We start from the raw sequence: 66,305 nt of genomic DNA on the forward strand, positions 1-66,305 counted from the left end.
AGCACCAACCCCCATCCCCACAGCCACTGGTGTGAGACAAATAAGCACCCATCTTGCTATCACAGGCAGAGTCCATTACACTTCCTGCTTCAACCAGGTGTTACGACCATTTCCGGCTGAACTCTTTAAATGCAAATGATTCTGTTAAATTTCATCCCTGGCATAGCTTAAAATTTGTGCTGTGATATTTATGCTCACTGACATTTCTTTGGGACATTTTTTTTTTAGATAATGCAGTGCAACTTTTTCCCAAATCTGTAATTTGGAAGTTTATTGACATAAATATAATAAGATGTCTAAAAAAATTTTCTGACCAGTTCCTTCACATTTTTAAATATAGCTTAATTTTGTAACATCACTATTAGAAAAAGTCTTAACTGTGTTTGCTTGAACTAAAGCCCATTCTAGTCTTGGGTCTAAATGGCCGTTTTGGTCTAATTTTGAATTTACCCTTATATTTTCACCTTAAAAACTATTTACCTTACCTTGTTTGGTATCATTATTTTCAGAACATCCTAAACTTTGTGATTTTACAGTGTTTGTTTCCTTTTGACAAAATTTATTATCACATTGGAGCAAAAAACACACACAGAAACAAAATCCGAGAAAAAATATTGATATTTTTACTATAAAACTCACAAAAAATATTGAACAAACCATTTTTACAGTCTAACATGAAAATTTTTTAGGTAAATTTTAAGAATTTTTGTACAAACTTAGTAAAAAACAAATTAGTAGTCATATTTTTACCATATTGTGGGTAATTTCCCAGGCGTTTTTTTTACAACTATTTACAAAATATGTCAATATTTCCATGACAAATTTTCTCCAACATCACAATGTCTCAACCCTCCCCCCCACTTCCCCCCCCCACTTTCAACTATTTACAATATTTACAAAATGGGTGCCACAAGATAAACAAATTACTATATTACTTGTGCCATTGTGCAAAGCAGTTTCTGTCCATCAGAAGGCACAGTGGCACATCACAGCACTCACATTTCCAGGGAGTGTCCTTCCTGACATTGTTCACCTGGAGGCAGTGTCTGCACTGCAGTCTGCCATTTCTGGCATTTTGCTGAGCACTAATGGGCACAGGAATGTGTTCAGCTGCCTTTCTCTTTGGAACACCTGCCATGTCCACACTACAAAGCTGACTGGCCATCTCCACATTGAAGTCTTTGTGCGTCATGGGCTTCACTCCTTTGGCTTTGCACAACTCTTGGTGTAGAATGTAAGCATTTACTGTGGCAATGTCAACCAAATGCATAAGCACAGTCTTGTACCAGCGATACGTTTTCCGTTGTGCAGAGTAGTATTGGATGAGTTGATCCGACAGGTCAACCCCTCCCATGTATTTGTTGTATGCCATGACTGGTGTAGGACATGGAATGTCTTTTACAATCCAGCGTTTCTCTTTGTTCTTCACCCTCCTTTGCACCGTCTCACCTGAAAACGCAGGATGGATAGTGGAGCAGACAGACACCTCCCGTGTGTCCATCCACTTCACAAAGACCAGTGGGCCCTCTCTGATCCATCTCACTGATCCTCTTCCACTTTTTTTAGTGAGAGCATTTGGCCTTCCTTTAGGACATCCCTTTCCGGATTCCCTGTAAGTGCCACAAGCTCCAAACTTTTTGCTGGCAAGGTCCATGAACAGTGTGGGACTGGTGTAAAAATTGTCCATGTAAATGTGGTAGCCGGTGCCCAGGTAAGATGGCTGAATAAGGTTCATTACCACATCATACGACAGCCCATGCTCACTTGCAGTGTGAGTCTTGCCAGTGTATAAGCTGAAACTCACAGTGTAGCCACTGCTTGACTCAGCCAATACAAACAACTTTAGTCCCCATTTAATTGGCTTGTCTTTCATGTACTGGGTCATGCCAGTTTTTGCCTTTGTTGGCACCATCCTTTCATCGACTGCCAGCTCCCTCTTTGGGTGATAGTAAGCCTGGCAGGCATTGAGGATGTCATCAAAAACAGGCCTGAGTCTAAATAGTTTGTCGTAGGCTGGTGTTCCCTTCTTCTTATCATTTTTGACATCCTCCTCAGGATTGCTTGGATGCAAGTTCCACATAATGGTCCTGAACCGGTCCCTTGTCATGACCTTCGCTGGAGTTGGAACAGACAAAAAATGATTTTGTCTCCAGTAGTCCTGGACACTTGGTAGTTGCACCAAGGACATGTAGATCAATAGACCAAAGAACTTATACAGCTCCTCTGTGTCTATTTCAGCCCATTTATATTTTTTCCCATTTGCTTGATTTTTTGCAGCATATTTGTTAGTGTTGTCACAGATGGTCTTGACTGTATCAGCTGCAAAAAACAACAAAAACAGCTCACTTGGACTGTGGTTGGTCATAAGATCCATCTGTGGTCCTGGTGTTCTCCTTGGTTGAAACCGGCTGACAACAGGGGCTGCATCTGTGTCGTCTTCAGTGCTCCACTGTCCAGCCCGTGTTTCTGGTGCTGCCTCAGCCAGAGGAGATCTGGATCTTGCCCGAGTTCGCTGGGCTCTCCGTGGCGCTCTCCGTTGTGTGGGCCTCAACTGGACAGAGCAGGCGGGAGTTTCCTCATCCTCCTCCTCCTCCTCTTCTTCACCGAACAAAATGGAGGGGTCACCAACCTAGAGATGGAAATTAGCATGTAATCTGGTTCCGTGTGCATTTACTCCGATTATAATAATTTACTGTACATATCCCATGCCAAACAAAGAAATAAAACAACAAGAACAAAACAAAACAAACCTCATCGTCAAGCTCAAACTCCGAGTCCGAGCCATCTGGCAGCGCGTCTTCGTCCTCTTCACATTCGTACATGTACTTCAGGGCTTGCTCCGCAGTCATGTAGCGACTCATTTTGACACACTAAACACACTAAAAAACGTCTACAAACACTGCACACACACACTAGCACACTAACTAACACACGTACGGTCGAAAAATCTACTACAAAACACTACTTCCAAAAAAATCTAATCCAAAACACCACTAGCTAAATCCAAAATGTCAACTACGCGCCGTTCTCTACCGCCACAAAACTCTCTCCCGCTCTACTGTTCCGATCGCAAATCAAAATGCTTTCTGATTGGTTGCTTCAGAAATGTGGTGAGTTTGCAGGAACTCGGAAAAATGGTTTTCATGACGCATTCGTTCACTTTTTGGTCATAAAACATCCACTGATTGCACTCAACGTGCGTAAAATGCGCTTTACGCTATGGCGAAAATGATTGATCATATTCCTGGTTTTATTTGGAAGTAAATATAAAACAAAATCAATATAAAAACACTACTTTTATAAAGTTTGAAGTCTCTACTGTCCAACAGAACTGAAATGCACACTTCTCATGCCGTCTTTTTTTTATACGGAAGCCTTTTAAATGCATGACGTCATGCCCGCCACCTGGCGGGCGTCGACTAGAACAGGTTTCAAATTGAGCATAACAGCTAATCAATGCAGCTTGAAATAGAATAAAAATATTCTTCACTATCCCATCAAGGAATAATTCAGATGTAACAGCAGCATCAAGACATGCTGGTGCACACAGATAAAAAAGTAACAAAAATTTATTAATACAAACAAAAAACTAAAAACAGGATACAATAAAGATTAGAATAGAACATAAAAATATTGCAAAGTTGTCAGAAATAGCATAGTCTGATCAAAGGGATGTGTAACTGAGTAGGAACTTTTGTTTTTATTATTTACATAATGCGCGCTGTGCAAACAACATAATATGAATATGTACATTTTTGCTGGATATAATATTTTTGCATATCAGATGATGGATTTCAGATACACCAGATATTCAGTTTTACCTCAAGCTGAAAATAGAAGCTTTATTTTAATGTTTCCATTGTGTACTTCTGGATTAAAGGTGGTATGCATACAGTATTTGCCCACTTTGGGTTTTTTTTCCTATTTCTTTGTGATTAAAAAGAACAAAGACAATTATCACCTAAGCAAATGCAAACAGCAGTTTGAAACGGTGACTTAATTGATTAGGCTGTAGAATCAAGAGATTGGAACCTGTCTGACAGCATGAAGTAGGTCAAAATATTGAAAAAGCAACACATCAGTTTCAACAACTCAGTGTCTGTACCAGCTTATCCTGTGGGCTGTGGAGGGGTGAGGGTCTGAAAGACGGGGGGATGGGGAGGCGCATGGACAACTCATCCAGGAGGAAGAAGACTAGGCAAACAAAAAAACTTTCATTCACTGATAAAAACAAATTAAAAAAATGAATGAATGGATGGAGCAGGTCATGATCCACAATAACTTTATATGTATGTAAACCCAGGAAGCCATCCAGAACCTGCATCTCAAACACTAAACATCAGAGTTTTTTTTTGTTTTCCTCAAAACAAACAGATTCAAATAAAGTAAAAATGTAAAATCACAAAAATGCTTCAAAGCTACACCCGAACAGGCAAGATCCACTGTACACTTTTAAAACCTCTTGATGATTCTTTTCCTCTCTGTAAGTAATTTGACTTTATCCACAGTATTGAATTCAAGGGGTTAAAAAACTTTCTTCCCATTATGTAAAATTTACACTAATTCTGTACAAATCTAACAATATGCATGAAATTGTTTTTGTTACAGTTCTTCGCGCAACGTTTAATGCCATATATTACTTAAAGTCTGTCTGAACTGTTGCTGTATGGTTCAAGGTGCATATATCTAATGAACAATATTGACACAGCAGAAGAACATCTACTACCTTTCACCTTTGACGCCACCAAACAAAAGAACAATATGAATGTTGCTGAAAAGGAGTATACTGGGAAGGGTGTGTTCTGATCAATAATAAAAACAGTTTGACACTGTCGTAATTGCAGTCAGGTGGCGTACTTGTATTTTCTAGGTAATGTCATGTTTAGAAGATTGAAACCAAAGGGGTGGTGTAGAAAATGACTGTATAATCTTGAGGGTGCAGTCGTAGAAACAAGCACATTGATTGCAAACGATCAAAACCTCTGGTGAAATGACAAATATGAATAAAAAAAAAACACACAGTCAGTTCCAGAAACAAGAAAGGTCAGCTCAGATGTTTTCATTTGTGTTTGTCTATCTTCAGCGCTGCTTACCCTTTGTACACGAACAAAGACCAACCATGAAAAAAGCCTTTTCCTTTGTACTCTGTGTAAATTTGATGATGTTATTCATGGGTACAATGTGAAATGTCCTGAAGGACTTTTGAAGAATGTGATTGGGGCATAAAATAATAAAACAAGAAGCACATCAAATAGAAATAGAGCATTTCTGGTGTCATTATTGTGAAACTTACTTTGCATTAAGCCCATATTTCTGTATTGAAAAGATTTTTTCATTGGTCTAAAATTAAATATCATGTTGTCATCAACTGCAATAGAAAATCCATTATAATTAAAAGAAGTAAAGGCTTTAAACATCAGTTTGTGTGTAAAGGATTCATATAATGAGTTTCAGTTTGTGAATTGAATTACTGAAATAAATGAAGTGTTCAATAATATTCTAATTTATTAACTATAGTTGTCTTCTGTCTTTAACAAACTCTCACTCTGGTTCAGCTGGCAATGTTTTTATGTGGAGCAGTTTACTAAATTGATAAGTCAAACCTTTTTTGGAGGGTATGGCAGATGATTCATTCCTTTTTTGGTACCTGATATTTTACAATACAATTCCAATATTTTTCTATGAAGACAGAACCCATAATAATGTTTTCTGGTTTCATAAACATAGTGCTTTACCTTTGATTGTCATATATTTTAATAGCTGATGTTGGTAGATCTATAGAATAATTTGCACAGCCTATAATTCAGTTTTGCAAGCTATAAAAACAAAAATAGGTGTGATTTTTGTTTTTCAAAATCTGCAGGAGCATCTCACAGTGAGGCTGTGGCTGTAAACGTGACAGACAGTTGAAGTGCAATAGAAAACCAGAGTTTAGTATAGAAAGATGGTGGTTATTTAAAATGTAGTGATGTATACATCTTGACATTTTTGACACAACTGAACCAACTTCTAAGGTACACAGAGAGGGACAAATAATTCATAAGATGAGGAATTCAGGAAAACCCGTATTGAGAAATCAACTGTTGTGGGAAAAAAAATATTTCCAAGCACTGTCAGGTGAAATCACTCAGTCAGGTTTATCAATAATAATTTACTGTCACACCAACACTTTTTGACTTTTTCCTAATTAGCATTTCTTATCTCTCCAACATGCATAAAGAATAAAGGTGAATTGCAATTTTTGTCACTAAAGAGCCTATACGTTTTGTCTTAATTAATAAATGACTTAGAGGGATAAATGTTTCAGCTCTTTACATTTTATAACATGAGAACCTCATCATGTGGATCACATGTTTGATTTTACAGTTTTACATGTTTGATGCACCTTTATTACATATCAGGTTAGACTTTGCAGCTTCCTCTGTAGTAACACATATGTTTCTTACTCAACTGATTCAAACCTCCATACTGCCTTATTACCTCCAAAGTGGCTTATTGCTTATTACTCATGAATGTTTAAATCTTAGCTTAAAGTACTCATTTGTTAAGATCTATTTAAAGATTTAGAAGAGTCTGTGACGTCAAAGAAACAATAAGGATGACTAAAACCAAAACTATTCCCAGAAATCCTTCTTGTTTTGGCATCTGCACTGATTTTCACACTGATGTTAAACTGCTCATCCTTCCTTATGCCTTTCATCTTTTATTGAGTCCTAAAGAGACACATGTTCAATTCCCCAATTCCTCAGCAAGTGCCGGGGTCCTATTGTTCGTCCGCTGAGAGGTCTTGCTCGTAAAGTCAGACACACATGACACAAGAGAGAAGGTCCAAATGTCACAGCAAACAAGGAATCAAAAGGATGGGAGTTATTGTTACTGGGTGGCTTTCAAGTAAAACTTTAATTGTTAAAAGAATGACAGCGTCAACAACAAAAAAAAAATATATATATATATATAAATGTATGTTCTTGACAGGTTAAAAACATCCAAAAAGTGGGTCTGGAAGTGAACCACTTCAAAGTTGATCTCAGCGACAAAGTAAAAAGTTGTAACTTAATTTTTTTTTATAGTCATTATATTGAGTTTATTATTATTATTTTATCTGTAATTACCCAATTTCCAAAAGAGGTAGCTGCTGTCACAGCTGACATGCCGTCTGGTTCCCACAACTGCAGCTTTACGACTGTGCACAGTTTGACTTGTTTGGGCTGAACACAGAAGAAACGCTTTATTCAAGTGTAGCTTCTTATTGGGGCAATAAACTGTCTAGACAGCACTCCCCTCTTTTTCACCTTCAGCCAGACCCTCAAAGAACATTTGTTTATCTGAATATATTGGCGTGTCTTTGTCTCCTGCTTATCAGCTGTGGTTTCATGTAACACATGCTTAGGCATTTCAAGTTTTGAAAAAGGGCCAATCTCACATATGTGTGAGGTTACCTCAACTGTACTCACAGAAGTTCATTTCAGGTCATACTCTTGGCCTCGATGTTTTACGTTCCTCTGAACGGCGCATTTCTTTCCAACTTGGTCAATCCAGCTTCATAATTGTCTTGTGTTTAAATGCAAAATCCAAATAATCAAATCAAACCTCACATACTAAATCCAGAGGCAGTGTCTAATATTCTCCAGTTAGTCACAACAACTTAAAGATTTTTAACAGGGATGGACTGACTGATCAGCACGGATTTCCTTAATTTTGGGAGATCGGGAGATCTTATTGCCCAATCTTATCGAAAAATTAACCCCTTTTTGCTCTGCTGTGAACGAGGTTTGACTGACAGACTGGCCCACCAGATCATGTCTACACTTTTGAAGCTAACAATAGTTGCCCCACTGTTGCCAACCCGGCAACTTTCTTGCTATATTTAATGACATTTCAGACAAAAGAAATTGGTAACCAGGCTTTTTAAAGACTGGTGATTGGCAATCAGACAGAAAATTGTAATCATTGCACCCCTAATTTTTTATTTTGAAAGGTGTAAAACAACAGGATCCTAACAGTTGCAACAGTAACAGTGCGAATTATGATCCATATAAGATCCCATAAATAAACTATTGTCTTTGCAGAATTCTTTCTGATGTGCATTCAAAAATTGTTTAAAGCCTTCCGCTTGAATGATGTTTGGGAAAATGCTGCTCCATAGTAGCACTCCCCTTTTCTCCTGTTAACCTTTTGCATTTCATTTCGCTTCAGTGAGCCTTCCTGTCTCCACAGTTTTCAAAGCTTGGTGAGAAAATCACAATCCAAAAAAGAAATAAATCCTGTCTGAAAACTATCATTGAGAAACCAGAAAGATATGACCACCTTTTACTCTGTTTGCACTGAACTCATCAGGATTTTTAGCTTATAGTTCTTGAAATGTGACTGCTGGTAGGTTGTCTTGCTTACTGTCCTATGCATGAGGTGCTACATTAATAATGGCACCCCTCTCTTTGTTGTTTCTCCCTAGTGTTTTGCAGTGAACTTCCTGGAATGCTTTAGGCGCACAAACTGAGCCAACAATGTGGATGTAAAGCAGGGCCAACAGAATTTATCCAACCTCCATTTCTGAAGAACAAAGCATGCATGAAGCCAGCTTAAACTGAATTAACTGGAACAAATATCTCACCAAACACAATCAGAGCTTTAGCGCACTTCCTTGTTTGTATTTACATGTGAATTTCTCTATACTCAAAGGTAGAAGCACAATAAAATGACAAAGTATAAATAAATTGCTTATGAGTTCTAATGATTTTAACATACGTACATCTTATAGATGAACATGTTGTTTATGCAAATGTAGTTTTGGCACATTTTTTCATAAACCTTCTTTGACTACATGATTGGAACTAATGCCTAGAGAAACTAGGCATCTTTCATATGCATTTGAAGGAAAATGATGAATGCAAATTCTGCCCATTCTTCTCTCCCAAATTGCTCAACATCAGTTAGATTAGATGGATGTCATCTGCCATTTGTTTTCAAATCTTGTCACATTCTCATATTGATTAAAGACTGGACTTTAACTGAAGATTCTTAGAAATCAATATACACTTTGATCTAAACTATTTCATTTTAGCTCTGGGTGAGCTCTGGGTCATTTTCCTGCCACCCCTATCTCAAGTCTTTTGTACTCATGTTTTATTTCAGTATTACCGTGGCACGTTGGTCATATATCATTTAAATTGTGTATTCTTTGTATTTTTACTTCATAGAACTGCTGAATTTCTAATAGGTGGACTTTGGATACTAATTTAGTGACTTCTTAGAGCCCTGGATTTCAATTCTGAGTAAATTTCCTCAATACTAATTAGCAGCACAGTTTTTAGATTTTGGCAACTATAACTTTGTGTTAGTCTATCAAATAAAATCCCAGTAAATTAAACTTTGATGTGTTAATGCAATATATAAAAAAGATGTATATCTCTGTATATCTTTGCATTGATAGGAGATGCTTTTTGTCGCACTGTAATTATAATTTAAATGTTTGCATTTGAGCAATCTTTTCGTATTTTATTTAATATATATACCATATTATATGTTGTGCATACCCATCATTAGCTGAGTTTAGCATGAGTACTTCATGATGCAACTGTTGTGTCACGTTTCAGTGAGAAACTGCTCCTCGTGTTAAAACCTTTAACACGAGGAGCAGCGGTCAGACGAGCGAGCCCCCACAAATTGGGTGGTAATTTTAGTTGCGTTAGGGGAAGGAGTAATGTCCACTTTTTAAACGCTGTAAGCTGAAGGCCATTTAAAATGAAGAGACTCGACTGGCCTGTGTTACAGTACCCTACATATTTCATGAAGGAGGAAAAACAAGACCGAGAAGTTGGATATTATTAACCCTGCCTCCAACCCTCCGCCCGGCCACTAGCGTGCCTCCCCACGCCCCCTTCGGCCACACCGCTCGGCTCATCAATAGGGAGCGGATTTGAATAATGTGTGAGCGCTTGGACTGGAGCCAATCAGCTGTCGGGGGCCTGCGATAAATCGCAATGCATTATTGATAATAATAATCACGTTGACATGCGCATTTCTACTGGAGGGGGGTTAATTTTTCCAAGGCGAAGAATTTGTAGAAGAAGAGGAGGAAAATTGCCTGCGACTCTTTGCCCCTGATGGTTGCACCATGTCGAGGCGCAAGCAAGCAAAGCCGCAGCACATCAACTCTGACGAGCCCGGCTCAGTGGGAACTGGTGAGTTTTACACGCGAGATAAGCGGAGGAAACTGGGGCACCAAACTCGCTCCTTTTATGAACGAGTTCCACTGTCTTTTTTTTTTCCAAGCTCGAAGAGTTGGATTTGTTTTAAAGAAAGACAGAAAGGGAAAAAAAAAAACCAAACGTTGTCCTCTCGCACTGTGACCTGTTGCTGGCCCTTTGACTTGGTTGAGGTTGGCCTAAACTTAGCCGTGGTCGTGGGAAGAGTCTCGTTGGAAAATAATTTTGAACACATACAGGCACGCTCACAGGTGTCTCGCGACTTCAAAATGCAGCATTGTAAGTTTTTGCTCTTTGAAGCGGCCGACTTAAGTCGCTTGCTTGTAACTTTTTGTGTAGCTCAGAGCAACTGCCTCTCATTGGAGTTAAAATTGTAACATTAATTTGAGTCAGATTAGTGTGCTTGTGAAATATTAATCCTCTTATTTTTCGTTCGTTATATGTTTTTTATCCATCCAATTAGGTTGCAAATTCGGACTTTTTTAAAAGAATATTTGCAGTTTTAGTAATCTAAAAATCTGTCATTGATTTCTTTTTTTTTAAGGGGGTTACTGCGCAGTTTCGTCCTTCCTCGTTGCTTTTTAACAGTTGCCAACGGTTGTGGTTTTGTAAGCTTATTATTCAGTTGTAGTCATGCATTTTACACAATTATTGAATTTTACTTGTTTCCAAATATGTTTCATGCCCATATTTCAGACAACGGTATCCAAAAACTGTATGAAATGTGACTCTGGTGTAAGCTGACCTATAGGCAATAAATCCCCCAGTTTAATGCATGACTGTTTCCTTTAGTACATATGCGGAGAGGTGGGGGATGGAGCAGCAGTCGCCTTTTTTGTGGAGACTGGGTGGGGGTGCGTTTTTTTTTTTTCCTTCGGTGTTGCCATATGCAAGCTCCGTTGCAATCGCACTTATTACCTTTTTTTTAGATTTGTGAAACTGAAGTTAAGATGGATAAGATGAGCTTTTCTGCAACAGAATGTTGATTTGAATGAAGATTTGTGCGTTTGCTCCCATTCATTTTGAGTCTGACCTCGTGTCAGATCCCAGCAAAGGTGATCAGAAACAGGTCATGCGCCGTCAACTGCTGAACTGCTGCTTCTTTCTCGTAAATGTGGCTTATAGTGGATAAATATTCGTTTCATTCAAAGATTGCCACGCACGCTTGTACATGATGTCAATTCGCAGGTGTTTTCGCCGCTTAAGTTAAGAGCGGTCTAACTGTATAATGTGGGAAACCACACTCACTACTCCCTCTTGGACCAGTTTGAGTTTTTTCTTTTCTTTTTTTTTTTTTCTTTTTCATGACACCGCTTCAGTGCCTCCTGGTGAGCAATTAACAAGGCCAAAAGTTTCAGTGAGCAAATTCAAACAGGTGGTTTGCCTTCTTTCTTTGGGAGCATTTGCATTTAACAATGCACCCAGTTGTGAAATGGCCCCTCGGTCAACAGATAAATTAAAATGCACACTTTAAAAAACAGTCAGTCTGTCCTTGTGTGTAAAGAAGTAGTTAATGGGGTTGTAAATGCATACTTGCATTGTTGGATACTTATTTTGTAGAACATAAAATAAGTAGTTGTATTTTTTTGGCATTAGAAGTGAGCCCAAAAAAATTTTTTTCTTTATTTAAGCAATTTTAATTAAAAAATTGAAGAGAACTAAGTGAGAACAATCTCCTGCTTCTTTGTCTTTTAGGCTTTGTTTTATCAAAGGTGGATGATTGCCCTCTACTGGTCCTGTGGACACTTGGCAAATATGCTTTTAACTGCTGTGATGCTATGACATTTTAAGATATTTTGTTGTTGTTTTCTGTAATTATTGCCCATTTTTAAAAATGAAAATTTGTTTAGTTATCAAACAAGGCTATATAAAGTGCATTCATGTAAATCTCATGTTCTCTACTTGAAGGTATTCCTCGAGATGATCAAGCTGAAGATGCAGAAAATGATGTAAAAAGGCTAAGGATGGATGAAACCAAAGTCTGCAAAAAGTGTTGTGCAGAATACTTTGACGAAGCAGAGTTTCTCGAGCATGAAAAAAATTGCACTAAAAGTCAGCACATTGTCATCATGAAAGAGGGAGATTACAATGAGGTACCTGAGGAATATTCACAAGGGTCTCCTGAAGGCCTGAACAGTGACCATGACGATGGTCAGTCAAGCAATCATTCCAATGCAGACCAACTTGAAGGGGTGGAGGAAGAGTTGAGCATGAATGCAGAGGATTCTGCACATCAGGATCAAGAAGAGATGTCCAATAGTCCTGAGAGAGCGTTCCAGCCTTCACCTAAAATCCAAGATTCAAATGTCACTCTTCAAACCTTGCCTGATACTAAAGTGGCTGTCTCCCAGCATTCTTCAAATGCACCCCAGGCCTTGCCACAGGATGTCTTTCAAGCTATCCCCATCATCTTGGAGCAGCTAGTGTGCCTTCAGCAACAGCAGTTACAGCAAATCCAGCTCACTGAACAGATTAGAATCCAGGTTGCCATGATGACCCCACAGGGTCTGCAGCCATCAGTGGGTACAGCAATGGATCCCCTCAAAGCTCTGGGTGCACACTTGTCTCAACAGCTGTCTGCAGCAGCAGCTCTGATAGGCAAAAGGACTGGCAGTCAGAGCCTTACCATGGAGTCAGTAAAGCAAGGTAAACTACCTCTTCCCACTGGAATTCCTAACTCTCTTAGTGCAGGTTTGAGACCGCCGGCCTCTAAAACGGACATTTTGAAGGGTGTTCCGGATCTGGGGAGTCGTTTACAACCACTGCTTCCCCAGTCTCCAGGTGTCATGAGTTTCCCTAGCAACTTTAATGGTATCCAATCAGGGATTGACCCTTCTAAAAAGCTAAAAGCAAAGATACTAACCCTCCCATCAGAATCAAAGAATGGGGAATTATTGTTCAAGCACAAGTGTAAATACTGTGGAAAAAGCTTTGGCAATGACAGTGCCCTCCAGATTCACCTCCGTTCTCACACTGGAGAAAGGCCTTTCAAGTGTAACATCTGTGGAAACCGCTTTACAACCAAAGGAAACCTCAAAGTGCATTTCCAGAGACATAAAGATAAATATCCTAACATCAGTATGAATCCCCATCCTGTACCAGAGCATCTCGACAGTATTCCCACCAGCAGTGGCATTCCTTTTGGTATGTCTGTGCCCATCGACGAGTCAAATCTGACAGAAACTAAACCTGTCATAAGTCATCCAGCTGCTGCTGGGTTCAATCCACAGCCAATACCAGGATTCAAACCCATGTTTGATGGCTTTGGGAGTGAGCCGTTCTCTCAAAAGCCATGCCCATCGACGAGTGATAGTTCCCCACGCATTTCCACAGTGTTTGGTCGAGACCCGGGACTTGATCCAAATCACAAGGAGGCTAAAGAAATGCTTGGTGCATTCCATCACATGAATGGTGGTCCCCTTCCAGGCGAACCAAGCTCTGGAACAGCAAAACTTCAGCAAATGGTGGATGGGCTGGAAAAGAGGACCAACGATCCCAATGAGTGTGTGATCTGCCACAGGGTGCTCAGCTGTCAGAGCTCTCTCAAAATGCATTACCGCACACACACTGGTGAAAGGCCATACAAGTGCAAGATCTGTGGCCGTGCATTCTCAACAAAGGGTAACCTCAAGGCTCACTATGGAGTGCATAGAGCCAACACTCCACTTAAAATGCAACACTCGTGTCCCATCTGCCAGAAGAAGTTCACAAATGCTGTAGTTCTGCAGCAGCACATTCGTATGCACATGGGTGGGCAGATCCCCAACACTCCAATGCCAGAAATCCAGTATGAAGCAACAGAAGCAATGGAGCCATCCATACCAGAGCAGAAGTCTGTGGATAACAGTGGTGTTGAAGGAACCATGGAAGGTCATGAACCAGAGCTTCACTCCCAGAAGCTGACTGACTCCTTAAACTCTCTCCCATCTGCCACTGAAGAGCATCCGCAAAATCTTGCAGCCCCTTTACCGTTCTCCAGCCTAGATGTTCTGAAGAATATCACCTCTGCCCTCGTCCTGAAACGACAGAGCAGCACCGCTTCAGAAAGTGAGGGAACACCCAAAGGCTCGCCGCCAGTTCAGAAAGAACAGGAGTATCAGAACGGCCGAAGCCCAGCCATTTCTGACTCAGCCGTGTCGTTTCACTCCTCTTCCCCAATGAACATCAGCAGCAAGTCCCCTGAGGCAGCAGGTGATGAATTTACTCGCAGTCTGACAAAACAAGAACCTGATGGACCACAAGATGGAGGCGAGTCAAGTGGAGCCCTTGACCTCACAGCTTCTAGCAGCTTTAATACCAAAGTGATTAAAGAAGAACCCGGCATCCCGTTTACAAATGGGGACTATGGTGAGTTTTAACCATGTTTAAATGTTGGAAGCTGTCATATAACAGTGTATTGATCTAATTTTTCTTGTCTTTTGCATTCACAGTTCCCAGCAACATGCCTTTTATGAAGATTCCTCCAGGTTTGGGCAGCCTAGAAATGAAGATTCCACCTGAAAATCCTCTGGGCCCTCATGGATTATTCAGCTCCCAAATGCCCCAGGGCACAGCTGTACCCTCCTCCATCTCCACGGCACCTCGGCGATCCACCAAACAGCACATATGTAATGCCTGTGGCAAGAACTTTTCATCGGCCAGTGCTTTGCAGATCCACGAGCGCACGCATACAGGGGAGAAGCCATTTGCTTGCAACATCTGCGGCAGGGCTTTCACCACAAAGGGAAACCTGAAAGTAAGTCTTCAGAGGGTTTTTGGGAATTGCTGAAGTCAATTTTGGGTATCGACTTTTAACTAGGTCATTTATTCTCTTTTTAAAGGTACATATTGGCACCCACATGTGGAACAATTCATCTCGCCGTGGCCAGCGCCTTTCCCTGGACAATCCCATGGCAATAATGGCAATGGGCTCTGAAGCCAAGATTCTCCCAGAAATGTTACAGGCACCCAAAGAGCTGGGTGCGCCACAGATGAGCTTTGACCCGTCTATCTGGAACCAGTACGCTGCTGCTGCCTTCACTGGTGGCTTGACCATGAAGACCAATGAAATTTCAGTCATTCAAGGAGGCGGCATCCCGCTGCCTGGGAGCCCTGCCGGGGGACCACTGATTGGCTCTACCGGAGGCCTCTTGAAGATGGATGGATCTCACTCAGGCTTGCCCGGCGCAATGGCTGAAATAGAAAAAAACAGTTCAGAAAGTGTGCCAAAGTCACAGTTTCCACATTTCATGGAGGAGGGCAAAATTGCAGTTAACTAGTTTTTTTTTTTTTTTTTTTTTTTTTTTAAATCAGCAGGTAATCCCTTCCCATCCCTCTGCAATTTGCAAATGTGTCCCTTTATATTTGAATGAGGTACAATCAATGTTCAGAAAAAAAACTTTCAGAATTCCATCTGGATTAGCTGAGAGATTATTTTGTTTTACATTTAATCTAGACTTTCTTTCCCCTCCTGATCTCAATGATTCTTGAGTGTTAAGCTTAACTTGATTTATTACTACTGTAGGATTTTTTTATTTTATATGAACACATATGCGGGTATTTTCTCATGTGACTTTTATTTGTTTTGCTGTCTATCCAGAAGTTTGAATGTATGACTTACTTGAAACTTGCTTTAACTCAGACTGTCTCCTTGAGAACCTCTTGAAGGATTATGACTTTTGTAGGAAAAGTTAAAGGACGTGAATTTTAAGGACCCCAGTCTGACCGGGCAGGGCATGGTCTCAGTGTTTAGAATTAATACTATGGCTAACTATATGTATCATTTAGGACTACTTTCCCTTCTGTTGTGTGCCATAGGTTTTATGACATTGTACATTTTTCTAGTGATAATTGTCATTAACTTTTTCTCATTGTGAAGGGCCTTTGATCAGATTGGTCTTCATATAAAAATAAATCAAAGTTCTACAGTTTTAGATTGTAGATTATAAATGCATTTTTATTGTATTGGTGCCAAGTTACCGATGTTGATTCATATATCTAAGTGCCTGATCTGAACTAAACCTGCATTTTAAGGCACTGTTGGATTGTTACAAATACTCTTAGACTGAAAGAATTGGTGTTTCCCGGTGTAGTGTGGCATACATTTCATAATATTTTCATAGTTTACTCAAGTTGGTTTTCACCCACATACTCTGCTCTGAAAGTTACATTGGCACATTTAGTAGGCTGAGCTCAGAAAGCCGTCTTACGCTTAGTGTTGTCATACCTGCACTTTATTTCAGGTTCTGCTTTTACATTTCACTTCGCTTGTAATTGAATGAAGAGGTGACAAATTGTCATTTTTGTTGACCTTTCTTTCCGCAATGATCCAAACTAACGGTCAAGATTTCCTTTTTTCTTCCTTTTTCTTATCAGTTTGTAGCAGAATTTATTTATTTATGATACCAAATGCTTGAGTTTAGGGGTAAGTTTCTACCTCATTTCGATATTAGTTGTCCCTCAGAGCCCCTCACACTCAATGCAACGTTCTGTATATTTTCTTCCTGTGTATGCTATGGAAATCTTCACTCTCAACCTGCTGAGTTGAACAGTAATGAATGTATCACTGGACACTTTACACAACTCAGCCTGGTCCGAGTACTTTGTAGGCTCCTGCTGTTCATTCCTTTATCGATATGCATTTGCCAAGTTGTGCCTTTCTTTAAGTAAACCATGTCAAACCTGTTCTCAAGTTGCTTCCACAGTTCAAGCAACGTGGAGCCAATTTGGTCCTGTTTACAGTGTAAATGTGTGTTTTTCTTTCGGTTTCTTTGAGCTAAATGTTTTCTGATTTTTGAAGAATAAAATCAGGGTGACTTTTTTTGACACTTTTCCTGTCATCTTTTTTTCCAAAACTAACCAACCTGGTTGGCTACCTCGGTGGTAGCGTTACTTCCTATTTTGTGCCATGCAAGCACAAGAACTCGGCTGAGCTTTAGGTTAATTTTTGACTCCAACAATGCCCAACATTCACATAAATCCCTAATTTACATCAATTCACCTTCAGCAGACTCTATAGTGAAATCCTTTCTCCTAATTCTCATTTCCCACCATCATTAATCCAGTGGCATTTTGCATTCTCAACGAAAACCCATTTGCATCCACAACCGAAGCATGCAGTCCATTTTGTGTCAACTGTACATTGGCCACTTCCTCTGCAGTTTTAAATGAGGCAATCATTTGCATAATTGACCTTAAAGGAACCAAGCAATTCTTGTGGACAAGTGGGAGGGAGACTTTAGAAATGATGTAGTTTGTATAAACACCAAATCAATGCAGATGTCGAGAGCTATAGAGATTTTCTGTTTACTGTATGTCTTGTTTTTCAGAGATGGATTGCTGTTTTTGACATGGGCAATATAGATTACAAAGCCTTGTTTAAAAGAAAATCAAAATCAACCATGATGTGCAAAGAAAAGTACACATAAGATGAAGAATGACCAGGTGTCATGCATAGTTGAAACACTATACAGGATGGAATCATGAAAGCCAAAGCTGATTTCCATAGTGGTGGCTTCCTAAATCATGATAACAAAGACTAGTTCGCCTCTGCAAATGTCGCAACGCTCAGGTCAAAGTGGTGGCATGCAAATTTAATTATTGTAGGCATTACTCATTATACAAATGGTGCATTTTGCAACAAAAGTGTACAGTCACCCAGTGTTTGATTTACATTAATAAATGTTTGCACCTGTTGCTTTGTGGATTTATAATTAATGCTCAGGGTGTTCAACACACCCAGCCACCTTCAGGCCACAGATCCAGGTGAGCTTTGGGAAGTCTTGTAGTCACGGAATATTGAAACTTTGCCTTAGTAATTTTTCACTTACTATTAATCCACCCACGTTTTAGTAATTTTCAATTACATAATATTCATCCTCTAACTTTGTTCACATTTTGTCATGTTACACCCACAAATGTAATTTTATGTGTTGGACTAACACAAAGCAGTGAACAATTATGAAGTGGAATGAAAATTATCCATAGTTGAAGGTCTCTGAGTCAACAGAATTTAACTTTTACAGTTGCATGTTTCTATTAAGTTTACACACATACAGGGAATGTTGCCCATTCTTCTCTGCATGACATCTTAAGCTCAGTCCAGTAGTGCAGAAAGAATTTGTGAACAGAAATTCCAAAGCATTATTTGAATGCAGCATACACTTTGAACTAAATCTTTTCATGATACTTCTGACTCCATGTTTAGGGTTTTCATATCACTGGCAGGTGAACACTGACCACAGTCTCATGTCTTCTTTTTGTTTTTTTGTTTTTTTAGCTTGTAACAGCTTTTCTTCCAAGGGGCACCATTTCACATTTTTAATAAGCTTATTAATTCTGACCAGCTTTTTTCTGTCTCAAGAAAACCATCCTTGTAGCACGATATTGCCACAACTATTCACCTTTGGGAGACAACGGTGTTTAAAAAAAGTTTATGTTTGGCAAAAAGTTTGATTCTGAGACCTATTTTTATACTGCAAATTGTCAGCTAGACTTTTTATGACTTTCTTTCAATTATGTTTTTTCTTGCAACCTTAGGCATTTATTTATTTTATTGTGGTCTGCAGCCATCCTGGTCCAGGTAGGAATTTAATAACTTCCTTCTAAACCATTTAACTGTAGCTCTGCCTTTACAGTCTTTTTCAATAAATTAGTATATGTATTCCAATGAGGCTTGTTTGTCAGATTAAAAGTACCTTTTGAAAAAGGCAACTTTTAAGCAGATAAACTTACATTAAGGCCATATTTCTGTGGTAAACATGTTTTTATGCTTTTTTTTATAGGTAGAATATAATATTCAACTCTTAAATGTCATGCTTTAATTACAGAAAATAATAATTAACAGAAATAAAGGCTTGAAAACATCTGTCGCTGGCCACCATTGATGCTGCCAATACCTTAAAGATGTATCCAAAGTGATCTAGTCTTTTTTTTTAATTATCAAAAATGAAAAACAACACGAAAAATATTAACCAGTATAAGTTACTAGTTTGTGTTTGTTCATTTAAAAAAAAAAAAGCTAATCATGTTTAAATAGCATTATAAATATAGTCACGTCCTCTTTCCGACCGGTTGTTTGTCCCCAAACATCCGGGCCGTCTCTGTCCCCAGCACCGCCACCCTACGCACCGTCCTGAGTGACAGCTAGCAGCCTCCGCCCAGGCTGGAACCGCTACAACCAGGTTGACTTCTTCCAGCGCCTACCCGTTCCGGGGAGCCGCAGGAATGACCGACAGTATTCCCCTTCAACCGGTGCGGCGACAGAAGAGACACGACAGTAAAAACAGGAATGGGTAAGGGCGTTGGACAGCGCCGTAATCTTAATGTTATGTTTTTTGTTGTTTTTTTGTACTTGTCGGGTTCTCCTGTTGTACCGTAAATTGTTTACACCTCCGCATCGACATTGTGTCCGAGACCTATCTGAACCTAAGCCAATTTCTCTTGTTTTTAGTGGTTTAAAATGGCTAAAAGAGTCATTCATGCTTACATTTAACATGTCGCTATTCATTGTTGCACTTTAATGGCTAGCGTTAGCTAAGCTCCACGAGAGACATCCTTGTTCCGGGGTGCAGCGCTTGTAGCAAGTGCATTTGACGCCCATGTCAATATTTGCTCGGCTAACATCACTTTTGTCTTGCTAAAGAACAAAAAGCAGGTCTAATTCGTTAAAAATAGTCTCCAGTTCACAATTCATCAAAGCTATTCTTTATCAGATTATTCATTGTTGTAGCGCATCTAAAAAGGGCAGGCCCCATTACTGATGATGGAGAAGCAGGAGGCAGTGCTGACATGCTGCCCACAGACTGATGAGGCTGTCATGGTGATGTATATCTGTGAATTAATCTGAAAATACAAAGACTTTGAAAGATGGAGCCATGGAAAATGTTGCATTAAATCAGTGAATGGCTGATCAGTAAATGAAAAGGCTTGTTCAGCCTGGTGCATCAGGCTAGCTACCCACACAAACAACGACAGGGAGGTTTAGAATGGTGTGTCAAAATGTTTCCACAATTTTTCACATTCAGCTTTTATTTGTAGAGCAAAGCTGAAACGAGGTGCTTTGAACATAAAAAAAAGTATTTGATAATTTTCCAGTTGTGAACATGTATGGAGAATTTTTTATTCTTCAGCGTTCTTGCCATTTTCTATTTCTTGAAGGACACAAATCTAATAATACTCAATAAATTCTGCCGTTTTTGAACTAATTTCAACCTTAAATGATAGAACATATTTATGGAATATCTGCTTTTGGCTTTCCTGATTTCTTGATGTTGACATTCACCATAGAAACAACCTTAAACTCAGATTTTTGCCTTGACCACCTCTAAGTGCATAACTCATAAATGCACGAGATGTACTATGAAATACTTTAAAAGTACAAATAGTAAAACAACAAACTTCAACAGAATATAGACATAAATCTGAAGACTGTGGATTAGTAGAAGTCATTACATGATGTGTCTGTCATCTAAAACATAAAGATTATTTAATTCAGTTAAAATATACAAAATTAAATTAAATTTTGTAACTCATATTATTGAAGTTTCTTCAAACAGTTGTAGATGATGATAGTGGTGGACAGAAAGGACTTCCTGTAACGGTCAGTCTTACAGCCATTCTGAGTGAACCTCTGATCAAAGTCTTTGTTCTTGCCTAACAGTTTGATGGCTGCCAAAAATCAACATTTCAACTCTCTCTTACAGTTTATTTTTCACCATCAGTGCCGTTTGTCCAGTAACGTGTGATTTGTCCTCATTCATGCGCTGGCTGCAGTACTGACCATATTCTAAGCAATGCAGTCAGAGCTGCTCTGCTCGACAAACGTGTTGACTCCATTTTGAAACTGCCTTGGCAGTTGAAACTGTCTCTATCTGCAGTAACTTCTTTAAAAGCTGCACATTACACCTGGTAAAGGCGTTGTTTTAGCCCCTTAACTGTCATAGACATGCAAGTGTTTTGAGGGGGGGACAGTTAAGAGTTCAGCCAGTGACTCATCCTACTTACTGATTGTGAGTTTATCTTTAACAGCAGAATCTTGTTGGTGTGATAAAATGTGTCCTTGCATGGTAATAAGTACATAATAAAGAAGGCCATCACCAGTTCTCCACTTTAAATGATCTGTATATGTTTCATTTTTTTATTATAAACTGTTATCTGTAAATTCAGTTTCAGGGAGTTAATGGTGTTGTTTTGTTATGATACATTGACAAACATGGAGTAACTATTACCAAAAAGAGACAAACTTTGGTGAGCCAATACAGCATTGTAGGTTATAATACAGTTCAATTCAGTTTTTGAGGGACTTTACAAAGCAAAATGTTATTAAACAATGCATTCAATTTCAGTTTATTCTGACTGGTCAAAACATTTTCTAAGGAAACCCATCAGATCGCATGAATCCACTGACTTGCAGCAGTCACTCCTGGATGAATTTGTAGCAACGGGATAATTATGTTTTGTCATTGGCTACAATCCCTCATACTGAGCATGCATGTAGCGACAGTGGAGAGGAAAGACTCCCTTTTAACAGGAAGAAACCTAGACTTCTTCAAGAGAAAAAGTCTGGCTTAAGACTTAAACTTTAGGTTAGCAGAGCCAAAGAGGACAGTGGTTGATCTTTAGACTTTTGCCAAGGCAGATAAGAAATAAATCGGTTGACACATAAATTGGTTCACACCTAGTCGCATAGCCTTTATTTGCTAAACTATTTGGTAGAAAATTTGTCAGTAGTTTAAGATTAAGAACTACATCGCAATGCATCACAGTCATTCATATTTTATAGTCTGTTTGATATCTCACAAGATCTGTTACTTATACTAGGTTAAAGACATGCAAGCTTGGGTCATAATCTTTGTTTTGATAGTGAGAAATGACCTTACTTCTGCAGATAAGGTTAATATTTATTTACATGGCTCTTAGCTCAGTTCAGCGCTGCTCCTTCTGCATGTGTCTGGGTGGAGTAAGGTACACATTACAAACAGTGGAGCATTTACGGTGAGAGTTTCTCTGAATTGTAAATGATGATGTGAACACTTCCAAGTTTTTTCTGGTGGTATAGCTCAGAAAAAGCCTGAAAATAAATTAATTTTGTATTAGTTAACCAAATCTCCCAGGGAAACATTCAGAAACTTCTGAGAAGTAATCCCTGGTTTCCTGTTTCCCCTGGGGAAGAAATACGATGTGGCACAGAAGCCTGTTTCTCCTAGCTATTGACCGCAAGGACCAGACAAGGGCTTATAGGTGTGTTTCTACTGCAGGACCCTTTTCCTGGAACCAGAGTTGTTTTGTTGGGCTATTATTAACAAAACCGCCGTATTTTCAAGGGTCAAAACAAATTACAAGCAGTAAAATCTTACCCCATAAACGGCGCTTGTAAGAAAATCCTACTTTTCATTTACAGTCATCTCTTGAGTAGAGTTTCATGGAACTAGAGTGAGGAGCGTTTTGAAATGGTTGAATCTTTCAGTGTCATAATTCAGTCATATCAGATTGAACTCATCGGTTTAATGAGATGGGTGTTAACATTTGTCAAATAATTACAAAATGTGGCTGTACTGAAATTTTGTTTCCTCTTTTCAGTCACTTTAACACAGTCTTCAAAGGAACCTTTAGATACTATGTACATAACAGCTGGTTCTTTGAGTCATGACAGGAAAAAGCCTTTGCTCTCCTGTCGTCACCAAAGTAAATATGTAGAGTTGACTAAACGCTACTTTAACACGAACTGCGTGTTTAGTCAGGTGAGATGAGCTTTTCTGCAACAAACACTTCAGTTTGGTCTGACATGAAACAAGGGAGGAACATGTGAAAAAAAAATAAAATCCCTTAATCAACCACCTTCGTAGCCACCTCAGTCTACAGATCTAAATTCAAAAGCAAACTTTTAAGTTAAGTTTGCATAAGAAGTAATTATTATTATTATTATTATTAGAGGTGATTGTGCAAAGGATTCTTCATGAAATGAAAAGGATCATGAACAACCTTGAACATTGTCTTCATCAGACTGTTAACAACACTGTCTTCAATCAGAGGTTTCTCTAGACTCACTGAAATACAGACTGCTACAGGAAATCCTTCTTGGCCACAACCGTCAGTAGTTGCCTTTTGAATTAGGTAAGGTAATTTTATTTATATAGCACATTTTCAGCAACAAGGCAATTCAAAGTGCTTAGTAAAGTTACAATTCAAATTAGTAAAGTATTTTTGAATTGATTAGAATAACGCAGGACTCCGGACAGTCTAAGGAGATTGTGGGAAGAGGGATGATCAAAGATCCCCGTCTTTATGCAGTGACCTTGTGAAGTGTTATATAAGAAGGCGAATTGCTGTCCTATTTGCTGACCAGGGTTTTATGAACAGCAGGCAATGATTGTTTCTCTTCCAAATTTTTTTCTCTACTGAGTACATTTCCTGAAATTAAAGATCAAATTTTTCCTATTTTTTCAGGGAGAGATTATGATGAATGTGGAAGATTGCTGCAGATGCCTTTTTTTTATATATATATATCATGTTTTTTCCTCCCTCTCTTGTTGCTTTCAGATGCTGCCCATGGTCAAGTTGCTGCGGCATGGGGGACTTCCGTCCCCGCACCGTGTGGCTCGGCCACCCAGAGAAGAGGGAGCAGCGGTACCCGAAGAATGTCATTAACAACCAGAAATACAACTTCTTCACCTTCCTTCCTGGGGTTAGTGTCAGTCAAAGGTCGCCTCTTCACCTTTCCTCTGTTGAACCTCGCCCACCTCCTTCAGGCAGACATGAGTTCACTGTCAACTTGTTGGACATGTTTTAAAAGAATTTGTAGTCCTAAAATGTGCTCCATCTTTTTGTTTCTTTTAGCTTTTCTTGGAGATTTTGCTGGAAATTTCAGTCACTCGTAGGCTCACTTTGGTCACCTCAGAGCAGCAGATGTATGATTATTTTTTATTTTCATTGTTTCAGGATTTTTAAATACCTCTGAAGACAACTCTTAAACCTTTTTAGGACCTGTAAAATTTTTAGTAATGCTGCAAAGAACACATGTTTGTGTCGCCTAATGCAGCTGCTAGTTAACTCTAGTCGTGGTTAAGCTTAAGCTAACTAAAGTTCAGATAGATAAAACCTAAAATGGGAATTTTTCATTGAGTGCACTAAACCTTTGATCTCATGTTCTGTCTTAATTAATTGTCATTTAAATAATGAACTGAGTACAGCGTTTGTGTTGTATGTAGTTTTCTCAGAGGAAAGCTCAATAAATCCTCCTTTAGCAAACACCTGGTGTTGATAGAGAGGCCTATTAGTTTGCATTAGCCATACTTGGACATGTGGACTTGGACTCCTATGTCTAAGTCTATGAGCTGTGTTTTGGATTATGGCATTTTCCTTTCCTGATTTGCATATTCTCATTTGCTTTCTGGGCATCCAGTTGTCTTAAGATATTTTTTTGTGTGCGTGTTAATGCCGTCTGAAATTGAAAGTAGCTCAGATTTGTTTGGGAAGCAAAAGACAAGAGCAAGAAGTTTTTGCATTGCAAATCAGGATGCTTTTTTGTTTACTCTGTCTCATGTCAAGATGTTGTTTCCTCCGGAAAATATGGCAAGCTTTATGCTTTTGCAGATTGGTTGCTGCGCTGCCGGCTCCACCAGACCACATCTCTGGAAATGCCGTGGAGCAGCAGCATAATGCACAAGTTTTCTCCTAGTTGTAATCTTGCACAGAGGTGGTAATGAAAGTGGGCAAAGCTTGAGTCTGTGTGTTAAATTTAGGATCACACACTGGGGGATGACAAGCAGATATTTCCAGATTGCTACATGCTTAGCAACCCACAAAGAGCATAATCTGGTTCAAAGTCTGCGACAAACATGGAAAATTAAACACATTTGGATACATATTGCTGCTAAGTTACTAATATTGTTGTTTTGATTTCTGCTGTTATGTCTGGATATAAAGTCGCATTCAACTAATTCAGTTCACTTAGGGAACCAGAAAAGAAAAAAAAACCTTCTTACAAATCTATAAAAGTGATTTATTAGCTATTCATGTTGTTTGTGCTGCCATTATACTTATGTTTTATTGACACAGTGGCTTACTCAACCAGCGGGTTTGAGTGATGGGTCTCTTCTGCGTTATTTTGTGGGTCAAAAGTTGAAAAGTGTGAGAGCAGCTTTGGGACATATTTTAAATTAGAATTGTTTATAATATGTAAGTCGTTGACATATTTATAGCTTTATTTTGAAAGTGTCACAAGACTAAATTCAAAGTCACACATTCCTGTTTTACAGCCATTTATAATACATTTCTTCCAAGAACAACACATTGTCATATTACCTGCAGGTTTTATTTATGAAAGCTTGTTTCCGTATTTGCCCACAGAAACTTTATGCTTTTGGAATATTTCTGTCATCTTTAATGTTGTACTCACACCCTGAGTAGTATTATTATCACTTAATGCAGTTAAATTCACCTCTCAAAAATGCATAATGATAATTTATCTGATGAAATAACTGACTCTATTACTTTAATATATTAAAGTAAACATGTTGAGGTACAATTACATAAGTAGAGTAACTGATTTAACCAGCTGGAGAATGGAATAGGCCACTTATCCTTCCATTGTTTCTCATGATTGGTCAAACACTAATCAATCTTAACAAAAAATTCACAACTACAAAGCGCCATAAACAAAAGTGATACTTTTATGTTTAAGTCTAAACAAACAACAAGCCAACAGCTTTTTATTTTAACCCATTTTTTAATTTCAAATCTGACAAAAATGACATTGAACACGCTTTTCATGCATAAATCTTCACCATCTTCTGTTGTGTTCAAAGCTACTACCTCTATCAAAGAACCCACAGCATGCCTTTTCTCTGCCACAAGTCAGAGCTCAAGTAAAATTGGCATCGGCAGGAAAAGCCTGATTGTTAAACAGGCTATGGAGGGTTAAAAGGGAAGAAAAAAAGTTACTTTTTAATAAGAGAGAATGTCTTGGAGTAGAATTTGACTAGTTTGTGTAATGTTTCAAGTAAGCAAGTAAATATTCAACTAAGTTGAATTTCTCACTGTGATTCTGAAGCCGAGGTTTTTAAGGTTCTTGTGAAAAAATTCAAGCGTCTGCAGTGACAAAAGAAGTGACTGTGGTTTAGTAGATGTTAAGTGTTTCACACTGTTCCTCCTCTCTGCTCTGTGTCCTCAGGTGCTGTTTAATCAGTTTAAGTACTTCTTTAACTTGTACTTTTTGCTACTGGCCTGCTCTCAATTTGTCGAGGAGTTACGCCTAGGTGCCCTCCACACCTACTGGGTCCCTTTGGTATGTTGCATTCCAACAAATGTTAATCATTGTAGTCCCTCCACTTCATTTCCTCACACATTATTTGTGTTTGCTGCATTTTTCTGGTTAGTTTATACTGTTTAAGCTGCTCTGCTCTTCACTGAATTTTAAAAACTGTTTATTCTCCCTCTAATTGTGGCATTTCCCTCTCCTGTCCAGGGTTTTGTTTTGTTTATCACCATCACGAGGGAGGCAATTGAAGAGATACGGTGCTACCTTCGAGACAAAGAAGTAAACTCTCAAGTTTACAGCAAGCTTTCAAAAAGAGGTGAGGAGGAAGCCTGAACAGCTCAGCTTATGTTTGTCTGTACTGATATCTGTCTGTTATTTGTTCCCCTGGATCAGTGCCTTCCACTAACTGTAGGAGGTTGGTCCTATTAAAACTTATTGGGGCTAGGGGAAATGGTGGGTAATTCAAAGCAGAGATTTAAAAGTGTACATAAGGGGCCTTGGAATAAAGTGGTAGCAGCAATAAAAAGCAGGGGACCTCTTGTGGTTTCCATCACTTTGCCTCTTTGATGTGGCAGCTTGTTTTAGCCGTAAACACAATGACTGGTTGCCTCCATGATGGCAACCCCTGCGCATAATTTGTGGTTTTATAGAAATTTTATGGTGTCAGTACTTTGTTAACACAGGAAGAAACATTGTTTTCCCAAGTTTTGTTAAGTCCAAAGTTTAGGAACAAGAATAGATGCAAGAAATATAAAAAAGTGACATTTTATTGAAGCGGTACTGATTCATCAGGGGTTTTTTTTTTGTTGTTTTTAATGTTCAAAGCACTCATGTGAAGTCCTGCAAGCTCAAATGCATAACAATATTAATGCACTTTAATGTCTTACATATGCAAAGCCAAGAGGTCACAGCACGGTTCAAGGGTCAGTGATCTCCTCCAAACAATTTTGCCTGTTCATTCCAAGTGGAATGAGAGAAAAAGGCTCAACTCCCCCCGCACACAACATTCTTTCAAATCTGCATGGAGAGCTGCTTTGGCATGCAGGACAACAGTTCACCCAGAGGATACCTTAATGTCTGATTGATTCTGATAAAGTAAAACCAATCTGCAGACTTTCAAAGTATTGATATATATAACAAACTTTCTACTCTTACTTTTATTCTGCTTTTCAGGCACAGTGAAGGTTAAAAGCAGCGGCATTCAAGTGGGTGACCTCATAATCGTGGAGAAGGTTTGTTGGAGATTGTTTGTTGAAGGTTTTGATGAACATCTGTGAATAGTTGGGGCCCTTCAGGACCGTTGAGTCACCGTTTATGTGACGGCCAATAACGAGCCGGGTTGTTAATCATCTGCGCCCCACTGGCGACTGAAGGGGAAGGAGTTAGTAAAGATTTTGTAATCTTGTGATCAATTCTGAGCCCCAGCCTGTCAAATCTTAATACTTACACAAGAGATGTGAACCTAAAATGGCTCTAATGAGGTTCGAGTACAAATTCAATTTAGTTAGTATTGATGTAAATTTCTTTTTTTATTTTTTTATTTCGGCTATAATTTATGATTTATTTTCTTTTTGCCAAAGGCAAAAGACTTCCTTTCCAAGTCTTTTAATTCAGTTATTTCAATTTGCAGATTGAGAAACATCACCTATGATTTGGAAGTCAATATGGTGTCAGAAATGCAAACCTTGTGATTATAGTAAATTAATAAGCGTTGTTGAAATGAATCCGTCCTCAGACATCCAACTACTGACATTTTGAAAATAAATTTGCTCAGTGGAAACACAGCAACTTTGAAAAAACGTTTATTTTTTGATTAAAGGTTTTGGTGGTAGGATGATGTGTTTTTTGCTGCCTGTTTATTTTGCAAAAACTCTCATGTAAACAGTTTTTTTTGCATCACATGTCACATGATCAACAACTGGATGATGCCACTGGCACAAACCATAAAGAAAAAGACATCAGGAAGTAGTTGAAGTTTCTTATTTAATGGAAACACCTTTATTGTGAAATCATGTTTTTGTGGTTTTTTTGACACAAGTGTAATATTGACAAAGTTTTGTGCACATTTGTAATGGAAACCCAGCTATAGATATGACTGCTTTGACAGTTGTCCAGCAGAGAGATCCCCTCCAGAAAGAGGTTATTGCTGAATAGTGTTGTATCCAAGCTTTATGATGTAAAGTTAAGTGGAAGGAAAAAAATTGTACCAGCAGCAGTGACAACCTTTAGAAGATTGTGAAGCAAAGATCAACCAAGAATTAATTAATTTAGGGTTTTAAATTTTAATTATAATGGTCTCAAGAAGTCTCACATTGAACATACTGAAACATTTTGTAGTTCTTTTATTGGCATATGTAACATTTAAAGTTTTAATCCAAGTCCTGAATTGTTTAACAAAGCAGTCCAGATGAACCTATTGTGTTTAGTGTAAAAAGCTGAGTAAAGGGTGATTTTTCTGGAAGACTTGCGACTGCTTGGTTGTTGCTAATATGGCTCATGCAGAGCTTAAAGTCTTGTTGTGTTTAGTTATAGGGAGAAGTGGAGGGACGGAGAAGGAAAAGTAAACAGTCATGAAGTGATATTGAATTCTTGTTTTTCTTTCTAGAACCAACGTGTCCCAGCTGACATGATCTTTCTGAGGACTTCTGAGAGAAATGGTAAACATCTGCTGGTCATTCTCTCAGATAGCCACAACACTCCGACTTAGCTATCTGTTTTGGGAAATGATGTGTTTTTAAAAAACAAAAAGGGCACAGAAGTGCCAGGATTAACCTGGAGGCACAACAGGAAGCCTAAAGATGGAGCTAAATTCTTACTGGATCTTCTTGTAAGTTGATACAGTAATGGACCGCATAGACAAAACAATGTACCATCTGCAATGTCTTGCCCTACTTAATTTTTGTCTTTCAAATGAGGAGATAATGGAAAGGAAAATCAAGGGATGCACAAGATGAAATGCAAAGAGACAACCAGAGACGGGCGAGGAGAATGCCTCACTAGCTCATCTGAATAATCAAATATGGATAAGAACAAGCTCTGTCAGTGATGACAAATGTACTGAAGGACAATGCATTCTTTATTTAAAAAAACAAACACTTGCGTCACACAATCTGTATTTTTTATTTCTTCTTACAAAGCTAACTGTGGCTCTGATTGAAATACTTCATGTCTGTTGTTGTTTCTTCCTGTTCCAGGAAAAAACAAACTTTGTTTTACTGGAAATAGTTGCTGGTTATCTCTCTTCCATGTGGAGGCCATTAGGTCAATTATGAAGGGCCTAAGCCATGATTGAGAGTTTTGGGCAGGATGACGCATGCATGCTGGAGGAGGGGGATGGGCTCTGGATGCCTTTCCTTTCCCTGCCAACAATAATGGGCAGCTCTCACTTTTAACTGGTGCAAGAATTATATTACTTATAATTTAGCATCTTTAAAGTTAATAATCAATATGAGATTCAGTCCGTGTGGAGTTTTTTGAGTAGTTTTTCTTGCAAAGTGAGGCCAGGGAGGCTTCTGCTTTTACTAAATATCTATGTGTGGTCGCCCTCTAGAGGTGAGCTCGTTTAATGTTGCATCTTTTCCAGGATCCTGCTTCCTGCGAACTGACCAACTGGATGGAGAGACAGACTGGAAACTGCGCCTCCCGGTGGCCTGCACGCAGAGGCTGCCAACTGCCGCAGTGAGTGAGAAGCACACTGGAGAAAAAGTCGAGGACTATGCCTTTGTTTAGTCTCGTCCTTTCCCAGCTGATGAACACAGGACTGATTGTGAATCCAGATTGTTTTCTCAGTGCAGCAGCAGGTCTGTCATTACGACAAGAGTGGTCATTTGGGTCAAGAGTGGGGTGGCTGGCACTTCAAAGGACCCCATAACTAAAAGGCCGGACTCACCTCAGGCCTTTACTTACAGGAAGGTTTTCAGTGTTTGACTCAAGACCTTTCAATTCTGAAAATAGTCGAGGCAAGCTTGGTTTTGGTGGGTTGCAGGTGATTCTAGAATCAGATGATTTTATAGACATTTTCCTTGTGATGTAACTGGCAGCTCTGGCCTGATGGTGCTTACATTAGCTGATAGCTTGAAAGTGATAAATGATCACTTCTGATCAAATTGAAAAAGGCTAATTAGTGTTGCTGGAAATTTCAGTAGATTTTTTTGTTTGATCAAGTCAGTACATATTCTTTAGAAAGATACGGTGGAAATTTTTGCAATTTTTTTTCCCCTGCATGTCATTAAGCAAGTTTAGCAAGAGTGTAAAATTGAAAATCAGGCACGAGTCAATCAGATGTTAATCCTTCTTTATTTTTTCGCAGGACCTTCTTCAGATCCGATCATATGTGTATGCAGAAGAACCAAACATTGATATTCATAACTTTATTGGAACTTTCACCAGGGTAAGTCTGCTCTTCTGGATTGTGATAATATTTAAATATTAGTCACTCTAACAATTTTTATTTAATCTCTTTTTACCTAATTGATCAATAAACATTTTGTAACTTGACAGATATAGTTCCATCCTTTAGTAAACTCCAGTGGTGGGCACTGTTAGCTAACCTAGCTCTAAAGCACTAATCATGAACATTAGTTCTGCTAATGTCAAATTTCTATACAACATGGCATTTAGTGGAAGCTAATGCTGAGGCGTAAATTCAGCCATGTTGATATCCAGCATTGTGTCAGTGACACAATACATTGTATCAGACTCATTAGGATTACATTTGTTACTGAATATCTTGCCGTTACAGTTTGAGCTTTAGGAAGTGATTCTTAGGAACAGATCAGAAGTCGTAAATTAACGCTTTAAAATTAATTTAGGTCAGTTAAGTGTGCTTAACGTTTTCAAAGTTAGCAAAAACTCTAAAGCGCTAAATGAAACATTTGCTCCAATATAAGTTCATTAGCAGGTTAGCGGAAGTGTACGCGGTACTGGTAAACTCACATCTTGCTCCTACTGATGATGTTTTATCCTGAGCAGCCTGCTGAAGTGCTATGCTAACTTGTTTATGCTTTGTTTTGATACGAGTTCTTGATAGTTCTACTCAAAATATATTTGGTTGGAGTTAATTTTGTGCAGACAGCACTTAAAGATAAAGGTATTGCCCTACTTCATAAAACTTAAAAATATCTGCTTCTGTCTGGACACAAGCACACAGGGAACTGCAGGAGCCAATACACACTTTCGTAGAGAAATCTATGGGAATTGAATTGAGTCTGGGGTTTTAAAAAAAAATCTTAATTAAACTTTGTTACAGTTTAGTTGCATTATAAAAGTAGAATAAGATTTTATTTGTTATTTTAATTCCATTTGTCATCTATTTTTGTTTCTTGTCTTTTGTGAACCATAAATTAGAGATAAAATGAGTGTTACTGAAGATGTTTTTTTAAGCTCTTTGTTTTATATTTTAGAATGACTTGAGTGTTCCCTCACCATTTTTTACTGAACCTTTCCAGGAGGATGGAGACCCCCCAGTTAACGAAAGCCTCAGCATCGAGAACACCCTGTGGGCCAGCACAGTTGTTGCTTCTGGTAAATGTCTGACTCATATTACACCAATAAAGCTGTTATTCAGGAAATTAACTTGCTACTTCTGGGACTGTTGATCTGATATTTTGTGAAAAATTAGTGAGGCAGAGCTTTGTCCATTTATAAATCGCTCAGTGAAACTTAAGTAGAATTGTTAAAAAAGTGTTTTTTTTCTCTCCTGCAGGAGAGTAAATCCTCCTTAACCCGCTTTAACATGTGTTACCCATTATGCAATTGGAAATCTGACTTTCTTCATTTTAGAAAAGTCTATTCATGTCAGGATTATGGGTCTGGAAAACATCTTTCTGACATATTATGGTTGATGCCGGAGCTTTAGTCTACTGACCTGAGGCACTTTTTGGCCTTTTTGTCTCCCCTCACCCCAGGCACGGTGGTGGGGGTTGTGATTTACACAGGCAAGGAGCTGCGGAGCGTCATGAACACCTCCAACCCGCGACACAAGGTACAGTAGGGTGCCATAAGTGGGAGTACGACTTGAGAACAACTTATAAACCTCACTGATATTCCGACTGTCAATTACGGGCTTACTTAGAACTGCATTTAGTGTCTTGCAGAAGTATTCACACCCCTTGAGCTTCTCCTCACATTGCGACCACCAACAGTCTTAAAACTTGTCATGCTTCTTTCACTTCACAACAATGCTAAACTTGCTTTAATCTATGAAGTAAAACAAAGTTTGTGGTTGTAACGTGTCAGAACGGAAACAAAGTTTCAGGATTATGCGTACCTTTGCAAAACACTGCTTTGCACATGCACAAAATTTTTAGGATCCGTAAAGTTTGTTTCTTTTTCTCCTGTCAGGTGGGTTTGTTTGACCTGGAGGTGAACTGTTTGACCAAGATCTTGTTTGGGGCGCTGGTTGTGGTGTCACTGGTCATGGTGGCCCTTCAGCACTTTGCTGGCCGTTGGTACCTCCAGATCTTCCGCTTCTTACTCCTCTTCTCCCACATTGTGCCCATCAGGTCCAAATTAACATTATCTGAAATATTCTTTAGGTAATTTAGTGGTTTCATAATAAGCTTATCATCCTTTTTTTAATTTTTTTTTTTTATTTAATACAGTTTGCGCGTTAACCTGGACATGGGAAAGATGGTTTTCAGCTGGATGATCAAGAAAGACTCCAAGATCCCAGGGACGGTGGTGAGGGCCAGCACCATACCGGAGCAGCTCGGACGCATCTCCTACCTGCTTACTGACAAAACAGGTTCCACTGCACTGCATTACTCTTTGTTCTCTCAGCAAAAGATTTACTGGGGCCAGCAAGTCGAGCTCTAGAATGGGAGCTTATGGTAAATGAGTTTAGTGTTTTCCTTCCCTGGGGGCGATGCTCTGTGGTGGGGTTTCTGCTACCTATTGAAACCTTAAACCATAAAACGAGACCCCAAAGTCTCTCATCCATACACACATTTACAGCCCAGCAGCCTTTACCGCTGCACTTCCTCAGGCGTGAGGTGTTGTACGTCAGATTTACAGCCCTCATGGCCAATAAAATGATCGGCCATTTCCACATCCAGAGCGCGATTAGGCCAGCGGGGTCCGCGGGTCAGGCTAATGTATGTGCATGGCCCCTCAAGTCTTTTTGATATACTGGCAGAAAATGCTTTTAAAGTAAGCGTGAGGATTCAGAGGTTGTGTGTCGTGTCAAGGGCTTCTGGCTTTCAGTTACCACATGCCAACTGCAAAATCTGCTTCAGATAACTTGTTTGTAAATCTAAAACCATCAAAAGTATTTGCTCTTTTGCCAAAATCCCAGGGATCAGTTTGATTTGGCTTCCTGTATGGAAATGCTTTCTTTGTCAGAGTTCCCACACAGTCAAGATAGGCATGAAAACCCAGTTAAGAAGAGAAAATTGTTTAAGTTTCAACAGCAATGTCTATTCCGTTTTCTAAAAGTTGCATTATTTAGCTTTCTTGTGCCACATTAGGGTTTAAATTGATCATTTCAGACAAAATCATTTTGTTTTTTAAGTTTTAGGTGGCTCAGGTGACAAAATATTAATGCAATTATTTATAGTTTTGCAAATACAAGAAAGGCATCAGAGCTCTCAAAGTTTATTTTAAAGAATTCGTCTTAATTTGAGAAATTCGAGCATAATATATTTTGATTTGGAAATGGTCTAGATTAGATTACGCGCCCTGAAAAGCTGTGATTTAGTTTTTTGACACATTGTCGAATCAGAATCCGACTTCAATGTTGTGTTTTCTTATGATTTTTAAAGTGACCAGATGAAAAAACTCAAAAGTCACACAGTTTAAGGTTCATACTTTGTAAAATGTAGAACTCTGGGTCTAGAAATGTAAAATAGAAAACATGTACAAACTCTGTTCTTTTCTCTTTACTAGGCACCCTTACCCAAAATGAAATGGTATTCAGGCGTCTCCATCTTGGAACCGTGGCTTATGGGATGGACTCGATGGATGAAGTACAGAGCCATGTGTTCAGCGCATACACACAGGTCAGAAAACACAGAAACGAGAAAATAAAAAGTCAAGAACAGGTTGGGGAAGGACCAGGGGAAAAAAAGCATGGAGCATTGTGGAGAGGAACTTTTGAGTTTGGGATTATTGGTTGGTTGAATGCTTCCTAATCTTATATGACACTCTTTGTCCTCTTGACACCAGAGGTTAGTGAAGCAGGAAACAGGATCAGCCCACAAGCGAAGCGCTGACAGGACTTCTTTAATGACACCATCATTAACCCTTGGAGCACACAGTCTTCTAAAAATAGCAGCGCCGAAATGCAAAAGCAAATCGTTCATATTTACTCTACACATCTGGTTATGTTTATGGATCGCTATAAGAGCAGCGACTGAAAGATCCTTACTCTTGTTTTTCCTCTTTTAGAAAATCCTTGACAGGAAATTAAGACTCCGTCTTCAAGAGAAGGTTTATACGAGAAAGTGTAGGGTCTTTGGTAGGGTTTAACTAGTTTCTTTATGCCTTTGTTTTTAAATTTCTAGTAAGACTTATTGAGTGAGAATTTTGAGAAAAAGTCTGAATTCTAATAAATTTTTTCAATTCTGATATAAAACTAAGAAATCTGAGAGGTTAGAATTAAAGTCAGAATTGTGAGTCAGAATTATTCTTCATTTGAGTGGCTCCAATATGAGTTACACTGTTTACTTCATCTTAAAATTCTATAAAGACTTTTTGATAAACAGTATTTTCCATTGCAGCAGTGTTGACCATATATGACAGTCCCATTGGGGCTCCAGCTTATTTTTACAATCAAACAGCCGGAAACCTTGCTTTTAATTTTACCACAGACTTATTTTGTCATTTTAATAACAGTGCGTTCTGCATTTGTCCACAGCCGACCCATGACCTTCCGGCCTCCAGGGCTCCGGCAGCCACCAAGGTCCGAAAGACCATCAGCAGCAGAGTTCACGAGGCTGTGAAAGCCATCGCCCTGGTGCACAACGTGACGCCCGTGTACGAGGCCAACGGTGTGACGGACCAAGCCGAGGCAGAGCAGCACTACGAAGACACATGCAGGGTGTACCAGGCGTCGAGCCCAGACGAGGTGCAACCTACTTCCTACTGCTGCACTGAGAAAATCCTGTTTTGCCCCCACTCTTTATTAAGAGGGGAGCTGATTTACAGTTAAATCAAGTTTTCCCTATATAAAATCATAGCTCTAAAAGAAAAAAGGTGACGCACTGTAACTTGAGGCAAAAATCTAAGACAATTTTGACAAAATGTGTAAAAAACAATTTGCTTACAACAAATATTTTGCTAATTATTCTGCACAATACATGAGGAACACTTCACAGTGGGCCTCCTTCACGGTTCAGTATTCACAAATCTTTTCAGTGGAATATAATTTAAAATTTTTTGAAGAAAATTTGTCTGCTTCTGTATGTTTTGTAATGCATATCTAAAATATTTGAAAGGAAATGCAAACCTGCTTTACACAGTATTATCTGGTGTTTGCAAATTTCTAATTTCAATTTCCTCTGTGCTAACTGGCTGTAAGAGCAGAGATAAGGGAGACGGTGGTTGCTATCTTGTTTGGTAATTTCATGACAGTTTCCGCTGCACATATTAAGGCCTTTTTGTTGTTTTCACCATTAAAATAGTCAGTTATGATCATTTTTATATAGGGTGTCAAGTATTTCTGGATTTCATCTATTTTTAGTCAAGTTAGTCAAGTCTTTTTGAATAGAACATTTCAGCAACAAGTGCTCCATTTACAGGGGGTCACACTCTTAGGCCTTCCTGGTAAGGTCTATTCAGGGGTTCTGGAGAGGAGGGTCCGTCGGATAGTTGAACCTCGGATTCGGGAAGAGCAGTGTGGTTTTCGTCCTGGTTGTGGAACCCTGGACCAGCTCTACACCCTCAGCAGGGTCCTGGAGGGTACATGGGAGTGGGAGATGTTGATGGGACATTAATTCTTTAATCCTGGAAATGTTCTTTGTAATTATCTTTATGTGGCTCTAAGGTTCATCGCTACACCCAGATTGATAATCAGATTGATATGCACTGATAATTCAAGACGTGTTGTGTGTGATTCATGTCAGCGTGGAGTCAGCATTGCAGTTTCCTTTGCCACTGATTAAAAAAACAATCCCAGCCATCTGGTTTTTGAGTCAGGCTGACTAGTTTGAACGATTTTTCAGTCCAGCTAGAAGCGAACCGCTAACCTCGATGTTGGAGGTGCCTTTGTGGCGGATGCAAAATCCAAGAATGCTCCCACGTCCAGTATTTCTAGACTATGACTAAGCAGATATCTTCGTAACTCCCAACCTGGACGACCATTCTTGTGTTAGTCAGAGCTGAGCTGACGTTAAAGGGCCGCTGGCCAGGCCTTGTTTGACTTCCTGACACACATTTGCAGTAGAAATAATCTTGAAACGATACGTTTTCTGGCTTCTTAGTGTCATAACATGAAAACCAGAAACCATCTGTTCTTCACTCGTCTCTATCTGCCTATCGTTGGCCATTTTTCCTGCCAGAGGACTGACTGTGACTTGGATGTGCCATTTGGCTGCTGGCCTGAGAGTTATTGTGAAACGTCTTCCCCCCCCTCTCATGCTGCCGTTGTATTAATGGATGATGTCGTGTCCTTCAGAGAGAATTGAGCACAACTAATGTTTTCTCTTCATAAATGGACATCAGTCAATAACCTTAAGTGCTGAAAAGGATTGCATTATTGATTCTTTCAGTGCTCACAATTCTTTGTCCAAAAATGAATTTAATTGCTTTTCTTCAGACTAATAAAAAAATAGAATATATGTTGACATAAGGGGTTTAATTTAAGATTTAAAAATCTGAGCAGAGGTTAATAATCACAATTTCTCTCCATTCTGTTTTATTTATAATATAATAAACTAAATTATCAGCTGATGGATAAAAAATGCAGCAAATTCATTTTTCTCTTATGTACCAAGTCTATTATTTGAAAGCTTTTCCACTGTGGTGTTGGTAGGTGTCGCTGGTGCAGTGGACAGAGAGTGTTGGTCTGACTCTGGTGGGAAGAGACCAGTCCTCCATGCAACTACGGACCCCTACTGGTCAAATTCTGAACTTCACCATCCTCCAGATATTTCCCTTCACCTACGAGAGTAAAAGGATGGGGATTATAGTGCGAGTGAGTGTTAAGATATTGCTGTTAATTTTACTTTATGATGTTATTGTAGGAGAATTTTATGTATTTTGTTGGGGGTTTTTTTAAAGAGGAAAAACAGTAAAATTTTGTCCTTAGAGGGAGTAAACTAAAATCTGTTATTTATTTTAAAACGATGATGATTTTTTGTCAAGTGTTTTCACTTGACAACATTTTTTTTTAATACTTTAAAATTGAACTTTGCAGAGTTGCAAATAAGAAATTAAACAATTATAGAAAACCTATCAGTTGCTCACCAATAAGTAAAAAATTTTCATTTGTAAGTAGTGTTTAAAATATAGAGTCTTGTATTTCAAAATGTTCTAAGTATGAATAGAGACTAGCAAAAAGAAGACAGAAATTTGTACAAAGTGAAGTGCTCTTCTTGTGAATTTATTTTATTTGGGGTTTTATTCATAAGACGTTATTATTTTACTTTTTTTTTTCCATTTAGCATGTTCAGTTTAATTAATTTCTTGGGAAACCATCATCACAATCTGGTCAACACTAAATGAGCCCAGGACTATCAGCACAGTCCACTGTCACATCCTGAAATGTAACAGGAAGGAAGGAAAAACATTGTGGAATTTATAGAATCAAAGTTTTATTTTTATCTTTGGAAAAAAAATAAACATTTGCCTTTTACAAGAATAACAGCCCCAGAATACTAGAGCTTTCTATCAGCCTGGCCCTGTTTTTAAAAGAAATATTGGCATATGTGATCTAACTGACTGGAGCTGGAGTCCAGTCTGTCCTGTGTCGTCACATGTCAACATGACGTGTGTGTGTGTGTGTGTGTGTGTGTGTGTGTGTGTGTGTGTGTGTGTGTGTGTGTGTGTGTGTGTGTGTGTGTGTGTGGTGCGTGCGTGCGCCCACTAAGAGCCCCTGTTGATGCATCTTACTGGGACAGACACACATGTTAACATGTAAAAATTAATTTGGCCAGAAGAATACAGACAAATGGCTATAATGAACCTTTATTTTTGCTTTTATGATTAGAAACAGGTTTCTAAATCAAGTTTCAGGAGCCACAGACTGCAGACCCCGTCTGCACTAGACATTACTGTGGCTTTGAAAAATGAGAAACTGAAAAATATGTAATTTGTGAGTGTCTCTTTACTAGTCCACATCCTAACTATATTTCCAAGGGATTGATTTCAAAACCTTCTAGTTTTCTTTTTGCCCTCTCCCTAATTTTTAAAGTAGTTGGGACACCCTGCCCTTTAGAAAAATATTGTTACAGGCTAAGGATTCAATTTCTTCTTCTGTCTGCATATAAAAAAGCTAATAAATGACAGCTCTATTGCCTTTTTTATTATTATTTTTTATGTCAAAGTAGTATGTCATTGGCTGTTGTTTTGAAGCTAATTGCTACTTGACACAAGGCCAGAATATGAAAACAGAATAACAGAAGCATTTTGTCTGAGAAAATCTTCACCTTTTGTCCTGTGACTCACTCTGGTGACTAACATCATTTTTGTTGGCTGATATCTCACTCAGGAAGCCTGAGAGTTTTAAACTTGACTTGATTTCCTGATAAAAGTGACATTAAATCCATCACAATTACCAAATACATCCTGCATTTCCAAACAACAGACTGACAGAGCTCACGTTGCTCAGGAAAACATGTCCTGCAAAAATCAAGTCTTTATCCGCTGGTTTTCAGGACGAATCGACAGGAGAGATAACTTTCTACATGAAGGGTGCTGATGTGGTGATGGCAGGCATCGTGCAGTACAACGACTGGCTGGAAGAGGAGGTAAATGTCCTTTTTCTTTTTGACATGGTGTTATTTTTGCTAGAAAGTCCTCTTACACTGAGAGAGGCTTTGTAAGTTGCTGAACCCAAATGTTCTCGTCTGTGTTTCCTAGTGTGGAAACATGGCGAGGGAAGGCCTGAGGGTCCTTGTGGTCTCCAAGAAGTCGCTGACGGAGGAACAGTATCAGGATTTTGAGGTAAGCATACACTTATAAGATTAAACCGCAGCGAGGCAGAGCCGGTGGTTGGGTCTCAGAGGAACTTTCTGCTAAAAGATGAAGGATTTGTTTGACCCAACGTCGAAGGAAGCCTGCAGAGCTTTAAGTCGGTGCTCCAGAAAACTCCAGTGCTCCAGGCACATCAGCTGACGGACATTACAGATACAGATTAATATTTTGCCCTGACAAGTAAAACCTCTAAATGTCAAAGTGTGTTATTTGGTAATCAGACTAACCTTTGACCCCTATTGGAGCCGCATCCACCCCATCCTCCCACACAAGCACACACACACATACACAAGGCCCTTCTCATTGTTTCAGCAGGGCAGGGCCAGGCCTTCTCCCCTGCAGTCGTTAGCCCCAGGCGCATTTCTGAAGAGTATAATTGAGTGAGCAGAGCTGGTGGGCAGCAGTGAGTCACCATCTGAGTCACACACAGAGTTTGTGTTCCTCTATGAGTCATGGCCAGATTGTTTTTGCTTTATTTCACTTGCAATTTGCCTTGGAGCTGGAGCGTTAAAGATGGGCGTTGCCCGATTGATCATGTCTGCTCCGAGTGTACGGATTTGGAGCGCTGCAGTTTTCATAACTATACGACGGGCAAGTTCAAAAATGTACATTTGTGCTGTAAATGTATTTGCTATTAGCATTAAAGAATGGGGGTCAGTTTGCACACACACATAATAGTGGGGTTCATGTTCTGTCTGGAAAAGTTTGACATTTTATTAAAGGATTCTCTAAATCTGGATCAGATTCATGTATAGAATTAATTTCCTTCTACATTTAAATGGGAAACAGCCTGCAATCATAAAGCGTTTTATCAAGTCAGAGGACTCCAAAGCACTTCGCACTATATTCAGTCATCCATCTATCCCTTTGTTGGTCCATCCATCCATGTATTTGTTTGTCCCTTTCTTCATTCATCATCCATTTGTCTGTTTATCATCCATCCATCACTTTATCTGTCCATTCTTCTCTTTGTCCCTCCATTCAAGCCTTCTATCGTCCATCATCTCTTTTTGTCTCTGTCCACCCATCCCTTTGTCAGTCAGTTCATCCTTCCCTATGTCCATCCGTCCATCCATCCAACCATGTGTCCTTTTTCCCTTCCTTTTGTGTATCTGGCATGTTTACTCTCACAGAAACAGGAGCGTTACTCTTCTTTTTAATTCTCTTTCAAACATAAAATCCAGGTTTGTTCTTTTTTTTTCCCGCTGGTCTGTGATGCTGATAGCATCAAAGCTTATCGACATCTCCTGACTTTTCCTGTTTCTCCGCCTCATTGGCAAAACTAAAGAGGGTGCCAGTGGCTTCTCTCCAAACACACTTACAATGTTAGTAGAGTTTTAAACTCATAGTAGCAGCTACTGTTTTGATTCTCAGCCAAGATTGTTGAGGTGGGCCCCTGCAAGGGAGGGAAGGGGCAGAGTGTGGGTGGGTGTGTGTGTCTGCAGTTTTGCTGTGCAAAGTTGTTTGGCAGTCTGGGAAAATCAAAATAGTTTAATTTATTATGGTTTTGATGCAAACAAATATCTTCAAAGTATAATTTTTTTGTATAGATAGACTAAGTAAAGACATCAATTATCTTTACTTCTCTACTTGGACATGTTTAATGTCAAAATGTAAATGCCCTGAAGAAGGGGGGTATTTTAATAAAAGAGCCGGAAACGGTGCTTCTGCTCCAACGTATATTATTATCTCATTTAACTTACAAACATACACAATGATATCAACGTTGAAACCAGCAGTATGTTAGCAATGGAGCTAACAACGAAATTTGTTAACATTCGGAGCGTCAAAAAAACTCCCAAGTTTTCTGAAAGTTAAAAAAGCACATTTACAACCTCCTGGTGTGTTTATATATACTCATACCTGAAGAAGGGGGATATTTTAATAAAAGAGCCGGACACGGTGCTTCTGCTCCAGCGTATATTATTATCTAAGGAGGAAGTTTCTGTGCTCTTCAATATAGCTAGCGCAAGCGATAGACTCCCCCTGCTGGCTGCATCTGACCATTACATCAGCTAGACATTAACATCTTCAGCCCAAACTCCTGGTAAAGCATGTAACCTCTTAACATCAAAAGAATAAATGTATCTCTGAAATAAACAACTTTCAAATGTATCTCTGAAATAACTAAATTTAAATCCATCACAAAAATACCTGACTAAGTTATCTGTCGTTGTGGTGACAGTTTATTTTTCTCCATTTTTTTTGAACCCTTTTTGTTGCAGACTAACATTTCCTCTTCCTTTTCTTTATCTCTAACAATATTATGCTCTTCTCACTGCTTGCAATGAATCACACTTTTTTTGTGTGTGTGTGTGTTTTTATATCCACCCACGTGTGATATCTCCATTGTTTGTTCTTCTCCCCAGGCGCGGTACGTCCAGGCCAAACTTAGTGTTCATGACCGCTCCCTGAAAGTAGCCACGGTGATCGAGAGCCTGGAAATGGAGATGGAGTTGTTGTGTCTGACCGGGGTGGAGGACCAGCTCCAGACCGATGTCAGACCCACCCTGGAGATCCTCCGCAACGCAGGCATCAGGGTGTGTGGGGTTTTTCATCTTAGTGGTATTAAACCATCACCATAAAAAGTAAAGAAGCAGACATTTGATTTGCATCTTATATGGTTGCCTCCATAATTTTTCAGTGAATTGAGTTACATTGTTTTCACCATTAGTTTGAATTATTTAAATGAATTCAAAGCAAATGTATTTTTGAACCACAGCAAGAAGACAATTCACAGTGGTTTACATTAATAAAAATATTAATGATTTAATAAAGGAATGCAAAGTTGTACTACAGACTAAAGTTAAAATGCTTTCAACTAAGTGGAACCAAAAGCAGCTCTAAACAAATGGAGTTTTTTCCTTGAGAAACTCAGGGTTTCAGCAGTTTTACAGTTTTATGGAAGTTTGTTCCAGATTAGATTAGAGGAATATAAAAACTGAATGTTGCTTATCCAGGTTTAGTTCTGATTTTTAATATTACGCTAGCATCTAAATTACAATTTGGCACACTTGAACTGCATTATCTAAATAGTTCTTTGTCATATGAATAAAGCACAGTTAATGCTTATTTTCTTTTCTGTCATTTTAAGATTTTGCAATTGTTTTGTGCTTTACTTATTTTTTTATTCTTTTTTCACAGATTTTTTGGGGCTATTTTAGAAATATTTGCATGGAATTTTGTTATCTTTTCTCTTCTTTAAACCCCTTCCAACATCTACATAAAGAGGAAAAAAGATGAGGAAGACTGATTGGACACACACACATTTTTATCCTTTAAATAATTTCAGTCACAGACAAAAAAATTGACATCAAGTAAGGCAGAGACAATGGTATAGAAGACCAAGATTTTAGTGACTGTTAAGTCACTTAAATTCATTAGCAAGAAAAAATGTGAGGATCTGTTTATTTTTGCATGAACTTCCGCAATTTGGGAATGGCGAAAAACTGGAGGACCAGACTTCCGTTTCAGTAGTTAGATTTTTTGAAACATACTTAATTTGGACAGATAACAAAAAAAATTCTCATTTTGTCACTTTTTGCAGTAGCTGTAATGGTATAATATATATATTTTGATCCTGTTCTGTAGTTTCTATTTATCTAACTTTATCAGTGATTATTATGTGATCAGTTCAAGCATCAGGTTTCCTCAGACGTAGTTTCTTCTGGTTTCTAATCAGGTTTGGATGCTGACAGGAGACAAGCTGGAAACTGCCACATGCACCGCTAAGAACGCCCACTTGATCACCCGCAACCAGGACATCCACATCTTCAGACAAGTAAGTGCATGACAAGGACGCAGCCTTAAGTGCATATGCAGCAACATTGCAATGCGGTTCCTGTCAGGACAGCTTTGACAGCTTCTTTAGACGCTCGTCATCCAATCATTGTCCACTCCCTCAGACCAACTAGTGGTCAAAGAGCCCCATGCAGCGCTGCATGGAGCTAGAGCCAGCATCCACAGCTGAATAAATCACCTCCCACCAGTGAAAGCATCCAAAAACCACTGTCACAGAGAACAAACAGGCCTTCCCTCAAGCAGAAAGGAGAAACCAGCTGGACCACTCCCAGAGGGAACATGCAAAGGGTTCACTTCCTAATTTGTTTTGCAGGTTTCAGGCTCCGGGGCAGCTTTGATAGACCCCTTCTTTGCCTTCCCCTCTGGAGCAGTGCCAGAGCAGAAGGAGCGCCTGCCATGTGGGAAGGTTACAGCTTGCGTACAACTGTGGTTACTGGAAGAGAATAACAATGGCTGGCACAAGTTGAAAACCTCAGTCCCAGTGGATAGGGGAGTGCTGACTGGGCCTGCAACACATGCATCTGGATTGGCTTCCTGGTGGCCACCAATGGCCCAATCTGGATTGACGTATGAATAGTCAGCAGTTGAAGGATGTTCATGCCACAGCAGGGCTCCTGCTGACAGATTAACGCCATGCCTTGTTTCTGGTGCACTTTTGGAGTTTATATTCAAAGTTGTTTTAGGAATTTATCATATAACACACTTTCTCTTCCCACTTCTTTAAAAGCAGAAGTCAAATGTTGCACACATAAAATGGCAAACCTTTGTTTTCAGGCCCTGGTATGTTGTCTCTCATTGTTATATTCTAGACATACATCCCACTTCTGAACATGGATCGCTTTTAAGCTTATAAATCATGAAATTGTATCTATGACTTATACATGTGTGCCTTGATTATTGACTTAAAACTGTCTCCTACACGTTGTATTATTTGAAGTGTACTAAGATACTTGCACTAGAAACTGCACATAAATGCATGGTAAGATTTTAGGAAATTGTCTTGTTAGAAGAGAAATTGTCTGCTAGTGGAACCAGTACTTTTCCACCAATACTAAGAAATAATTTACTTAAAACAAGTCCCTGTATCTCCTGAAAAGTTACCTTTAAGTTGGTTATGTCACATTTCAAGTGTATTAAGATATTTGCACTAGAAACTAGAGAAAAAAATGCTTGGTAAGCTTGAAGCAGACATGGACTATGTGGCAGAAATAGATCTGTTATGATGACTTTTTCATTTATGTTTAACATTTAGATTCTTGTTGATATATTATTTTTTTTAATGTTGCATCTTTCAGGTTTTGTTGCAGAATTTCCAAGTCAGTTATTAAGTTTCTCCGGCATTTCCATACACTTCAGGTGCTGCCGTTCTTCTGCCTGATAAGCACCAAGCAGATAAAGGCTCACAGATTGCCATCTGTTAGGTTTCCTCTTATGCACATTGTCTGTGCGTTGTGTATGCGAGGACCTAGACATATTCTGTAATTTATAAATGTGGTTGGCCTTGCCACAGGTGACGACAAGAGGGGAAGCCCACCTGGAGCTCAACGCTTTCAGGAGAAAACATGACTGCGCTCTGGTGATATCGGGGGACTCGCTCGAAGTAAGCTGGCTCTCGCCTGTCTAATCCACATCCCACTGTCTTATCTGCCTTTATGAAACTGTGACATGTTTTCAGTGTGATGCGTGATAATATCGCATCCACTGACACCTTTCTGGATGTGGCCTCCGTGGTTATAGACACTTTCTAAACCGCAGCTGGAGTTTAACTGTAACTTGGGTAAAGGCATCCGAGAGCCACAGCTCAGATCAGTTAAATGTGGTGGCTTGAGGTGCTCACCTGTCCGCTTTTTTTTTTTCTTCCTTTGGCAGGTTTGTCTGAAATATTACGAGTATGAGTTCATGGAGCTTGCGTGTCAGTGTCCCGCTGTGGTTTGCTGCCGATGCACCCCTACTCAGAAGGCGCAGATAGTCCGGCTGCTGCAGGAGCGAACAGGCAAACTCACCTGCGCAGTCGGTGAGTAACAGCGATTCCATCCAGTCTATCTCTGTCAACCTCAAGACCTTAAATGTCTCAACCACAAACTGCTGTAACCATCTCACCATCACTTCTAACAATTGCAAAGCCGCATTTGTGGAGTTTTTTTTGCATTTATTTTATTTCTGTGACCAAGCCATCTTGTAATCCAGCTAAATTAAGATTAAGGGCATGTCTCGGTTGGTTCTGGTGAGTGATGTGAATCCTGACACCTCCATGACTTTTGTTCTCTCCCAGGGGATGGAGGAAACGATGTCAGCATGATCCAGGAAGCCGACTGTGGCGTGGGAGTGGAGGGAAAAGTAAGACTCTGTCCATCTCGTCGCCTCGCATCGACGTGACGCACCGACAGATATCGCGCTTCCTGTAAAGATATCTCCCACATCCAGAGAGTTGAGGCCGAACTTGCACACAGATTATTCCCTTTATGAGGATCTATTGTCCAAGCAGAGGAAGCGAAGATGACAGGAAGGTTTTAGTGTTTTGGGGAGTCTCTCGGCAGCCTCTTCCAGAATTTTCGTTTATCGTGACCCTGCATCCGCTATGGATGGAAACTCTAAGCAGAACTTGTGTTCAAAAATTAATTACAATGATTATTAAAAAATAATCATTGCAGAATCAGACGGCATCCTTACAAAATGGTAGAAGCACATGGTGCTTTTCACACAGCATCAGGTTCTAGTGTTTGCAGATATCACCAATTAGATGTTGTGATATTCAAGGCGTTTTTTATTTATTTTAATCCTGATGATTAAAATAAATCATCAGGATTTATTTCTTAACTATATTGAAGTTCAGTCATATTGGCTGTGTTACAGATTAGTTTTATGGCCCAAACCAGAATTATTTGCTTGCTGATGGTTGGGTCAGGATTGGGCTTTGTGATGTGTTTAATAAGCCTGCAGCAAATACAGCACAGAGAAAATCAAACAAAATGAATGATATAAAGTTGGATTAAAGATGCAGAATATAACTTTCGTAAAAAATAATTTTTACATATTTGTTAAAACTGTGTCCATGTTGTGACAGTGTAATGTGAAATGGATCACCTGTGAAAAGATTGAGGTCTCCCGTAAGTAAGGTAAAGAAGTTAATCATACACAAGCACAACTTACTGATGATTTGGAATTGACTCACCCTGCAGTTACAACAAGCAACAAGATCGAGCGGGAAGACATTAAACAAAAGCTAAAAATGAGAGAAGTTGCACTGCTTTCTCAAATTATGGTCTGAAAACGACAGCAGTAAAATTGTAATTAAAATATATCAGGTTTACTTCAGGCTCGGGCCTGTAATTAAAGTTAATTGGTCGGTTCAGATCTGGCTCAGACACAGTGTCTATCAAGCTGGATTTTTTAGGCCCAATCTAAACTCTAGGTTTAACTCTTTGTATTCTCAGAGGCCTCTGTCCTTTTTTCTGCAGGAAGGAAAGCAAGCCTCTCTGGCCTCCGACTTCTCTGTGACTCAGTTCAAACATTTGGGTCGACTCCTCATGGTCCACGGTCGGAACAGCTACAAGCGATCCGCCGCCCTCAGCCAGTTTGTCATCCACAGAAGCTTGTGCATCAGCACCATGCAGGTAGCGCTAAAACATTGAAACGTTGTTGTTCTTTTTCTGAAGATTCTAGAAAACATTTTAACCTCTGAATACAGAGGGTTGAAAAAAATTATGCAATCCCTTGAATTTCAGAACCACAAAATTTCACTGTAATTTAATTTTTGGGGTTTGATTTATTGCGGTTAACGAACAGAAGTGCTTATCTGTGAAATGGAAATAATACAGTACAGGTTTCTTCTGGTCTTTATTTTAACAACAGCCACTTACCACGCCATAAAGTCATAATGGGTCCCATTTACTGTTTTACAGACCATGTAGTGGGTACAGTAACATGTGAAGGAAGCTGCTTCAGCCAAATGGGACCAAACTGAACTGTTTACCCTACATTTGAAAAAATACTCTGCAAAAACACAAAATCTTAGAGTGTTTTTGGTTTAGTTTCTAGTGCAGATATCTTAATACTCTTGAAATAACACAAAACTAACTTTTCAGTAAGATATAGGAGCTTGTTTTAAATGAACAATTGCTTAATATAGGTAAAAAAACAACAACTTCTAGTTTCACTGGCTGATTATCTCACATATACAAGACATCAGTGGAAGTAGTACTATTTTTAACCAGTATTAAGAAATTATTGACTTAAAACAAACTCCTATAACTTGCTAAGAAGTTACTTGAAAGTTAGTTTTGTCTTATTTCAAGTGTGCTAAGATATTTGCACTAGAAAGTGGACCAAAAGTTCTTGGTAAGACTTTGTGCTTTTGTAGTGGGAGAAAACATTTTGTCTCATTATGGACTTTTTCATCCACATGGTCAAACGTATCATTGGCAGTGAGGGGACCGCTTTTCTCAGCAGTTAAGTTCTTAGGAAGATGGATGGAGCAATTTATTTATTTATTTAAATTTTTAAACAGGAAAAGATGAAAAGAAAACGGACTTCGATTTGCAGAACATGGAAGAAACACAAAGATATCCAACATCACATCGTATAAATATACACTGCAGACATACAGACACAACAATTTACAAAATAGTAAACACTTAACAGTGATTGCAAAAGAAGATGTTTAACAGATGAGGATTCCTAAAAGGTGCCGGTAGACTGCATGTAGAAAAATAATTTGTGGAGTTTTTAAAGACTGATATAGTGGTGGGCATTTATCGTATCATTTTCTTTTCACAATACGATTTTGGTTTATTGTTGTCACAATAAATTCCATCCATCCATTTTCTTGCACCCTTGTCCCTCAGTGGGGTCGGGAGGGTTGCTGGTGCCCATCTCCAGCTAACGTTCCGGGCGAGAGGCGGGGTTCACCCTGGACAGGTCGCCAGTCTGTCACAGGGCAACACAGAGATACACAGGACACACAACCATGCACACACACACTCACACCTAGGGAGAATTTAGAGAGACCAATTACAATAAATTCCAGTTAATGTTTAAAAAAAACCCTAAATTTGTATTTTTGGTACTTTTAGTTGTACTTTTTTCTCCACTGTTTAATAAAGGTATATCAATAAATATCAATGCATTTGAAAATGTGATTAAATGTGTGCATTTCAGTGATACAAATCATACTTTTTATGCGACTGGTGTCCTAAATGGGTTATGATTGCTGTGTCAGGTAGAAACAGCCATACATGCCTTTAAAAAAGTAATAAATAAATAGTTCTTAAAGTTATTTTTATCATTATCACAGTAGTATCACAAAATATTGTGATATCACCAGTGGTGGAGAAAGTACTCACAAAATTTACTTAAGTAAAAGTACAAATACACAGACCAAAATGTACTCAAGTAAAAGTCAAAGTACCATATTAACATTTTACTTAAGTAAAAGTAAAAAAGTACTGACTTTTAAAAATACTTAAGTATTAAAAGTAAAAGTACTTGCTGAATAGCCTAATTGCTAATATCATTAAGTGTACCAATCGTATTTAATTTTAATAGATCAGTAATGTGTCATTTTAATGAACAATGCCACAGATAAAGCATGTTTTTATTGTGTTTACTCTGTAACATAGTTTAGACTTAGATATGTGATTCTATGCACCATAATTTCAGGGATGGAAACTTCTTGTCTCCTGTCCTAACATAGCATAAACTTCACTTTTTTTGCCACACATTTATTTTGAAAGAAATCCAACTGGCACAGGAGGACATGGAACCAAGGAGCCACGTAGCAGAGTTGTAGTCTAGACCACCGAACCCAAGACCAAATCAAAACCAGCACTCCGCGCTACATGACAATAACATTAAGTGCACCTATCAAAATTGCTTCTCAAATTGATCTGAAAGATTCACTTTCCCATAAAAACACCTAGATATTAAATACTTAGAGCTGAAATAAATTTAACCAGTATCAATTCAAACTCTTCTTCATTCTGTTTTGCTTTCATCTCTGTGCCACAATCCACAGAGGTCTCCTGCCATCCCTAAAAATATAACACCCTGGGCGGTTGCCCATATTGCCAATGTCAGAAATAATAATTGTCTGCACCATTAAACATAGCAATTAACAACACTCAACTATGAACACTGTCCAAGGCCCAATAAGCAAGAAGTAACCAAGCAGGAGGAGCACCGTGACTGTTCTCATCCTCCCTCCTGCTGCAACGTCTGCCACCATGACAGGTGCCGAAAACAAAGAGCAATGAGCATGCTCTGTGTTCCTACGTTCTTGTTTTATTTATTCGCCAATATAAAGATATTTTAATGAAATAAAATAGCTACTGCAGTGTACGCAGAGCATTACAAGAACAAAGAACGGCTCTCAGTGAGGCTTCAGCACTATAGGACTTTAGTCAAGATCCGTCCAGAAGAATCGGATCGTCCATGAATGTCATATTACTATATTGCACTTTGGTACCAGCGTTGTCCCATATATGCAACACCTCAGTCAACACCTCCACACAGTAATTCAAGCATGAGTGACAACTTTTTTTCATCGCAGAAAAAAAGTTGTACTAGCTGTACAACTTCAGTACAGCTAGCTTTGCTAGCATCACGTCCACAGAGCTTACCTTTCTTTAAGCTTTCCTTCCAAGTGACGTTAAAAATTGGACGAAGTCCAACCATCTGTGAAAGCGAAGCGCTGCTGATTTTACATGTCGCCATATCTTATGATTTATGCAGCGCTATTATATTACTCCCGCTCAGAGGAAACCACTGCGCATGTCTGGAGCTCCGCGTGCGAGTAAAGGTGGAGCCGATGGGTGACAACAGACACTAAGTCACGTTATTGCTTGGATTTTACGGCGCCACCTTAAATCCCCCAATTTAACATTTTAACGGGGGAAAAAAGCGCAACGCGACTTGGATGTAACGAGTAACGCGACAGTTTGTAGAAATGTAGTGAAGTAGAAAGTACAGATACTTACTGTAAAATGTAGTGGAGTAAAAGTAGAAAGTATCCATTATTAAATCTACTTAAGTAAAGTACAGATACACAAAAATTGTACTTAAGTACAGTAACGAAGTACTTGTACTTCGTTACTTCCCACCACTGGATATCACCATATCACCTGCACCGAGCTGGTAATGGCAAGTATTTGATTTTTAACAGACCTAGTTGAGCGAGTGACCATTTCCAATGCTGGAAGTGAACCTGGTTTGGAGGCTGCAAAAGAATACAAATGCACACCACACTTTTTAGTTTTCTGTTTGTAAATATAAAAAACAAAGTATGATTTTTCTTCTGATTCAAAATTGCCTGCTTTGCCTTGACACATATAGTCTCAATAGAAAACAATAGTTTGTGGTTGTTCACATGGAGCGTCGGCCTTTGCAAGGCGTGTAAATAGAAATCTTGTCTGTCCAAAAATAAATCTGCATACCTACAGACAGACAGGCAAATGTCTCTGGGCTTGTCATGGGAAGGTGGGGTGGACGATGACTCATAGGACGCAGGCAGTGGTGCCCTTCTGAGACAGCATTCCCATGTCCCAGTCCAAACTCAGCCCCCAATCTGGAGGGACATCCCATGACTCACTGGACCATGGACTTTATGGCTTTTAGGAGGCTTTTCTCCACCTCCCTCAGATTAAAAACGACCACAGATGGAAGCTGAATGTTTGGTTGGCAGCTCGGCACTGGAATCATTCATCTCCCAAGTTTAACTGAGAGGCTTGAATCGGTTAGTGTTTATTAGTTCCCTGCAGCTGTGGTGGGGGGAGGTATAAAATGTATACACCTGCTTCTGAATGCTCCCATCTGATTTAGTTTTTACAAAGCTGTCTAAATGTTATGAAACACATTTCTTTTGATTTGTATGTTAAAAATAACTCGGGGAAATTTTCTCACATTCCTGTTCCCAACTCGCGGCCATTTAGCAAACATTAAGCGAAATAAAAAGGAATACAACTGAGTATTTGTTTTCTGCTTTTTCTCTGTTTCTGCAGGCTGTTTTCTCCTCTGTTTTCTACTTTGCTTCAGTCCCGCTCTACCAGGGATTTCTGATTATTGGGTGAGACATAAGCTCTCGGAGTACTGATGACTTATTAACAGAATATTTAGCTGACTTTGTTCCCTGGAATGTCCTCCTTTTTTTTTTTTTTTAACCCAAAAGGAAATCGGAGAAGAGGAAAAAGTGAAATTATGATACATGTTTCGTAAATCTTCTGTTGCAGTTACTCCACCATCTACACCATGTTCCCCGTCTTTTCCCTGGTGTTGGATAAGGACGTTAAGTCGGAGGTTGCCATGCTTTACCCAGAGTTGTATAAAGATCTGTTGAAGGTATTGATGAATAACACTCTTTAAGTGTTGCTATGCAACTTTGTATTGTTGGTGACACAGAAACAAATGAGAAATTAGCTTTTTTCTCTTCTTCTTTTTCTTTACTTCCACAGGGCCGACCGCTGTCTTTCAAGACTTTTCTAATTTGGGTCCTTATAAGTATATATCAAGGTAAAATTGAATAGTTTGACGACTTGATTTTCTATGAAAATCCTCACTGAAGTTTTTTTTACATTTTGTCACTGTACAACTAGCAATGCACTGATCCACTTTTTTCATTTCCGATACAATAACGATATCTGAAGTTTAGAATGGACTGATACGATACGGTACTGATATTGATATCGGATTGATGCATCTCTAATTACAACTACAAGATCTGTTGTCTTTTGTAGTGCGTCTCTACCAGTATCAATATTTAAGTGTTGGTACTGAATCCTGATTTGATTTCAGTCTGTACTTTGACTGGACCATTCTAACACATGAATATGTGCTTTGAGTTTGACTCCTGGTTTAGGGGAGGATGGCTCTGTCTTGCTCAAACCTGGAAAGAGTACAAATATAATGTACTTGAGTAAAAGTTGCTTTGACAAACATTTTACTGAAATACAAGGAAAGTTACTCAAATAAAAGTAAGAAATACCTCATTAAAGTAAAATTTACTTAGTCACATTTTTTATCTTAATACTAACCAATCCGAATGAGTAATGATATTTTTTCTGGTATTTTTATTCATTAACTGATATGATTTCAGTTGTAACTGAGTGAAATTCTTTACTCAAATCAAACTGAAGTAAAAGTAACAATTCAGGTTTTATAAACGACTTGAAGAAAAGGCAAAGTACAGACAAGTTGTTCTTAACTACAGTGACATGAGTAAATGTAACTAGTTACTTTCCACCCCTAGTTTTCCTGTGGAGATCTCCAATATATGAAATGAGAATTTTGCTACAATAAAAGTGACAAATATCCTCGCAGTCTTTTTAGTAACATATCTGTCACTGCCAGCACAGATGCCAATATTGGTCCAGCAATGAAACTTACCCATTAATAAACTTAAGTACATCAGTGTGTATAATTGTAGCACAAATTAATACACAAAAGAAATGATGTTTATACATTCCCTAATGGAACCAACAGTGAAAAAACTGTAGTTGCACAACAAAGCTGATGATCCGAATCAAACTGTCAGTTTTGGAGGTTTTATTACGATCATTTTATTTTCTCCTGACAATAAACGAAGCAATAAATGCTCCTCCCTAGTTTGCGGTTGTGCCCTACTCTCAGGACGGCTCAACCAGAGCTGAGTGAGATGTTCGAAGCGTAGAGTTTTGTTTTAGAATTTAGCGCCGCTTTAAACTTTTCTACAGCCTTCTTCCTTCATGGGGTTTCTTCCTCACTGGGCAAGAGACATTTATTTGTGGTGCATATTTTGGCAACGAGACAATCCAAAGAACTTGACATGATGGAAACATGGGACTACAGGCTGAAATAAAATAATGATATTTTAGTTAATATTAATGTTCTTACTGGTTTGCAAGCAGTGGCTCTTTGTTTGAAACATCTGGTTGTCAATTTTTAACCAAATTGCTAAGGTGTCTTTGTGGAAAGTACAATGATATAATACAGTTTTTTGATGATTTAATTGAATTTCCATAAAAGACTAACACTAAAAGTACCAATGATATTTTTTTGTCTTTTTGTGATTTTCTTGAAAACTGAGATTTTTTCTTTGTATTTTCCACTACTATCAACTTATCGTAGAAAAACCAAATCCATCATTTTTTTCTGAAAAATGCAATTCATTGTGTTTTTGCTATAAGTTGTAGATATTTTGTTTTGTTTTTGTAAAATACAAAAAGTCAGGTAACATTTGCGACTCTGTTATTTAGCTGGACTAAGGCCAAAAATGTCTCTTTGGAGAGTAAAAGGTCACACTTTGACTCCATAAGCTGACTTCTCAATGCAGTTGTTTGCTGTGAATTTATTTAGGCCTATCGGAGTAAACGGGCATGAACACATCTGAATGCAGCAGTTTTCAGGTTTTTAATTTTATGAAATGAAAGCCATATATAATATCCCTTTTTCTGTAGTTCTGTTACTCTAACAGAATCTTGATGAGAATAATTTTAATTTACGATATACATGTGGAAGGTTTGTTGGAGTATGTGGCTGTGTACTTATCCAGTTGGCTTTTGGTGTTTTAAAAACATCAGACGGTAGAAAATGTTGAAGTTCAGGTAGGCTGAGGCTGTTTCTACCAAACGGCTGCATCGCTCTACCTTAATCACCCAACAACCCACACACTTTGAAAGCAGAGGGAAGTTTCCGACACGCACCATTAGCCATGAAAAGCTGTTTACCGTCGCTTACTGAGCTACACCCTGAAAGTTTTTATCCATTTCTAACAAAACAGGAGTTTCCCTTTTTACCAGTGGGCTTAAGCTTGTTTGCAAATCACTATTACAATTGCTTGAATAGAACAAAGCGAATATCAGAAAAAAAAAAAAAATTCAGCACTGTTTGTGTTTTGATTTGGATCATTTTAAAGGAGCTTGTTGGTTACCAGTGAAGAATGAATTATAAATGCATTTTCTGTTTTCCATTATTTTACTGCTGGGGATGTTTTACATTCCATGTTTTAAAATGTCATATTAGTGTTTTTACAAAACCAATCTGCTCCTGTAGACTTTATTTTTATATGTGAATAAAATCTGATCACATAACGCATATTGGGTAAAAATGTCAGACCTTCTGCTGACCTCTACCTCATATGTAGTTAAGAAACTTTATCTAAATCTGAGTTTCTGCTGTTGGATATTTTTTAACATCATTGTTCAGGAACCTAGAAACTGGTTTTGCTCCAGATAATTATTCAAATAGAGCTTGATCTGGACTGCTGTCTGCCAATCAGAAAGCTCTACTATAAACGGGAACATTATTTTATAATTTTATTGGCACTAACGTTGGTGTCAGTTGATATTAGTCGTGTTTTTGAACATATTGGTATTGGTTCAATAAACAAAGCTGGGTTGATGTGAACAACCGATATTTATTTTGATCTCATTGCCATCTGTTACTTGCCGTTTATTTTTTCCCAAAGATGATAAAATGTTTAAGTGGTAAATCAGTTATCAGCTGTAACAGATTTGTAAATCAGCCCAAATTTTCACTTTTAGTAGTAATCATTCCCCCTTTTAATGAGTAAGAAATTAAGCAGCAACATTCCCAGAAGGTAGAAAGCAAAAGCAACGTTTTATTTGTGTTGTCATCCACAGGGAGCATCATCATGTACGGAGCCATGCTGCTCTTCGAGTCCGAGTTTGTTCACATCGTCGCCATTTCCTTCACCTCTCTGATTCTGACCGAGCTGCTGATGGTGGCCCTGACCGTTCAGACGTGGCACTGGCTCATGATAGTCGGCGAGCTCCTGAGTTTGGCGTGCTACATCGCTTCGCTCGTGTTCCTGCACGAATTCATAGGTGAGTAATGTCCTCATCGCTCCTGATTTCAGCTACTTCAAAGATGGATCGTTGTGTTCCAGAAAACAAAACAAAAGCCTGATATAATTTCACTGCAGACTGAATTGTGTTTTTCTGCTTTTGCTGGCCTTGAAATAGGACGTCAGCATGCAGCGGTATGATTGGGGGAGGGCTTGCTTTTTAACGGGTCTCCTGTGTGCAGTAAACTGTGGAATTAGCAGGTCTAGAGGTGAATGTATTGACAATATGACCCGGCGTGTCTCAGGCATTCTGTAGCATCAAAGAGGAAATGCCACCAGTTTGGTTGGTTTCCTCTGAGCTGTGTTTTGAAAAAAATGCAATATAAACGCATTCATAATCGCAAAATGAGCATTTACATATATGTATTCTTTTTGGGAATAATCTCTCTCTATTTTGTTGTTTGTTGCCAAACTGTTAAGCATCTATTTACACCGGCCACCACAAAATAATCCAGTTTTGCTTTTTTCCCATATTAAGCGTCCTGTAATAGTGAATGCCCTGACCAAAAGCTCTCCAGGTTTTTATTTTCAGCTTTATGTGAGGCGTGGAGCTCCATTTTCAGCCTGAAATCTCGACCACTGAGGAGCATGACTGGCATGTGGTCAAGTTTACCCTTTCTGGGCTTTTTTTTTTTTTCTTCTCTGTTTTCTTCCCTCTTCAAGTCAGACTGAAATAGACTTTAGATGCTGTTTTGTTGCATGTGCAGTTTATACATTTTAACTGAGCTTTTTCCAATATTTCTTTCCCTTCCCTGCATATTAAGCTGTCTGGGTCAATGTCGTTCCCGCTGTGGGAGATTCCAAGGAAAAATAATAAAGACAAGAAGTTATTGTTGGTTAATTGTGAACATGCTCAGCAGTAAATGTTGCGCTCGTCTTATTGAGATAATTATGTTTTGAAACCCTTGTTGCCCTAATTAATGTCAGTGAGGCAAAATGCACAACATGCCCAGAGCTTAGTGTGGACAAACTATTCTTACTTTACTCAGTTACGTTACCAGATGTCATTTTGTCAGTTTGCTTTTAGGCCTTTAAATGTGATCAGCTTGTGTAAAAGGATTTGTTAACCTTACCTTGTGGTAAATGTAAATTACTGTACAACACATGCTGCGCATTATTATTCTGTCTACTAATTTTTACTTTTTTATTAATTCCTCTTAACAATTATTCACAGTTCAAAACACATGTCATGCATTTAAGGGATTTTTCCTGCAGAAAATGTTGCTGAACCCCATTGAAAACCTCATGACTATTCCACCAAATACGGATTTCTGAAAACTTCCTGAGTTAGAGTATTGTTGTTTCTAAATGAAAATGAATTTGTTCTCTTGCATTATTTGAAAACTGAATCTTTTTCATTATTTTGACCATTTTTCATTTCCTGCAAATAAGTACGAAATCTATGCTTGGAATTTCAGAAACACGTCAGTAGTTCATAGAATGAAAGAGCAATGTTCATTTTACTCAAACATATACCTATAAAAAGTAAAATCAGAAAAGCCTATTATTTAAAGTGGTCTCTTAAATGTTTCCACAATTTTTTTTAAAGCACTAGTGGCCTTTATTTGCAGCAGTTCAGACAGGAAATGAGGACAGAGAGGGAGGTCAGAGTGTAAAGAACAACTTTTAGCTAAAATGCGATAATAGAGAAAATGCTAAATTGCTGAGACCCTGAGTCCTTTAAATCAAAGCTAAAAACCTATTTGTTTATAGTTGCCTATTCTCTGAAATACAGTTGTTTTATCCTAGTTAAAGCGTCCAAACTATTTTCATCGTTTATCCATAACCTGTCACTTTATGTGCTGAAGTTGTTGGCGTGTAGAACAATAAATAGAGTCAGTGGTTACTGACTTCCGGTGAATAAAACCTCGGCCTCCCTATGTGTTCACATCCCGACCATACTATGGTTTCCATCGTGCTTCCAACTGTGTTACCAAAGAGACTCTTAAGCTCGTGTTTGCTGTCACTGTTACTAGTGCATTTAAAAAACCTACAGTAAACAATCTTAGCCTGGTGGCCCGCCAGGCTTATAGTACACTAGAGGAAACCCTGATACTTGCCTTCTTTATTCTTTATGTCTTTACATAAAGAATAACTGAGAGGTCTATTGTAAACTTTTAGTGTTTCATGAGGGTTGATGAAATCTTTAGCACTCAGAATTGCTGGCTTGTGCTCTTCATCAGTCTAACTTTGACTCTTCCTCTGTAACAGACGTGTACTTCATCACCACGGTGTCGTTCCTGTGGAAGGTGACCGCCATCACGCTGGTCAGCTGTCTGCCTCTGTACATCCTCAAGTACCTGCGCAGACGCTTCTCTCCACCCAGTTACTCCAAGTTGACCTCGTAAAAAAAATAAAAATAAAAAATAGAACAAACTCTCCTGCCACGTTTCCTGAAAAGAGAAATCCCACATCTTCACCTTTGCCAGGGATCCAAAGACACATTTTATTCCTTTTTAAATTCTGAAAAGCTCTCTGATGGGACAGATAGTTTACTAAAAGTGATAAAGCAGTGTTAATTGTGTTTGATGCATGGTTGATTGATGGGGTTCTCTGTGTGGTAAGCTCCTGCAGTAAGATTAAACTGACCTGATTCAACCAGTTTTATGAAACATTTATTATAAGTGATAAATTTTGCATTTAAAATGCCTTCAGGACAAAAATAGAAACATCCACACGCCACGAGACAAATGAAAGCTGCACACTCTGTTTCATACTGCTACCAGGAAAGGAGCAAGAAAAGTTGACATCTGGCTCTGAATTCCTGCCTAAGCAACACACCTACTTACTTAGAGAAAAAGTGAGATTGACGTAGATTTCTCTCAGGAGTTGATTCACGTTCTCCTCAAACAGCAACTCGTAATTCAAGGTTTAAAAGTCTAAAAGTGAGACGGTTTTACAACATGGGCTTTGCTAAACTGAGACATGATTAAACTTGCGTATTCGCTGATGCGTCACCCCCAAAGCTACAGCTCAGCACGACGGAGGTGGCAGTGTCTCCTTTTTTAGCACGACCTCTGGTGTCTGATGTTAAATCCGTCCCCGACGTCTTTGTTTGGACCGTGACTTGTTGGTATTTGTGGAGAGTGGTCCGAACGCCGGCGAGCCTCTCCGCCGACGTGCAGCCTGGCGGAGGGCTACACACAACCTCTAATGTGGCGGGCCGACTGCGGCCGCGCACTCAGCCCTGCATGATGACTCAAAGCCATAGCTGAAAATATACCCCAGTGACTGAGTCGCTGTCCTTGGGGGTCCCACACTGCAAAAACACAAAATCTCACAAATCATTTTTTTTCTCTGGTTTCTAGTGCAAATATTTTAGAACACTTAAAATAAACAAAACTACCTTGCTTGTAACCTTTCAGGAAGATATATGAGCATGTTTTAAGTCAACAATTCCTTAATATTGATGAAAAAAAATGCTAGTTCCACTGGAAGATTATTTCGCTTAGAACATGGTGTTTGTTATAGGTGAAATAATCTTCCAGTGGAACTAGTAATCATTTCATCAATATTAAGGAATTATTGACTTGACAGGCTCATATATCTTGCTGAAAATCTACTTTTTGTGTTATTTCAAGTGTCAAGATGTTTACACTAGAAACTGCACAAGAAATGCTTTGTAGGATTTTGTTTTCGCAGTTCATCTACTTTAACATCTGTGAGTTAACAAAAGGGATCAAAAAATTACTAACACTGCACTTTAACAGAAGCTAATGTGATGCTAAGCACCTCAGATTCATTTCACCCATGTTGTGATGAACTGTAAATATTTCCCAGCTATCAGTAACATGGCCACAAGTCGTTTATAACGTATTTATTTTGCGTGTTTAAAGAAAAGGGGAACGAAGCATGAGGCTTTGTACAAACTGTGCCATCTTGAGTCTTTTCTTTTTGCTATGTAGGACTGGATTTTTTTTTATTATTTGTACTAAAACCTGAATTCTTTAAACTGTTTGCACATTTTTAACTTCTCTGGAATATTTTTATGTTAAAGTGTAAAGCATTAATTATGCTAAAAATGGTTTGCTTGTACATGCAAAGCTTATGTTTTATTTAATTTTATTGATTGCACTCAAGGGAACGGAACAAAAAAAACTGAAATGTGCTGATGTCAATATTGTGATCATTAATAAATGTGGGTTTTTCTTGCTGTTTTTGTGGATGATTTGATCTTTTTATATTTTATTTATCTTTTTATTTTTCACTTATTCATGTAAATTACATTTAAGTAAAAGTATATATCAATATTCAGTTTGGATTTAATGAACCAAGTGAAAGTAGCTCATCATTGTGAGATGGATGGAAATGAGAAATTATTTCTAAGGTTTTATGTATTTCTAAGGGTTTATGTATTTCTAAGGGTTTATAATGATTTAAATCTGGGGTGTCCAAACTTTTTGTCACCTGAGCCAAAATCGTCAAGTCTAAGAACTTAAAAAAATGGGCCTAAAAAATGTTATACTTTTCACAATTCAAAACACCAAATTATAAGAGTTACCACTTTTTGTTTACTTACAATAAACTAAGCATGCAATATTTTAGTTAAATATATAAATCAATTGTTTTACAGGGAGGGGATGTGTAAATTGTTGAACATCTGAAACTTATAGATGATTGGTCTTGTTTACATTAATACAAGAAAGAAAATTATGGAAAAATAACAAAATAAATCTACATTTAGCCTCCTCTAAGCTGATCTGTTAGCTCCTGAATCTGCTTCAGAGTAGATTCTCTTTCGCAATGAAATCAACAAGTAGAAACCCTGATTATTTTCAATTTATTTGCAATAATTTTATCCTCATTAAGAATAAAAAGCCTCCATCTGCATAAACCACGTGTGAACTTGGCAAAACAAATCTGTACTAATCTTGAATTGCAGTTTAAAGCCACAAAATAAACGCCAGTCCAGGGGCCTAGAATGGCCCCCAGTCCACACTTTGGACACCCCTGTTTTATTTGAAACAATGAATTTCAAGGAAGAAATGTCTACATTCACCTGGACCTTGTAGAGAATGCTTAAGGTGGTTTAATTGTTTTTTTTGTGTGTGTTTTTTTTAACCTACCATTGGTAACCATGAGTAACCAAACCTGGTAGCTTCACAGCATGCTTTAACTAGTTGAGGTCTTGTTCACAGATGAGAGAACAATGAAACGGGGATCCATAGGTGGACTGTTGTGGTGAGAAAGAGCTGAGCCAACAGGTTTAGATAAGCTTTCAACCATCCAGCTACCGAAGCTGCAAAGGAACATTTGACTAAATATTCATGATATATATGTGGATTAAAGAAAATCCACAATAAATTCAGTTTGTTCTAAAATCCTTTGCAGTTGTAATTGTTCCACCTCAGTTTAGATTCAGCTGAGAGTCTAGAAAACAGAACCGCATATTTTAAAGCCATAGAAGCATGCTATGTGACGGATATTAGAAAATGTTTCTTTTCTGAACCTCTTCACAATGATTGCATCCTGCAGCCAGGTTTGCGCTGACACCATGTCAACAACAGTTCCTGTGCAGAAGCTGCTCCTTTTAATCTGATTCCCCTTCAGTTTGTGATGAGGTGTGAGTTACAGATGACGGCGGAGCAGAGCGAGGAGGCTGGATGCTTGGCTTTCTCTCACCAGAGGAGGGAGGCACCGGTGCCAAGAGATTTGGTCTGAATCATCTTCAGCACTTAGGCTGTGCATTTCTTAAATTTACTGTGAACTATAAAAAAACGATTAATATCTTGTATTCCTTTATGTTGATAGAAAATCTCTCCATTAAACTTATGATTTGTTGGAAGAAGTGGTTTGGAAAGAAAAGTGCTGATGCTTGCATTGCTTTTTTAGCCAGGAGGGGATTGAGGTTCAGTTTGATTTGCAGCCATAAAACCTCCTCTTTTTTCAATGCACTCAAAATATTTCCTGTTTTCATTAATACTAGACTGTCCTTTTTGCTTCCCTTTCTTCCACTGATGAAATGCATATTTTTATCACTAACAGACGCTACAGAAGTAAATCAGTCCATGAAAATAAGAATGTCACTCCAGGATCAACAGAGCTAACAAGAATATTCTGGGGTTTTTCTCTTGTCTTCAGGGCAGCTATGAAGACATAGCAGTGATTTCTGCTGACTTGAACCAGCAGAAATCACTGGTTCAAGTCAAAGTGATTTCTGCAATTTACTTTCCCTTTTACATGCATATGGTTTTCAAACTTCAAATAAAAGCAAATTATGGCTGTTTTGTAGCATATTTTGTCTAATTATCGCAATCTTGGTGTATTTTATCTCCAACACTTTAAGAAGGGAATCTATTTTTCCAGCTTGGAAACATCATGTCAGGTTTTCAGTAGAACGGCGTAAAAAAGAGAGGCAGATTATCATGAAGCTGCTTCAGAACGCATCACCCACTGTCACAACAGCCAGCGTGCATTACGGCTTGGAAACATGTTGCTAACAAAGGCTGGAAAAAATCCTAAAGCATTTTTAATCCTGAGCTCATTTTGATCTGATCAGAGTAAAGGGGGGAAAGTAACATAAAGGAAACAACACTGTTGAAGTCTGCCTCTAAACCTGCAGAAAGAGACAAAAAACGATGACTGAAGAGGTTAAAACACGGTAACAGTTGTCAAACATGGCGCTGATCCTGCTGGTTTGTTTGACTACAAGTTGGAAACTTAAACTGATTTAGGCCAAACACTCAGCCTGTGTTATGCCAGGACCTTGTTGATGGATACAAAGGATTAGACACGTCTGTCCAAATATTAGAGGCAGATGTGTTTATAATATGACACTATGTGAATTAAAGAAAAAAAGAGAATAAAATCCATGATTCGCATGCTTTATTAAAATCATTTGTGTTCCATTCTGAAAGACATTGGAGTTATTTATCTTAAATGCAATTCTCAAAAGATTTGAAAAGGTGGTTGCCATCAGATACTGGGTCACCTGGGTCAGGGAAGCCCTGGTAGGAGGACCTACGTGTTGGAGCATGTATGATCCAAACGCCCCCTCAATGCAGCCTGCATAGATGCAGAAAGATGTTTTGACATAACAGAAACCGCTGAAGAGAGACGTGGAATGACACCAAATAACGAACAAGCCGCTGCAAACGAATTGTTTACTACACAGTCTTATTGCTCTGTGTAAACACTGGATTTTAGCAGCGACAAGCCCTTCACAAAGGCATTGCAAAGCATGAACACACACCCTCCTCTGGCTCTATTTATAGCTCAATGGGCCTGGAATGCTTTGATTTGTCTTAACACCCACAAGTCTTAAAAAAGCACTGGGAATGTGCTTCCCTCCCTGTCCCTATGATCCCAGATGATACCAGTTAATGCCTCCAAACCCAATTTAACAAAGCCGCCCACAGCACTTAAAGACGGCCTGGATTAGATCCATCTTTTTCCCCCTCGATTTGAGTAAAAGAGGACACGGGTGTGTTGAGATTGTGGAGGCTGAAACGCAGGCGGTTGTTGTTGTGAATATAGTTGTAATGGGAGGGGTCAGCATTGCTTTCAGCTGAAATGCTGAATAGGGTTATTTTAGTTTGTTTTGACTACCAAATATAACCTCTGTGCATCCATTCTGAGCTGATTATACATGCAGAGTGATGGTGCAGTTTTGAAATACAGCGAGGCTGAAATGGAAACCTGAATACGACCCAATGAAAAAAACAGCGTTGACAAGTGGAGGTGGTTCAATTTCATGGGTTTGTACCCACCAAGGAACACCCTATTATTTTGTGTGCCGTGACACTGAAACTAAACTGCAAACATTCTGGATCTTGTTAAGTGAAAAAGAAGGTCCTCTTGGCTGCGGATGCAAGCACTTTCTATGTTGGTGGAACCTATTAGGGCATTTATAAAATTTGGAAAAAGAAGAGACATATTTTCCAGAGATCTCAGCTTGTGGCAGGAAGGAAATAGATTCCTTATTGCACAATTACGTGCCACCGCCGCCCAAACTAAAACCATGTCAGCAAGTCCAAGCTGCCACCGTAATGCCCTTTGATGAACTGTTCAGAAGTCTGTGATCAGACTGATCGTGTTGTGTTGACAAGGACACTGTTTCTTGAATTTTGCTTCACATTGGAAACATTTTCATTTATCCGAATGGCATCATCCATGTGTTTAAAACTCAGGCATCGCTCCAGGTGGAATGGATAACTTTTGACCGTCTTAGTGTGACTCAGGAAGTTCAGACCTTGAATTTCTTCTGTTATTATGTTTTCTGTGCTATTGTTCACTTGTACGCAGATGATATTGTGTTATAGTGCTCCCCTACTATTCACAGTTAAGAAATGTCTAAATAATTTGCACAATGTAACATTTGTTTTAAATGCCAACAAAACAAGGCATTTAAAACAATGCCTTGTTTTAAATGCATTTAAATACATGTAGTGAACAATGAATTTTGATGGTCAACGGGAACAGACTTGATATTATTGTGTGTAAAGCATGTGTGTGAGACGAAACCGCTGAAGCGTTTGAGTTACCTGAAATGTCTCCACCGCCAAATCTATTGAGGCACAGAAGTAGAAAGTAGCTCCTGCTACAAGTAGGTCATTTCAACTTATAGGTGCATCAAGGTTTCACTCCCAAAGAAAATGAAAAACTTTTGAATCAAGGTAAAAAAAAACAAAAAACACAACAACAAACAAATCAGAGACACGACATCAGCCAAGTAAAATAAAAAGTAGACAATTAGGGTAATGGATTTCAGCTATTGGATGTCCTTATTGACCATAAAACGTGTCATATTTGTCAGCTTCTACTCAATACAGTTATGCAACATTGATTCATAGGTTATTTCTGATACACAGGGCTATTCTGGGTCTCCTTCCACTGTAGTTCTTAACCTGCACACATTAAAAACTATAGTAGAAAAAGAGTCAGTCTCTGTCATTTCTACAGTTTGCCATCCATCCATCCACTTCGGTCCATCTGGGGTCTTAAATGTGCTTCATAAACATGTTGACTGACTTATTTCTCACTAGATCATTCTAGGTCACAGGTGGTAAACTCTGGTTCTCAAGGGCCCATATCCTGCAACTTTGAGACATGTTTCTACTTCAACACGCTTTAATTGAATAATTAGGAATGAGAAAATGCTGAGAAAATACAGAAGCAGGAAAGACAATTGGATCTCAGAGGACAGTGTGTAAGGATTTGGTTTTCCTCTGTGTTAAGTTAGGTTTTTGTGTCGTTTTCAGTATATTGAGTCTTTGTGTTGTCTTGTCTACCCCTTGATTGTTCTCAGCTGTGTCTCCTTCCCTGATTACCCTCTGTGTATTTAATGCCACCATGTCATCCATGTTCTTTGGGGTCTTGTCTATCTGTCTTGTTGTATGTTCTGGTTTATGCCTGTTCCTTTGTGTTTCCAGTTTGCTACCAGTTGTTGAGCCTTAGACTTCTGCACTTTGTATTTCTGGATTTTACATGAAATCATCATTTCATTCCATAAGGCCTGACTCCGCTGCTTCAGCCTCACCTCATTCAACCGCAAATCATGACAAAATGTTAAATATAAGCTAATACTAAACACTAGAACATTTATAGCATTGGTTAACTGGCAATGTACTTCCCCTATAACATATTAATGAATACACTGAGTTCATTTATGATCACACTTGTTCTCAATTTAAAATCTTTACTAATTACATGTGTCATTTCCTGTTAATGTCAACGCTGATTCATAATATTTGTGTCTGTTTGTGGAGACACACCAACAGATTTTTCTCTCTAATGCTGAAATGAAAGCTGAGATAAGACCAGAAAGCATCACATTTAAAAGTTGACTCTTCTCTTTGCCTCTTGACTTTCTCTCCATGTGAAAGTTGGTCGTTTTCATATCAGACTCAAAGGATTTGCAATCCTTGTTCCTCGTGGAGAAGTGAAACGGGACAGAGCTTTGACCCAGACGGGTCTACCCCAATGAGCTGTTTTACAGTGACGGAAAATCCAACATGGGATGTCTGAAAAAGGAAAACCTCGACTGTCTGGACACTAGCAATTTTCCTTTCTCAAGCGGCTGCCGTGATCATTTTACTCATTCATCATTTGAGTTGCATAAGTGCTCTATAACTGCGGAGGAGTTTCCATCTGGTAGACTCGGCTGCTGCGAGGTTCTCCCCAACATTTCGGGCTCCGGCCCCTGTGGTTTACACGCTCACTGCAGCAGCCCTGTTCGGTGCACCGTCTTACGCAGGCTCCCCTCGCTCGGACTAATCCATGCCTCAGTCTGACACAGATCCCCTGATTGCTTCCTTCAGTTCACACACTTCCTCACAGAAAAACCTGGGACTGAGAAAACAGACGTAAACTCAGGATCGGCCGCTGTGGTTAAAGCTGTGACAAAACAGATGCGGAGATTACTTCCAGTTCTGCTTGTGCGGCTCAGGCTGGGCTACACATGTTAGTGAGCCATTGTTTAGCTGCTTTTCTGGAATAGTCTGTTCTGGAAGCTGGATATAAAACTAAAGCCACATCAATATGTGATAACCTTATATAACAGAAACAAAACAAAAACAGAGCTGCTCAGTGCCTTGCAAAATGATTCAGATAGATAGATAGATAGATAGATAGATAGATAGATAGATAGATAGATAGATAGATAGATAGATAGATAGATAGATAGATAGATAGATAGATAGATAGATAGATAGATAGATAGATAGATAGATAGATAGATAGATAGATCGATCAATAACGTTCTCTTGTGGCCTTCAAAAGAATAATTTATACAGAGATATAAATCACATAAAAGTTCACTTTGTTTGTTAATTAGATGACTTATGAAAAATAAATATTTTATTTTGGGGTATCAAAGTAAAAGGGGGCTGAAAACAATGTACAGGATATTGCAGAATTGTATTTGTGAACGTGTAATATTCCTTCAGTTTCAGAATAATGTGTTGCTCTGGAGTATATGTATCTGATTAGGTGGAAAATTAAAAGAAATGTCACGTTAGGTGTGTTTGTTTGCAGCACTAAGCAGCTACGTTTTAAATCAAATGAAAAAAACACGGGCAAAACCTCCAGCTCAATCGGAAATGCCTTCATTCCCATTGAAAATCGGATTATACAACATTTTTTATGTGTCCTCTTCCTG

General features: G+C 38.7%; 2 protein-coding genes across 2 annotated transcripts; both read left to right on the forward strand.

Moving 5' to 3' along the window:
* Nucleotides 1–8,992: 8,992 nt before the first annotated feature.
* sall4 (spalt-like transcription factor 4) lies at nt 8,993–17,005 on the forward strand. Its single transcript, XM_008414564.3, has 4 exons — nt 8,993–10,181; nt 12,114–14,552; nt 14,636–14,940; nt 15,026–17,005. The coding sequence occupies exons 1-4, from the start codon at nt 10,115–10,117 to the stop codon at nt 15,461–15,463; spliced, it is 3,249 nt and encodes a 1,082-aa protein (XP_008412786.2). The 5' UTR covers nt 8,993–10,114; the 3' UTR covers nt 15,464–17,005.
* A 2,274-nt stretch (nt 17,006–19,279) lies between these two features.
* Nucleotides 19,280–59,360, forward strand: atp9a (ATPase phospholipid transporting 9A). Its single transcript, XM_008414566.3, has 28 exons — nt 19,280–19,477; nt 23,724–23,868; nt 26,356–26,469; nt 26,650–26,758; nt 27,616–27,674; nt 29,048–29,099; nt 30,026–30,120; nt 30,752–30,832; nt 31,890–31,965; nt 32,349–32,425; nt 32,785–32,945; nt 33,045–33,187; nt 34,327–34,439; nt 35,297–35,506; nt 37,412–37,573; nt 39,255–39,347; nt 39,460–39,543; nt 41,943–42,113; nt 43,256–43,354; nt 44,885–44,974; nt 45,244–45,388; nt 45,647–45,711; nt 46,833–46,988; nt 51,369–51,433; nt 51,597–51,705; nt 51,819–51,876; nt 54,984–55,187; nt 57,419–59,360. The coding sequence occupies exons 1-28, from the start codon at nt 19,410–19,412 to the stop codon at nt 57,553–57,555; spliced, it is 3,141 nt and encodes a 1,046-aa protein (XP_008412788.2). The 5' UTR covers nt 19,280–19,409; the 3' UTR covers nt 57,556–59,360.
* The last annotated feature ends 6,945 nt before the right edge of the window (nt 59,361–66,305 follow it).

The sequence above is a fragment of the Poecilia reticulata genome, chromosome 7, assembly GCF_904066995.2.
Source record: "Poecilia reticulata chromosome 7, P_reticulata-male-v2, whole genome shotgun sequence".
Classification (NCBI taxonomy): domain Eukaryota; kingdom Metazoa; phylum Chordata; class Actinopteri; order Cyprinodontiformes; family Poeciliidae; genus Poecilia; species Poecilia reticulata.

Coding starts and splice junctions, on each gene's coding strand:
- atp9a (XM_008414566.3), top strand. CDS start 19,410: ATGACCGACAGTATTCCCCTTCAACCGGTGCGGCGACAGAAGAGACAC. Junction 33,188..34,326: donor CCTGCTTACTGACAAAACAG/GTTCCACTGCAC, acceptor TCTCTTTACTAG/GCACCCTTACCCAAAATGAA. Junction 55,188..57,418: donor GTTCCTGCACGAATTCATAG/GTGAGTAATGTC, acceptor CCTCTGTAACAG/ACGTGTACTTCATCACCACG.
- sall4 (XM_008414564.3), top strand. CDS start 10,115: ATGTCGAGGCGCAAGCAAGCAAAGCCGCAGCACATCAACTCTGACGAG. Junction 14,553..14,635: donor GTTTACAAATGGGGACTATG/GTGAGTTTTAAC, acceptor TTGCATTCACAG/TTCCCAGCAACATGCCTTTT. Junction 14,941..15,025: donor CCACAAAGGGAAACCTGAAA/GTAAGTCTTCAG, acceptor CTCTTTTTAAAG/GTACATATTGGCACCCACAT.